Below are 71,174 nucleotides of genomic sequence, written 5' to 3'. Positions count from 1 at the left end.
ATTTAAAAGGCACATAAAGCTTGCAAGTCAAAACAAAGGGTTTATGAGAAATTTTAAAAAAGGCTAGGCATTCAGAAAATATGATTGTCACAACATATGTCCAAATGTATTAATACAGTAACAGAGTTAATAGTTTACCTCCATACAACGACTGCAATGGATCTGAAATAAAACAAATGAAGATGTGATCAAAGTGTACACTGAGGTTTAATTTAAAACGTTTTCACAAAACTGCAACATTTACTGTTTAAGAATCATACACGTATAACCGCCTACAATGCTTCAGTCTAATCTGTCTTGTTCTTAAATGTTTGATTATTATTATTGTTGTAAATCCTCTGTATTGATATTCATGATTTCATAATGATATTTTTTCCTTTGCTGAGTATTTCCTGACATCCACAAAAGTCAAAAATATTCTGCCACTAAATCTGGCTGCCTTTTGATTTTGTTGTGCTGACCAGTGCGATTGATTTGGCAACACCCAAGGTTATTGTTATCTAATTGATTGGCCTCCTTCACTGACACTAACATCTCCTTGGACTTTATATTGGCAGCTTCGCTCATAAAGCTGCCAAAAGCAAACACAGTAACTGATATCAACCTTTTATCTGCTCCATTTATTTGAGGTACCGAGGAACTGAAACGCATTTGTGCAATTAACCTATTAACACTTAGGAGCCCCTGAAAATTGACATATTTTGCTTGAAATGGCTTGGATTTCTACTAATTCCCCACATTTCACATTTTTCTTCTTTTTTTTTTTCTGAAAGCTCTTACATTAAAAATGAAAGTCTATATTTTGATCACATCTTGAGTGTTATATTTCAAATCCAGTGCGGTGGTGGCGTATCAAGGCAACACCTTACAAACTCTGGGACTGTCCAGATATTACTGGACCTAACTGCATTTTTGTGTTTATTTGCTGATTTTTCTATATGTGAAGTATTAAATAGCAGATGGGTTTATTTCAGTGACACTATGAATAGAGATAAAATGAGTAAAATAAAGATGAGGAGCAGGAGTTCTCAGAACAACATCTAAAAACAGAGCAAAGTGAAGAGGAGTGTTGGAACGATTGGCCTACATTGGTGTTGAAACGTACTTTTGTTATCTGTGCTTGCATTCGCCTGTGCAGCCCCTCTGAATGCTCGCTCCAGGTGATTGTGCTGCTTCGCCAGCTGCTCTAAAGTCTCCTCCAGCCTTACTCTCTGGTCCCGTTCCGCCTGCAAGGCTTTCTGCCATCTCTTGCTGTGAGCCTGAGCCAAGGCCAGGAAGTCTCTGCACGCCTGAGAGCATGTAAACAACTACCATTAACACCTAAGAACCAGGGAGCAAGAGTTCAAATGTGGGCTGCGAACGGTTTAATCTACGATGGAGTACACCTTCACAAAGCTTGTTCTGGCAGGTGACACTTACATTAATCATGGCATTAGAAGTGATGCGGAACAGCGTCGCCCTTTCTGTCACCTGACGAATCTTATCCCCAGCCTCTCCAGTCAGACACAAACTGTCCAGTTCAGATAAAGACCTGAAATAAATATTAAAAATGTGAACAAGATGGAGTTTTTTCATCAATTTACAGAATGATATGCCATTAAAATTTAATTTAATGAGTCTCGGATACTAAATGTCAAAGAAACATTAATATTACTTTAAAATAAACGTTAAGAAACTGAGTATTCATGTTTTTGAGTTGTTGATACCTCATATGAAACTATAAACAAAATATGTGTGGAGTGCAGCGTTTCCTAGAGAGCAGTAGACTGTGTAGGTGAGTCTGACCTCTGGAGGGCAGAGCCGTGCTTTGAGATCAGGTCATTGCATGTGCTGAGATCTTCTACTTTGCTGCCCAGAGTCCGGAGAGCAGACTGGACTTCGGTATTTTGTGACCCTCCACCTTGCCCAGGCGCCGCTGATGGGGATGATGGAGGAAAATCATCGCCCGAGTCATCTGTTCATAATTAAAACAAATCACATCAGACGAAAAAATTATTTCAAACACAGGCATAACCATTTTTTTTTTGTTACCGTCACAGAAAAACAAACAGAAGAATGTTTACACTTTCCTCCCACCTTTCTATCCAGCTTCACACTATCCCCGATGTCTGTTTTACCTGACTCAGCCTGCATGCGGGCGGCTTTTGCTTTAGCCAGCTCCAGGGCAGTGATCCATCGTTGACGTTCCACCTCGCAGCTCGCCTTCAAGTGATACGTCTGAGCCCCGCCATTTGATATGACGAAATTGCAGGCGTCATCCACAGTGATTGTTGCAGTAGCCAAGTTGATCGTGCCCCGGCATGTGTGGCCCATCTCTGCCTGGGTCCTAAAAAGCAGAAAAGCTTGACTTGAGCACTTCCAATACAATACTTGCCATTTCACAACATAAATCTGAGGGGATTACACTCAACTCAGAACTTGTTTCAAATTAAAAAAAGACACGTTGATAAGCGTGAGACTGAAAGCCACATGCTTAATTAATGGTTAGTTGGGTGTAACAAATCAGCTACTGCAAAACTTCTGTTATCTGCACCTTATGGAAACTGTACCTGTAATATGACAAAAGTCCATTGCTCAGGACAAACCACCTCCGCTGATAACCCTTGATGTAATTTGTCCACTTGAAGACCCATCCTTTGTATGTGTCACCAGCAGGAGTGGGGGACTTCGGTTCTGACATCACACCCCCACAAAATCAAGATGTAAATTTGAGGAACCTTAAAGGAAAAAAAAATTTTTTTTCAACAAGTCTTAACATTTCATTACAAAAATTAAGCTTTAGTGTGAAACAGGTCACACAGAAATGAATGACATCAACAAGGTTGAGGTTCTGGAGCCAAAACATGTGCACTTCATCTCCACACCATATCATCATATATTATATAGGTCTTGCAATTAAATACGTTTTGCAAATAAACATGTTTTCCCTGGACACGGGTACATTTAACATGTTTAAGAGTGAAACAATAATCTTATCAACCAGTTTGGTTACAAGAATGAATGGGGGACAGTTTTGACAATTAAAATCTCAAAGAAAAATACAGACTACTATTCGATTAAGCTTCTCAAATGTAAACTTTAAACTGAACACTGACTTTTGAACAAATGTATGCATTTTTGTGTGTCAGTTTATTTACTTATTTCTTTATTTTCAGTTTATGTATTTCATATGCCAAATGTTAGCTGATTATGTCCTGGTTTTCAAGAATGATAAATATCAGTATTTGTTCTCCTGCTCTTTTCTGTGTGCTGAAGCTGATCTTTGAATGTGACATCACTGATCAAAGGTTAAATAACCGAATCAATAAAAGGTTGACTGCTGACACGTTGTTAGAGACAAATAACTTTATGATTTTTATTTCAACACGAAGTACTTGTTCATAATGGAAAGCCTGACATTAATAAATCATCTTAATCTTTTAGCCCATGATCTGTTGATTTACACAGATTTGAGGGTTTAAAAAAAAAAAAACTTGAATACGTCTTAAGGAAAAGGTGAGAAATGTTCAAATGATGTAGATATAGAAAGTATGACGCCTAGGGTTGCCACCTTTCAGAAATAGAAATAAGGGACGCCCCGATTTCAGCAGCGCATATGCCAAAAAAAAGGACATCCCCAAAACTTCTAAAATGCATAGAAATGTATTTATTTTATATGAAAAAACAAAACGCTTTGATTTAAAGTTTAAAGTGCTTTAATAGCATTGAACTTGCATGACTGTACAGACAGACAACCATACTAGCAACTGAAATATCTTCCTATGCTATATGTCCACATCAGCCCAGATGTAGAATATACATACAGGTGAAGAATATGGTGTAAAAGTAAATTTATTTCAATAATTCAACTTAAAAGGTGAAACTAATACATGTATATTACATAGTCTCATTACAGGCAAAGCAATATATGTTAAGCCTTTATTTGTTATAATTTTGATGATTGAATTGTTTATTGATTTCATAATATATTCAAATTTTTTGAGATTTTTATTTGGGGTTTTCATAAACTGTGAGCCATAATCACCAAAATTATAACAAATAAAGGCTTGAAATATCTCACTTTGCATGTAGTGGGAAATAATATATTTGTTTCATCTTAAGTTGAATTTACTACGAATGAAGTTTTACAATATATTCAATTTTCCAACCTCCACCTGTATATTATGGCATAAATAATTAAGAGCATAATATGTGTCTGTATTGGTTCAATACGGAACGCAACTTTTAATTCACAATTACAGAACAATTCCGTATTTCGAGGGACGGGTGTCAACCCTGAACCAGTAACCTACTCTACTCAGGATTTCTGCTTCTGTTTCTACAGACACTAGAAATGCGACAATAACAACTCACTGAACTGGACAAACACAAACACAAACTCGCAGCTTCGGGCGAAGTTGTGCCGCTTAAAACTCGTTTTTTTTCCTCTCCAGACTCGCCTTCAAACACCCTGCTCGCTAAATGTTTACCTTGACGTGTCCAAAATGCCAGATGAGGAAACCAGCTGAGGAGGCTAACCGGCTAACACACGGGACAGCTGATGATTAAAACTATTACAGGGCGGGACGTCGACGACAACAGCAATGCCGAATAATAATGTCACCGCCAAGTATTGTTAATGTTTCCCAACAATCGCGTTTGTGATGTCCATTCTACAGCTGCGTAAGATGACAAATATCTACAGCTACATCTAACTAGCCTAACATTAGCTCGTAGGATACACCCGGTGCAACGCGATTGGGGCCCGTGTGGAAACTTGGATGTGGACGGTTCCTACTTTGTTAGACCATTGGCTGCATCAAAGTTGATGTCTTAAATTAACAGGTCGAAACCGTTAAATAATACATCCATGGTCGAAACCGGTGCTTTTCTGTCTCCATTATACATTATATACTCGAGTTGAGGGGGGATGAGGGGGGATGAGGGGGGATGGCATCCCCCCTGAAATAAAAACGGTCCAAATCATCCACCCTGTAAAACTGCCATCCCCCCTTTCCATCCCTTATGTCATTTCATCAATGAATGCCGTTTTACTGCTATTTCAACATTTAGAGTCATCACCAGAAAAATAACACCAGAAAAATAACTTATTTTACCATTTTCACCTGTTTCAAGTAAACTTTCACTTGCAATAAGTAGGAAAATCTGCCAGTGGGACAAGATTTATCTTCTTATTACAAGCAAAGAAATCTTGTTCCACTGGCAGATGTTTCTATTTATTTCAAGTGAAAATCTACTTGAAACAGGGGAAATCTTTTTTTTTTTCAGTAATGAATCTTGTTTTAAGTGTAATGAGATTTTTTTTTACTAAAATGAGACATTTTAACTAGAAATAAGACAAATATTCTTGTTAATATTTTGAGTTTTTGCAGTGATCCATTTTACTTATCCTGTGAAGGACAGAGTCATATTGATAAGTTCAGAAAACAGTTTTTTATTGTTGTGTTTTGATGTATTTGATGTAAGCCCAGTGGATATTTAAAGCTTACAGAAGGCTGCATTTAACTGCTGCTATGTCATTCCTGCAGTATTTCTGCAGGTGTTTTGGTCAGTGCTATTATTTGTAATATATTATATTATTTGTAATCAGCACAAATTATCTGTCCCCATATGATAAAATCCACCATCCCCCCTGATTTTTTTTCTTTTACAACTCAAGTACTGATTATAGGCACTTTTGTGACCTATTATTTTTAATAAGTGCCTTCTACAATATATGACAAGTCATTGTTATCCTGTCTACATGTATGTTAGATGTGTTTCCTTATTGTGTTCAAAATGATTTTATTATTTGTCTTTTTCCTTCTTTCTTTTCTCTTGGAAGTACAGTATATGCTGGCATGTGTTCTCATATGTACATGCAATGTTTTATTTATTTTTTTATTTCCTATTTTGTTGATTTTATTTATTTATTTTCTTTTGTTTTTGCTTTTTCTTAAATTATAAAAAAGGTATTCTTTGCACAAACTTGTATTGCTTCATGCCAAAACATGCTGTGATGAGAAATAATGTTAATACAAACCTTAAAAAAAAAACAAACAATGCATTTATTACATAAGTAACAAAAAGGAGTTCTTAATAGGCAAGGCAAGGCAAGTTTATTTGAATAGCACAATTCAACACAAGGTAATTCAAAGTGTTTTACATCAACATTCAAAGCAGCAAGACACAATTAAACAACCTGTGGGACAAACTTCCGTTAGACCTGAGGTCTGCTCCAACTGTTAGCTCCTTTAAATCAGGCCTAAAAACATTACTGTTTACTCAAGCGTACTCCTAAATTAAATATTTACCTGCTGGACTCTACTGCCCTTATTTTTTAACAACTTGTGCTTTTTATTATTTTACCTCTTTTCTTATCATTTTATTTCCTTTTATTTGTTATTTACTGTTTAATTGTGTCTTGCTGCTTTGAATGTTGATGTAAAGCATTTTGAATTACCTTGTGTTGAATTGTGCTATACAAATAAACTTGCCTTGCCTTTCAATAATCATATCTACCTCATTCTGCTGCACCTTTCACTTTTAAATTGTAGATATCTTAATAAGAGCCATTTGTCTATTACTGTTTGTAACTATTTAAAGCTGGGTTCAGAGAGAAAAAAAAAAACGAAAACAAATTCCCTGACTGGCACGTTCATACTTGGCCAATAAAGCTTATTCTATTCTATTCTATTCTATTCTATTCTATTCTATTCTATTCTATTCTATTCTATTCTATTCTATAGATAGGACTCATTTTTATCATGAGGAAATATCAAACTAATGAACAAAGTTGTATTAATCTTAACTCAACAGATGAAAACCTCATAACGAGTACTCATTTTTTAGAATGTTATATCGATAATGCCTTCAGAGTGTTGTTAAACATGTCAGCAAGCGGCCCATGTACTGAGGCTACAGTCCTCCTGCAGCAGTCGCAGATTCGACTCCCGGCCTGCCCACATTGCTGCATGTCGTCCCCATATTCTCTCTATACCCCCTTTATGTCGAGACTTTAAATAAAGGCCACTAGAGCCACAAAAGTTTAGAAAAAAAAAATTCAACATGGAAAAAATTCGACTCCGGTGGGACTCGAACCCACAACCTTTGAATCCCTTCGATCTCAAACCTAGAAGTCCAATGCGCTATCCATTGCGCCACGGAGCCACCTGTTGCACTGGTGGATCGGAATAATATTTCAACATAGATCTAGAACCTATGTCTGGAATTCGGTTTTAAGAGGCTATAAATCCTCGTGTAGGTGACCCAGGCTGGTTTGACTCACGAACTACCCTTTGTTGTGTGGCTAAACTGGCTATGGTCTTCATTCCATGTTTGCCCTATTTCAAAAAATGACAAAAAATAGACACAAGATGGCGCTAAATAGTTGTTTATGAGTTGTTTAGCCAGCGTAAAAGCATGTTGCGTTGTGGGACGTGATGATCGTTGATTATAGATCCCTGATAGCTACAAGTACATCTTATTGTTATCCTTTCGGCTGTAACCTCCAGGGATTATCACCTTCATTACAGTCCATGGCTCTCCACATGGAATCATCCCCCTCCATCTAACCTTATCCTATGCACCCTCTTCTGTCATCTCAACAAACTTCATGTGCTCTTTCACAACATCCATATTTCTCATCTTTGGTTTTCATTTAGGTATCCCTCTTTATAGCCACAAATACATAGTAAACACAATTATTCATTAATTCATTTTTCATACCACTTTATTCTACAGGGTCATAGGCTGGAGCCTATCACAGCTCATTAAAGGGCCGCCGCTCCATCGCAGTAAACCATACCTGTCAAGTCTCCCGTTTTAGACTACCGTATTTTACCCCTCTTTCCCACCGTCCTCTGGTGTTAGTATTTTCCCGTAAATTTCCCGTTTTATAATATAATAATTGTTAAACCGCAAACTGAATTGTCACTAGTCTCGCGAGAACTGCCACCTGTTGTAGCCTGGGTGGCAGTTCTCGCGAGGTTAGTGGCGACAACAGGAGCGAACTCGGAACAACAAATCAGAGATGGATGGATGTAACGAGAGAGAAGAGTTTGCCAAAAAAGCGAAGACTTCGTGTAAATATCTCTAAAAATGGGAAACCAAATTTACTTTCCTAAAGAGGAGCAGGACAATGAACAGTCACGTGTTCTGAAAGGTATTTCAGCTGGAGACACAGAAACATGCGTCTGTGTCATCAGTCATTAATGCCAAAGAGCCACAGGAGTGAAAATGACCAATTAAAACGTTTTACTTGAAGACAATCAATGCGAATATAAACTGAAAATATTTAAAATAAATAAATACGCTTTAATTCACTTGTGTTTTCATTTAGGCTCTATTATAGGAAAAACATGCATAGGAATGTCTACAGCATTTCAGTGTCAACAAAGGTCACTATCAGGTTCTGAGCTCATAGTGGTATTTTGTAAGTAGTTGACAGTTATTTTAGATTTTTCGTAAATACTGGACCTCAGTTGGACTGGTGGGACAGCGGCGAAAAATCTTATTTTTAAATCCAAAACTTGACAGGTATGCAGTAAACACAATTGTTCATTTAAAAAATGATTAATTTTAAGTTATTTTGAAAAAGAAATTTTTTTTTTTTTTTCAAAAATAGAAGTGGTTTAAAAAACTGTTTTTGGAGATGCTAATACACACAATCCTATCGACGACGTGCGGAAACAAAGGGGAGGGAATGCTCTTGAGCCGTGCTCGTCTTTGATAGATCCTGCTGGGAGCGGAAGCGTGCGGGATTCTGCTCAATCCATCGCTTCAAAACAGGCATTTGGAAAGAGAGACGAGGTCGGAAGAGTCTGCATCTCTTTCCAACCCATCGCCCCCCCCTCCACCCCTCCGGGCTCCTTTCAAGCGTCGCCGTGCTGCATCAATGAGGCTCTTTCAGCACGGGACATGCTTCCTCAGGTTAGTCTTTCACTCGCTGCACAGCAGACATGCGCAATTAATGGAATGAGAAGTGAAATAGTTAAGCAAAAATTTCGCAAATGAACAAAATAGCTGTTATCATCACGATGATCGTGCTTAATGAACATTTTGTGACAGGCCTGCACAGTCGCATTGACCGCCTGCCTGGACGCAGGAGAGGATTAAGTTACTACTGCTGGCGGTGGATTATTTTATTGGCCTCCTGTCACGATCGCGCTCTTTGGTGATCCGTTTTCCAATTAAGAGAGGTCGCCGCTCACAAACCACAAACCAGGTATGTTGTTGTTCTCAGAAATAGCTCAATTTCTTAGAAATGTCCCATTATGGATGATCTGCACTGTATACCGCCCCATTCTTTGTTGCACATGCCGTTAGTTGCTGGCACTGCGAGCAGACAACAATAGAAATACAACGGGGAATGGTATGAAAATGTTGGTTTTCTCTTATGCATCGTCATTGAGCCACACTGACCTTTTTTAAAGTCTGGAGGCTTTTTTCTTCCAGGATTCAAAGCTATTGCATTTTTTGCTTTTAAATTCCAGACCCCATCCCTGATGCCCACCAGTGTGCAATTTACTTTGACAACTGTGAAGCTTATGTAGATGCATATAGAGTTACAGCATCATCATGTCAGCTCTCCCTGCCCAACCCCCTTCACCTCGCTGTCACGGCATGTTTTGGTTTCAGGCAGATCCTGCCCTTTTGTCCACCGAGGCCTGACTGTACTTTTTCAGGACAGACTGCTCAGTATGAAAGAATTTGCCTGCTGTTTTGATAGGCCCATGCTCCCCCCAATGACGGCATTAGCCACTCTGATTCCTGAATAAACTGTCTGCATTCACCTGTTTCAGTCAGAAATCATGCAAATGGACTGGACAACCTCTTGCCTTCGTGCAAAAGCATAGAAAAGCTGTCTCTATCAGTCTCTATGGAAGACTTGAAAGAGAGACCAATATAGCTGAGCCATTTGTTTACATGTTAAAGAAGGCGCATTGCATGTATTTGTATTTGGAATAAGTTGGAGAGGGATTTGAAATCATGTAGAACCTTAACCTTATTTTAAAAAAACATTGAAAAGAAGGATGATTTCTCTATATCAAAGTAATGAGCGGTGATGCTTACTATGTTGATTTGGGTATTCATTTAATTGGTGATTTGATTTGATTAGTCAAAGTCAAAGTAGCTTTATTGTCGATTCTTGATATGTCAAGACATACAAGAAATCGAGAGGACGTTTCCCACATCCCACAGTGAAACATATAAACATATAAAGTGCGCAGGCACAACAGATAGACAGACATTCTTAAAAAGTTTCACATAAAATAAATACAACACAACATTTACTAGTACTAGGGATGAGTGCAAAAGGCAATTTTTGTAGAAAAGAAGAAAAAGAACCATATTTGGGTATTTAGACATAAACATTTACATAAATCGGTTTACATAATCGGTAAGTAAAGTCATTCAAATATTCAATTCAAATTATTCAAGGATGAAGGAAACATGTAGACTGCACCTTTTTCTTTTTTTTTTTTCTTTCTTATTTCTTGAGGAATCTTTGTTATCTCCATGGAGGCAATTTGTTTTACTGGCAGTCTTATCTCTTACTTCTTGCTTTTATTTCATTACTTAAATAATCTTTTTGAGGGTAGGCAATGAATAAGCTTTTCTTCAGCCTACACCTTTTTCGGTCTAGATGTTAATTGTATATTGGAAACTTTTTTGTAATGTTTTCTTTCAACAGTGTATTCATTTCCTTGTTGTCAAATGTTGAACAGAAGTTCATTGGCATATTTTTATCGCCAAAAATGATCAAAAATAGTTCCTGAATGCCCAAGATGCCATCATGAAGTTACAAGAAAATACAATTTATAAAAAAAAAAAAAGTCTAGAATATTAAATTTAACATGATCTAAAATAAAGAAAAGTAGCTTTTGTCATCACTCGAGAACCATTTCTGGATGCTTGATTGAAACAATCAGGCTGCTTCTGATAACCTCTCTTTATCCAGTGATTATTTACCCACTTGTCAATATTCAGCACCACTTTGCTCTTTTATTGTCTGCCTCAACAGATTTCTCCACATCTATTCCTCCGCAGACATGTCTTTCCGTAGAGGAGTGGTCCGGCAGAGCAAGTTCCGGCACGTCTTTGCGCAGGCGTGGAAAACCGAGCACTGCATTGATGATGTCAGGGTGTCCCGGGTGACGTGGGACGGGCCCCTCTGCGCCGTGAACCCCAAATTTATCGCGGTCGTCATCGAAGCAGGTGGAGGCGGGGCCTTCCTTGTCGTTCCCCTCAGCAAGGTTCGACCACTTGCATCAGATGAACAGCAGATCAATATTTTCAAAGCCCACTAAAAGCCCTCTTCATTGCCTTGCTTCCTGTATAACTAATGCACAGAGGTGTCAAGTAACGAAGTACAAATACTTTGTTAGCTTACTTAAGTAGAAATTTTGGTTATCTATACTTCACTGGAGTAATTATTTTTCAGACGACTTTTTACTTTTACTCCTTACATTTTCACGCAATTATCTGTACTTTTTACTCCTTACATTTTAAAAACAGCCTCGTTACTCTATTTCATTTCGGCCTTTAAAAAAAACTATCCAGTTAAATTGCTCCATCCGGATAGAGTGAATTTGGTTGTGGTTGTTTCAGATGTTCTTGTCCAGTTTTGTTCTTACATCCGTTCCCTCAGATTCCTGCAACTAAACTTGGATGTTCATTCCAATAAAGGTTAGGATAAATGATAACATGCCTCTGAAGTTTGACTTTTTGCACCATTACAATACTTATAGGCAACTAGTCATCATATCTCCTGCTCTCTGAAACACATGTTAATGCTCAATAGTACACATATATGCTTCTTTAATATATTTGCATTATACTAAGATGCATTCATTTTCAATGGCTTTTGTCCTTAATGGCTTTTCCCCCCCTTACATTACTTTTACTTTTATACTTTAAGTAGTTTTGAAACCAGTACTTTTATACTTTTACTTGAGTAAAAAACTTGAGTTGATACTTCAACTTCTACAGGAGTATTTTTAAACTCTAGTATCTATACTTCTACCTGAGTAATGAATGTGAATACTTTTGACACCTCTGCTAATGCACTGATAGAGCTCGGATAAATGCGAACAAAAATAGAAAATGACGGCCTTGCAAAGCAGATTTTCTGAGCTTGTTTTTTCGTCCAACAGAGTGGCAGGATCGACCAGTCCTGCCCCACCGTGTGTGGACATGCAGCACCCGTGCTGGACATCCAGTGGTGTCCTCACGATGACAACATCATCGCAAGTGCCTCCGAGGACTGCACAGTGAAGGTGGGTTAGCCGTCACCGTGGAGGGTCGTGTATCTCATGTGTTGGTGGTTTGTGAGGCGTCTTCCCTGACCGCAGCCGTGCAATTCGGGTTTTTAATGAACTTAAAACGAGAACTTTCAGAGGCGAGTCTGAAGAAGGAATATTATGGTCTATAATTGTGTCTTGAGAGTCATTTTTTGCATTCCTCCTATATGAGAACATATTTTAGACTTGCAGCTCTGACCAAAAATATGTCTAATCTAATCTGCCGAATCTACAAAAGTCTGAAAGCAACAAATGTAGATTTTGGAAGAGGAAGTATTCAAAACATCATAAAGTAGCTTCAGCCACAGATGAACAACCTTTCATACCAATAATGATCACTTTAGGGGAATTAACTTATGAAACACAGGCTTTTAGATCATACTAACACACTTGTGGGTCTTTTTAAATACTTAATTTTTCTCATTTTCAACCTTTTATAAAGCATAGAAGACCAAATCAATCGTAGAGACAGAGTAAGATGACATTGCAGTTGTGCCGTCCATTTGACCAATAAAACATCAATTTTAAACCAAATGTGCCTGAATAAATGCAGCTAATAATAAAACTACAGCATCTAATACAAGACACACTTGCCAAGGCTCGGCATCTTAAAAGCCATCCAGTGTCCCTGCTCACTTTTAGGGAGAGGATATTGTTATTTAGAGGTCCTTCATCGTTCAAGTACTTTAGGATCGGCGTCCATATCTCCTTGAATTTCTGCAACTCTTTATATCTTAGTGTTTCATTGTGAAGTACTCAATGAAACATTTCTTTCATCCAGGCTTCAAAATAGTGCAGTGATTCAGATCTCCACGATGTTAGGGTACGTCTCTTAGCGGTAATTCCATTGGACTGTGTAATGTTACAGTTCTGATAGTGCTGGACACCAAATAAAGCAGTTTCAGGTTCATATATTCACATATTCATCTAAATACTGAGCTCCAAAAGCTTTGGAGCAACATTTTTGGTTGTGCTTGAAGCACATCAATGTAATTGATGTGCAAATGCATCTGTCACAAAGTGGGGAAGTCTCAGGGAAGATCTTGTGCAGTTTCTTTTTTTCTTTTTAAATCTAATCGGTGCATAATTTTAAATTGGACCCGCTGTAGCCTGACATTGATAGGACAGTGATTAATGTCATTGAAAGCTTGAGTCAATATTTGATCTTTAACTGTGACGTCCAGCTCCTCCTCCTCCTTTAAGTTAAAGCTTGACGGCATGTTTCAAAGAAAGTAAATATGAGGTATTAAAGAGATTACAAGAGGATTATCCTCTAGTCTGGGTTTTGTCTGATGTTATTCTTCACCTTCACCTGTTATTCTTCTTGTAAGTATCTAAAAACATTTTCTTTTCGATAGAGCATGTTTTCACTTGAATTGTTTGAATGGGCTAAAGCCTTTGTTGATATAAAGTTCTTTTTTGACTCCAGTCCTGAAATAGTGACTCCATAACTGGTGGACAGAGCGCACGATTTTTGTATCAATGTCATTGGAAGTTCACAAAACTTTCAAACCTGCAGCCAATTTTTTTTCCATATTGAATATGATGATATTTTCTTTCTCTCTTTCTTTTTCTTTCTTTTTTTTTTTTTAAAAAGTGCTTGACGTGAGTGATGAGAAAAGCAGAGCCTGGAGTCTTAGATATCACACTCTGCTAGCTACTTAGGCACTTCAGTCGGATATTTTTGAGCCAACCGCCAATATATTATTGCTGGGAGAACGTTGGCGGCAAAGTAATAGCATAGGAAACACGGGAGGGCCAAGAATCCATATTTCTTTGATTTATGGAGATGTTGTTTCGAGATCCTGAGTGCTTTATGTCCTCAGCTGAATGGGAACCCTTTAGTGTAAACTGTGGTAAACTAATTGGGACATTTTGGAACAGATCTGGAAATCTTGGTAACAAAACCATTTTGATTGCCATATTCTGCCTGTTAATGACAGAGGGAGTGTTGTTTTAGTTTTTTACAATGACATCAAGATATTTCACTTTTTTTGCAAATATCTTTCAATCAATTTCAGTCCTAATCAAAACTGCAAAATATAAAATCATTTTAATTATTCTAACCCTTTAAATGCCAATTTAATAACATGTCCCCTTTTCTTTTTTTTTTTTTTAAGAAAAAAAAATACAAAATGAGTTATTTCGGTTTTTACACAAGTGATGGATGCAGCTGGAGATGTTTTTTAAAAGATCAGTCTTAAATATACCAAAGATTACCAATAATATTGATTTTGATGAATTATTAGCCCTTTGCTTTGTCAGAGTTTTTCCCCTTTTGGGTCATTAGAGAACAGAAGACTCATTAAAATCAAATTATTTGATCTCACCAATTTTGCTCAAAATAATTATGTATTCTATAATATCAATGCTTCATTTTGGAGAAGAAGAATCATTTATTTTCAATGTTTTCTATTATATTGTATAATTTCTTTCCCATTATAGCTCCGTAAAAATCTTTTTAATCGTTTGTCTAGGTCTCCTTTTTTTTTTTTTCCATAAAAACGGTGATGATATGTAATCCAAATGTCTCGTAGAGGCTTCAAATAATTCCATATTTGTCAATTTTGATTAGGATTGAAGTTGAATGAAAGTTTTTAGCGCAAAAAATAATAAAGTGGAAAAAGATTTCCATCTGTAATGTTTTTGTGGGAGGACCTTCTTGTGCTCTAATGACCTGAAAGGGTTTTACATTTGTTCCTGGTGTATTATAAGACCCTTTATGCAAACAAAGCAAAACAGTTCGATCAAACTTTTTAAAGTGATTTCTCTCAGAAACTGCAGAACTATGCAATAACACCGTAAAAGAATCTGTGGTTTTTAATCTGACTGCTGGATGTAATTTGTGTGAAGGTGTGGCAGATCCCAGATGGCGGGCTGACCGGTCCCATGACGGAGTCCATCCTGACACTGGAGGGCCACAGTAAAAGGGTGGGGATCCTGGCCTGGCACCCAAGCGCCTTCAACATCCTGCTAACTGCAGGTCAGATCATTTGTCACATTCCAGCTTCAAATACCAAAACGGTCATGGATTGTCTCGTTTCTGTTTGACCAATGGCTGAAATTACTTAGGAATATATGGAGCTAGAACAGTCTCATAATTCGCAAATGCACACACCGTTTCACAAATGCACACACCATTTCACAAATGCACAGGACAAGTTTCACAAATGCACAGAACTCGAAATATTAATCACTTTTCTAAGCGAACGGCGCTAACGCAGTTCAAACAGCAGGTGTATCCGCCCCTTTAATCTGATTGGTTTACGAGTAAGTTGTGTTTTATCCACTGCTCTGCGTCCCCCACGTGTAGTGCGCTCTTATGATTGGCTGAATCAAAGGAAGAAATCTGATTGGTTGCAGATCCTTCTGTGTTAAAAAAAAAAAGCGTATTTGTGGATCAAGTCACGTCAGGGGAGTCTCAAAAGTCACACGCAAATCCAGCGCAGCTCACAGACAAAAAAACGTTATATTTGTGTGTGCATCAAAAATACATTTGTATATCTTGTCCTACGCATGTGTGAATTGTTCTGTGCATTTGTGAAACTTGTCCTGTGCATTTGTGAAACGGTGTGTGCATTTGCGAATTATGAGACTGTTCTAGCTCCATAGAAATACACCTTTTTGTTTTTAAAGACGTGCACCACAGAGACAACATTTTATTATGGATCTAATAATTATGTTATAAATCATGATCTGGCAGAAGTATGTCATTTAGGCCCCTTAGCAATTTTCCCATAATCAATTATCAAGCAACTGCAACACTGGAAGTGGAGAATTTATGGAATCTGCCATTCAGACATTCATGTTATCTACGGAAAGGTGACATACACACCCATCTGTTTGCAAAGAGTGAGAGTTGCAGAGCGGCTCTTATCTTCCTTAGCTGGTGTTGAATGACAGGCAGTTGGAGAATATCACAGCGACGTGGAAGACGATCCCTGCTTCTTCAGCAATTCTAAGCATGTGATGCAAGATTGAAGGAGCAAAAATTCATCATTCTGTATTTAATAATAAAATAGGAAATACGCTTCATGTAAGTGTATCAAAACAAACTACAAATCGCAGCTGTGTCTTTTTCTTTTTTAAATATATTTAAAAACTTTTCTCTGTTGATTAAGTGGGACACTGTTCCAGCTCTTTGCCTAATTAAGGTATAAATCTTTGACCTAGATTTGAAATATACACTTGGAAACACATCAAATAGCAATCAGTTTCTAATTATTTTTTTTAAATTACTCTCTCAACTCTGCTCGAGTGCAATACGTCTGACTACAAATGTGAAAATGGTCTGATTTATTACAGTGTTAAATACCGTATGCATCAGTCTTATCACCTGGATTGATGTGTTCAATCCCAGTCCAGTTATGGAATCTAAGATGTAGCTGAATGATTTGTGTGTCCACTTCTTACTAAATATATCCGCTTGTTTATTCATGGATGAATGAACATGGCTGGGAAAATATGGCAAGATTTGCTCAAAGACTGTAACAATTATTGTCCCTTTTGAATTAAACTGGACGTAGGATCAGATCTGGGTCGGGATCTCTTATACTCACTAATTGGTTCAAGTTGGTTTGTTTGTTTTTGTTCCACATTTCTGCTGCATTTCTGAACCGGATACATGTATCATTTTTATCTGATCTCCTTGATGTCTCAAAGCTTGTTGGGGGTTTTCTTTGAACTAAAATGTGAAAATTACTGCAGTATTTTGATTAAAAACTATACACTTTCATAATACCGCTCTAATACGAATGACAAAATACTATTTTGTGAAAACACCATCTGTTATCCAAACTCCACTTTATAGAGGAGTGCATGTGTTGCTTGAGTCAGCGTTTCCCAACCCTGGTCCTGGAGTGACCCCGTCCCCATCAGCAGGTCATCAAGTCTGTTAATGACACAGACATGTTTGTCAGGGTGTGCTGGAGCAGGAAAACATCCAAAGCATGCAGGACAGGGACCATACTCGAGGGCCCTGTTGATATTTTAGATGTAACTGAATCAAATAAACCGTTTGATCAACTTTGCAGTTTGATTTTGATTCATGCTCCTCCAAGGTTCGTCTTCTTCAAGCCAGTGTTGTGAATCTCTTCTATTTGAAAAAGCTGTTCAAACTTAGTTACAAGGTTAATGACTGATCTAAAACGTTTTAAAGCCACGTGTATTCAAATTGTAAGCTTTGACATCCACGTGCTTCGCTGTTGCTTGGGAGGAGCCATCGTCTCCAGGCGTGAACAAACTCTCGGTCACATTTTGGTGTTAAATCAATGCATTTAGCGTATTTTCTGGACTATAAGCCGCATCCGCTCTATTTAAAAAAAAAATAATAAAAAAAAGATATAAAAGCCGCATCCGCTCTATTTAAAAAAAAAAAAAATTATAAAAAAAGATATAAAAGCCGCATCCGCTCTATTTAAAAAAAAAAAATAATAAAAAAAAGATATAAAAGCCGCATCCGCTCTATTTAAAAAAAAAAAAAGATATAAAAGCCGCATCCGGTCTATTTAAAAAAAAATAATAAAAAAAGATATAAAAGCCGCATCCGCTCTATTTAAAAAAATAAATAAATAAATAAAAAATATATATAAAAAGCTGCATCCGCTCTATTTAAAAAAACGAATAAAAAAAGATATAAAAGCCACATCCGCTCTATTTAAAAAAAAAAAAAAAAAAAAAAAAAAGATATGCAAGCCGCAGATATTTATGTTGTTAGATTAGATATTTACTACATGTACAGAAGGATTTTGAACTGTAAATGATGTACATGTTTGTACCTAAATAGATCCTTTCCTAACAGTGTCTTTTAACACGGCAGCAACTTTGCTGATTAAAACGGGACAGAACCAAGAGAAAATAACCGGTGTTTATTTATCTATTTATCTGTTTGAAATCTGCTTCTACCTACTTCTATCTGCTAAAGAAGAAGTAGCTTATTCTTCTTTTACATTTATTTTGTCTTAGTTTTGATTCTAATTCCAGTTAGAGCGCCCCGAGCGGTGGAAGAAAAATCCACAGAATAGCCGCACCTTTGAATAAGCCGCACGGTTGAAAACCTATTAAAAAGTAGCGGCTTATAGTCCAGAAAATACGGTACTTTTTTTCCCCCTCATTCCACTGATGTGTTTGTCCGTGGATCTCACTCTGAGCTTCTCTCCCTCTCCTCAGGCTGCGATAACGTGATCTGCGTGTGGAACGTGGGCACAGGGGAGCTTGTGTACCAGCTCGCCGACGCCCACCCAGATCTGATCTACAGCGTCAGCTGGAATAAGGATGGCAGCGCTGTGTGCACCGTGTGCAAGGACAAGGCCCTGCGTGTCATCGACCCGCGAAGAGGCACCGTCCTCAAGGTCATCTTACATCTTGTGTTTCCATCAAGGTTACTTCCAGCGTTTCGTTTCCTACATTGGGTTCGGTTTTTCATCAGCTTGCAATCGTGTAACAGGTCAAGGAAAAGGCCCACGATGGTACGAGGCCCATGAGAGCCGTGTTCCTGTCGGATGGAAAAATCCTGACCACGGGCTTCAGCCGGATGAGTGAGAGACAGCTGGCCTTGTGGGATACTGTGAGTCTTGACTTTTCCTAAAGAAATAAAACTGATATAAGCATTTTAAAAAACAAACCCAAAGTTTGCTTTTCCCAGCAGGAGGTAGTTTGCTAGTCATTTTTTTTATTTTTTTTATTTTAATAATTTTTATTAGGGGGTAAGGCACAGTAGAACAGGAATAAAAAAAAAACATATACAGTCTACCTCCTAGGATGTTTTTTTTTTAGATTCAAGAACAGAACAAAAAATCCACACAAAATAATGACAAATAAATGAAAATTATTCTAAGTAATATTTAAGTATTAAAGCTACACAGTATAAATTAAAAAATAGATGAATAAAAAGGGGGAGAAAAAAAAAAAAGCAAAAAAAAAAAAATCCCAAAAACAAAGCTAGTCATTTATTTTTAAATGCGTCCTGCATCCATATTGAATCGGATAATTAGTTACCGTATTTTCTGGACTATAAGCCGCTACTTTTTTCATAGGTTTTGAACCGTGCGGCTTATACAAAGGTGTGGCTATTCTGTGGATTTTTCTTCCACCGCTCTGGCCGCTCTAACCGGAATTAGAATCAAAACTAAGAAAAAATAAATGCAAAGAAGAATACACTACTTCTTCTTTAGCAGATAGAAGTAGGTAGAAGCAGATTTCAAACAGATAAATAAATAAATATCGGTTATTTTCTCTTGGTTCTGTCCCGTTTTAATCAACAAAGTTGCTTCCGTGTTAAAACACACTGTTAGGAAAGGATCTATTTAGGTACAAACATGTACATCATTTACAGTTCAAAATCGTCCTGTACATGTAGTAAATATCTAATCTAACAACATAAATATCTGTGGCTTGCATATCTTTTTTTAATTATTCTTTTAAAAATAGAGCGGATGCGGCTTATATGCAGGTGCGGCTTATAGTCCAGAAAATACAGTATTTGAATTAGTTTGCAATGAGAATATAATCAATGTTTTTCTCGTCTTACAGAAGGATCTCTCGGAGCCAGTGGCGGTTCAAGAAATGGACACGAGTAATGGAGTTCTCCTGCCCTTTTATGACTCCGATACGAACATGGTTTACCTGTGTGGGAAGGTGAGCCCCTGGTTGGGGAGAATGCGGCAAACACCATTTTAAGCTTGTAAAAAGCAGAATTGGTTCTCATTTACTGATTGGATCTTCTGCCTCTCAGGGCGACTGCACTATCCGGTATTTTGAGGTGACGGACGAGCCCCCGTACGTGCACTTCCTCAGTCTATACAGCAGCAAGGAGCCGCAGAGGGGGGCGGGCTTTCTCTGCAAAAGAGGCGTGGATGTCAACAAATGTGAAATAGCCAGGTAAGGATGGTGTACTTGCATTCAACTTTATTTCCATTGTCTATTTCTGCATCATTTCGTTTAGCTCTACATAACCTCCACCTACTCAACTTATGTTGATTTAACATTTCAATTTGGGGCAGTTTCATTTTGATAGAAACAAATTGAATTTGGGCTGCAGAGCTTCAACTTCTAAGCACAAGAACAGACTTCCTTCCCTTTGCCTTGCTGTTTGCAATCATGCTGTGTGCGGCATAAAATTGGTTTCAATTGCTTAATTGGTGTGCCAATTACTGTTTTGATGCCCAAATAAAAATATAAGAACAAGAGGAGGCTTTAATGAATGAATGAATGAAGTTTATTCAGTCATGACAACACAAAAACAACACAACACCAAAAAACATTGTGCACAGCATTAACATTTCACACAGAACCAATAATCATGTGTTGAACAATGACTGAAAAGGCATAGGCTGAAGCAAACTGCTTATAAAAGCCTATCCTATATTACCAACTTTCTTTTTTTTTCCGACCTCCAGAAAAGCAAAAAGAGAATAGAAAAGCAAAGAAACAACAGAAAAAGCAAAGAAACATTTACAGATAGTCAATCGCACTTATAAGCTTCAAAAATAGCTTTACAAACCATTTTCTTAAAAACCAAAAGAGAATGACATGTTTTTAAATTTATGTTGGCATCATTCCAGAATTTAACTCCAGTAATGGAGACACGTCTCCTTTTCATACCTTTTTTAGCTTTTTGTACAGTGAAATTGCAGACACCTCTAAAATGATACGGAGTCTCCTGAATTGAAATCTCCAAAAGTTGGCTAGATGTTGGATACTTCAGTTTGTTTTTTTTAATCTGTAGGTTTTATAAACTTCATGAACGAAAGGTGGAACCCATATCAATGACTGTACCACGGAAGGTATGTTACACACAGCGGTCGAATATGTTGAAACCGTTAGTAGTTGCGGCAAAAACGCCCGTTCACTTCGATTTGTTTGGCACACTGTCTGGCGTCCCCAGTCAGATCTGTTCCAGGGCGACCTCTACCCGGACACGGCCGGCCTGGAGCCGGCGCTGCTGGCTGACGAATGGATCACCGGGCAGGACGCGCCGCCGCTGCTGGTCTCCCTGAGCGGCGGCTACAATGCTCCCCAGTCCAAACACAGGGAGACCCTCCGAAACAAGCCCTCGCTCGTTTCTCAGGACTCCGGCACCACCCCGGCTTCAGCCGCTCCCACATCTGCACCCGCCGCCAAGGAGACGGAAGAGGAGGCCCCGCAGCCACGAGTGGCCGCCAGGGAGACGGACGAAAGCGGCGAGAGGCCACGGAGAGAGGTGAAACTTGTTCATGTTGCAAATGACTAGGGGTGTAACGATACACTAATCTCACGATACGGTACGATACACGATATGGAGGTCACAATAACGATACGATACGATATTATAGCTGTATTTTTTTTAACAACCTTGAATGAGGAACATATGACTGGAAAAAATTGTCTTTTATTTGAAAGACACAAAATACAAAAACAATACTGTGCGTTTGCCCTATTGTTACAGTTTGTAATGCTTTATAACTGTTTAAGTTTTAAAGACAAAGCCAGGCCAACCATTTTCCACAAACTGAACTAAAAGTAAATGTCAGGTTTGCATTATGATCTTCAGTTTCATACAAGTACAAATATTTTGCCACAAACTGAATAGTTTCTCTCATGTATGATTTGACTTTTTTCTTTTCCAGAAATTTAACAACTAAAATTAAATAAATAAATAAAAGTAAATAAATACATACAATTTTACATCATAAAAAGATTGATTCATGCTCACCTTATTAGTGTAAGAATAAAAAAAAAAAAAAAAAAGAAAACACAGGACGAGATGTTAACCTGTCCCTTGTGCCAATAGATTTTTTAGGTGAGCATGAATCAATCTTTTTTATGATGTAAAATTGTATGTATTTATTTACTTTTATTTATTTATTTATTTAATTTTAGTTGTTCAATTTCTGGAAAGGAAAAAAGTCAAAAAAAAGTCACCTTATAAGTGTAAGAGGAGATTTATTTTTGTTAAGAAGGTTATTTTGGTAATTCAGGGTTCATTATTTTCTGAATATATTCTTTATATTCTGATGTAAATCAGGGACTATAATGACACTAGTCAGTTTATCTGTAGTGATTAGTCTGTTTTAGATTGGACGGAGTGATACGCCACAGTACGGCACTAGGTGCTTTGTTGATGTTCTAAAATCCTACACTGTTGAGCAGAAAAGGACCGCAAAACGGTACTAGTTTCTTCTGAGCGGAGTGAGATTTTATGTCCGCGGGTCAAGGCGCGGTCGGCACAAATACGCTGCGCGTTATTAGTCAACACAATATGGGCTATTAATATTAATAATCCAATATCGCGATACAGTTTGTCACCTCCACGACACGTAATGTGACGTTTTTGTATCGCGGAATTTTCGTGGCACGATATTAGGGCTGGGTATCGATTTCAAATGTCAAGAATCGATTCGATTCCGATTCTTATTAATCAGAATCAATTATCATGATTCGATTCGATCCGATTTGATATTGATTTGGCTTAGTGTTATTTAAAATGTTTTTTGAGCTGTTGCCTGAATTATATGACTGTAAAATAATGAAATAATAATTCCACAATAATTATTGTGAAATAACTAAGAAATAAATAACTCAAACAGGCCTTTCAATATCCAGTGCAAAAAAGAAAGAAATTGCAACAGTTCATGCAGTAAACAAATCATTTTAACTTGTCTTATTTATTCTGTCACCACGCACACATATTGCCATGAAGCACCTGGCATTTTTCAGAAGTGTCATGACAAACTGTGTGTCCGACTACTGGGATTAAAGTTCACCTGGCGAAAATGATGAGGAAAAAAAAATCGATCTTTAGACATAAGAATCGATTTTTAGGAATTAATATGAGAATCGATTTAGAATCGGAAAATCGATTTTCAACACAGGCCTACACGATATATTGTTACACCCCTACAAATGACTCTTCACTTTCAGAGCTGTTGTGTGACTCGTCGTCCGTGTTCTTTCAGGATGACGTGTTGAGCGAGTTGTTGGCAGAAATGAAGGCTTTACGGGCCGTGGTACTTGCTCAGAACCAGAGGATTGAGCTGCTGGAGAGGCAGCTGGCCCGCATCGAAGACGGGGACGTATGAGGACGCAGGAGCTGCACTACATTCCGACAGCGTTCTTGATAAACCTTAGACCTTACTAGAGTCAACAGTACCTTAAGCTGTGTGAGTGTGTGGGGGGGGGGTGTAGTGAACTGTAGCAACTAACTGTGGCGTGCGACCACTTGCAGTTTCCAGCTTCTGCTTGCAGCTGAAAGTTTCATCTGCAGAGGGGGGGGGGGGGGGGGGGTCTTACAGCGACACTTACATTCATCTTACAGCAACACTTTTTTTTTTCTCACATGAAGGATGTAGCAATCATTTGACAGTGCAGCTTTGAGCTTTGCAAATTCCTCGCTCTAATTTTGAAGGTCGCTGACAGTGTCAAGGTCACAGCACCGCCTCTAATTAATGCAGAAGTGACTAAGAGCAAATTACTAAATCTAATGAAGGTTGACATAATCTAGCTAAGTACCTCCACATACATCTTTTTTTCTTTCTCAAGCACTCACAAATGTAATCATTGTAGGGCTATTTAATCAGGTAGTTTGAGCTGCTAAACTGTGATCGTCAAGTCTTTTGATTCTTGACTTGTTGTATGAGTTGTGCTTTGTACTCTTCTTCTTTATAGATTATTTTGTTTCCACAATATGAATATGAAACCTTTTGCGGCAAAAAAAAAAAAAAGAAAATTGTGTGAGTGATAGATGAGAATCTAGTTAAATATTTGTATGATTTCATTTCTTGTAGTTTTTGCAGTTAACGATATGTTAAAAAAAAAAAAAAATGTGATTTTGTTCTTTTTTTCTTTTTGTATTTCATGTTGTCAGGCGAGTAAACAGTGGCTATTTAAAAAGTTTTCTGTAGCACCGTGAAGCAAACCATTTGACTACATAATTGGCTTAAAAACGAAAGAGGAACAGGAAATGTCCCGTGGGCGCAGGGAATAAAGCTGCGCTGCACGCAGGATTTACATTAAAGAAAAAGGTGGTGCAGCCAAGCGTATCTCAGCCCCGGCTTAGTCAAATCATCCACGTTTGCAGCTACAGGAAAAAGGAAGTTACAAGTTTGAAATGTGAAACCTTTTTCTACAGGTCGCATTTTTCTTGGTGTTCATAAGATGGAAAGCACTTAAAGTTTTTGTTGTTGTGTTTTAGACAGTACTGTACATTAACAGGTGTCAATGTTACTTATGTTTCAGCCATTTAAAGCATAATAATGTTACATTCCGATTCTAGATGAAGACTTTATTACTTTTATTTGTGTATGCACTGACCTCTGAACACTAAATGTAAAAGCAGTAGCAGGTTCAATGACACCGCAGTGTGAAGATTCATTAAACAATAATTCCTGCTTTGTATTGAACTTTTCTATTTGAATACTGTGTGTGAGTATGTAACTAGGTTTGCAAGCAAATATTACCGGTAGTACAGTGAGCAATGGAGCTATGTCTAAATAAAAGCTATTTTAAGCCTCTGTTACGACCCACTTAAAAGATAATGGGGTCCCAGCAGACACATCAAGGGTATTCTAGGGCTGCGTTTGAACAAATGTGCATAAACAGTGACGTATCTTCACTTGGGATTTAGGTCCAGTTGCTGCTACTTGTTTAAAAGTCAATTCAAGTTCAACAACTGTGAATAAACTGGACAGATGACTTCATGGCCTCTGCCTGTAACGCTTCACTGTTTTGTCATGAATATTTAAATACCAGTTCTGTAAAAGCAGACAACACGAGCTCTACCTTTTTTTGTGTGTACTATGCACAATAGTTTGCGCAACATCCTGTATATGTTTCTTTAAATAGATGCACCCTTCTCCAGAGAGATGCACTGACTCCCGTTTTGACACTTTTTAACAGCGCTCTCACCTGAATTGTACGACGGAGTATTAGGGCAAACTAAGTAATAATATGAGAATAAAGTCGTAAAATAACGAGAATAAAGTCATAATATTTTGAGAATAAAGGCGTAATATTAAAATATATAAATATAACTTCACAAGATGCTCAATATTCCTCATTTTAACACAGGGAGAAGACTGCTCTTTCTGTTAGTTTTCATAAATTATATTCTCATAATATTACAACTTTATTCTTATAATATTACGACTTTATTCTCATAAATTACGACTTTATTCTCGTAATATTACGACTTTATTCTATTACGACTTTATTCTCGTAATGTTACGACTTTATTCTTGTATTATTATGACTTTATTCTATTACGACTTTATTCTCATAATATTACGACTTTATTCTGTTACGACTTTATTCTGGCAACATTACGACTTTATTCTCATAATTTTACGACTTTATTCTCATTATTATGACTTTATTCTCGTAATTTCCAAAAAATGTGTTGTCTTAGTTTGGCCCTAATGCTCCGTCGTAGAATTGTGACTAATAAGAGTCTCATTAATTTGGGATTTCCCAATGTCCATTAACACTGAGTCTTAGGATAATGTGCATGAGAAATATTTTATTGGAGGGAAGAAGTGTAAAATCTCTAACAAATTGGGCAATCAAGCCAGAATGAGATAGAGGAAGAGAGACTACAGATTCAATCCTGGCGTGTCCTAGAAAGCATGTGAGACTTTGTCTTTTTAGAGAAAGGCTTGTAGCGAACCAACGGCACAGCAAAGGATGCTTTTGTGGTCTGATATAATAACAGCAAAATCCAGCCAAGTGTGCAAAGTGCCCCTCAGTTCCATCTGCTCTGCAGCTCCGAAGGGAAAATCAGGACCATGCTCTACGAGCATTAGAGGCAAACCTTGAAAAAGGAAGTCTTAAATCAACTCTGACCTTTAAAGAAAGATGGAGCACTCAAGCACTCAACGCTAAAAGCCTTTGTGAGGACATAATGCCTGACAATTTGTCCAACATTACCTGATGTAAACCAAACAGCAGCAGAAGTAGCAGCAATTTTGCTCACTGGACTAACAGTACCAGCAATAAACCATGAGTAAACTTAGGAACTAGAATCACATTTTCCATCCATCCATTTTTTTATACCCATTGTATCCTTTGCAGGGTCACTGGAGCCTATCCCAGCTCATTACAGGCAAGCAGAGGTGTCAAAAGTATTCACATTCATTACTCAGGTAGAAGTATAGTTACTAGAGTTTAAAAATACTCCTGTAGAAGTTGAAGTATCAACTCAAGTTTTTTACTCATAAAAGTATAAAAGTACTGGTTTCAAAACTACTTAAAGTATAAAAGTAAAAGTAATGTAAGGGGGAAAAAAGCCATTAAGGACAAAAGCCATTGAAAATGAATGCATCTTAGTATAATGCAAATATATTAAAGAAGCATATATGTGTACTATTGAGCATTAACATGTGTTTCAGAGAGCAGGAGATATGATGACTAGTTGCCTATAAGTATTGTAATGGTGCAAAAAGTCAAACTTCAGAGGCGTGTTATCATTTATCCTAACCTTTATTGGAATGTACATCCAAGTTTAGTTGCAGGAATCTGAGGGAACGGATGTAAGAACAAAACTGGACAAGAACATCTGAAACAACCACAACCAAATTCACTCTATCCGGATGGAGCAATTTAACTGGATAGTTTTTTTTAAAAGGCCTAAATGAAATAGAGTAACGAGGCTGTTTTTAAAATGTAAGGAGTAAAAAGTACAGATAATTGCGTGAAAATGTAAGGAGTAAAAGTAAAAAGTCGTCTGAAAAATAATTACTCCAGTGAAGTATAGATAACCAAAATTTCTACTTAAGTAAGGTAACGAAGTATTTGTACTTTGTTACTTGACACCTCTGCAGGCAAGTCTATCATAAGGCCACATATACAGACGGACAACCATGCATACTCACACATATGGATTTTAGAATCATCAATTGACCTACTATGCATGTTTTTTGGACTGTGGGAGGAAACCAGAGTACTGGTAAGTAAACCCACACAAGCAGAACATGCAAACTCCACACAGAAAGACTCCTGCCGGGCCTGGGAACCAGGAACCAGGAACTTTCTTGCTGTGAGGCAACAGTGCTAACCACTAAGCTACCCTAGAATCAAATTTTATATTTATTATATAAGTATAAAATGTTATCATCATAAACTAACTCAAAACCGTATCCTCTTAAAGGAGATTTAGGATAAAAAATACATATATTCTTAATTGTGCTATTAAGCATCAGAATGTCTGAAATGACATAACACAACTCTGTCACCTCTCATTATATACCTTTGACATATCACAAAGCTGAGAAAATGACTTCAAAATATGCAAATTCATCTCCAAGAGGTGGGTGGAGTCGAGTGACTCCACCTGCTTAAAAACTGTCTTCCATGACCAACACATTACAGGGAACAGTAGTTTGTTTTACAGTGAATCAAGTTAATTTTGAGAAAAACCTGTCACAAAAATCTCTTTCAAATTAAAATAAAACATGAATCATTTAAAAAGAAAACAAGAGCATATTAACTTTCAGATTTGTGGAACTGTTTGTGGAACAGATTTGTGGAACATAAAAAAGACAATCCTCAATTTCTCGTAAAATTTGAATCTGTGCACCTTTCAATAAGACAGTTCTCTATTTGAGAACCACCAGCACAATAGTACAGAGTTACTGTACAGATTTGGTTGAGCCGTCTTTGTTGAGAAAAGTATAACCAGCGATGCAAAAACAGGATGTGGCCAACTAGTTTCACACTCGGAAGCTGTGTGCAGCTTTTGAACTAATGCCTGTGCATGTATGATTTTTTCCCTGTGCTTTAATTAGGTTACATGTTCAAGTGTCATATTTGTGTGTAAATCAGATAATAAAGGCTTAAACCATAGTACAGTTATTTGGTTGTTTGGGGCCCCTAACAGATTCCTGTTAATGACACATTTGAAATAAAAACACAAGTTCTACTTTAAGAACTATGTCAAATGATAAGATTTTAAGATAAAGGCATCATGTTCACCTCAGATGATCTTTGCAGAGTTGAGATTATTGAGGATCTGTGATCTGCATTTCAGTTCAGCGTATTCAACGGAATAACAGTAACGGTTTGTGTGTTTAAAAAAAAAAAAGATTATGTCTCATAATTGATATAAATAAACTGTGGGGGATAAAAGAGAGAAAGAAATCTTCCTCTTTCCGTTTGTAATTTCTTTTCTGCTTTTCACCACACCCTGCTGCAGTTCGCCTCCAGCCTCCACCTACCTCAAAGGGTCTGACGCTTTTCTTCACTGTATTTCATACATCAGCCCCCATTATCTTCCTCTCACCCTTTCCTCCACATGCACGCTGCCAACCTGAGACACACCCCGAATGACATATGCATCAGTCTTTTGCCATTCTTCATACCCACCAACAGCAGATATACCTCCCCATTACAACTTTGGTAAGTTTTCTTTCTTTTTTTTACAGCGTATTTGCTTCACTATTTTCTCGGCTGTACAAGTTTCCTGATGCAAATGTTCCATCTGTGAGTTATAAACTTATTCAACGGCATCACAATGTTTCTGATTTCATTTACTTTAATCATTTTTATATTGCCATTGTGGTCATTAGTCATTGTGAAGTAGTTTTATTATCACACTGCTTCAGGATTTTAATTTACCGCTTAGGTGGAGATACCATCATGCATTTCAGCTTTAATTACACTATAAATGAACTTGCTTGCTTTATTTATTTATATTTTTTTAATGAGTGCCTTTAAGTTCAACATTCAACATATAATAGTATCTTCTCATACAGTTGAACAGTAGCTAAAAAGTACTTTTTACAGAAGGATGACTGAAGCGGCTCAATTATCATTCTGACAGGAAACCAGCAACGCTGTCAGCGGTCTGCTGAGTTTCCTGTCAATCTAGTTAACCCAGACAGCTTAAAGTTTAGCGCGGCAAGGCAACGCAGATATCCTGTGTATGACATATTACCATTATGACATTGCAGAAACATTTCTGCAGAACATAATCCAAAACTATTATCCATTCATTCTGCAATTTTGTAATAGATCCAGACTTGGTGTTTTTTTTTTTTTTTTTTTACAGTGCATTAGATTTGTTTAAATTTAAACTGTACATATAAAAAAGTATTCCAGTCACATAACTCAGTGTTAAATGTTCTTTTTCTTTTCTTTCTTCTTTTAGGTCCTGTCTGTAGGTTCTTACCAATGGATTTTCAGTACGCATGCTCTGAAAATACCAGACGATTGTGACTGCAAATTTCAGCCTGCAGTTCAGACACCAAGCTCTTTGACAATTTTCGGTACCCAACAATACATTTTCTGAAGAAGGTACAGTATATCTTTAAGTCATGTTGGAGTCAGTGGTATGATTAAAGATTGATTACACTGAGAGATTTTCTAGTGTTGCAAAAAATAACTAATTGGATTGAGACTTTAATTCACACTCTTTTCAAACCCAGAGGTGTACCATTTTAAAAGATGGGAGAGCACTTCAATTGTGGGTTTTAAATATAAACAGACCCTCTAAAATTAGGCCTAATATTCCTAAATCTAGCCAAAATGTTCTTATTTTAAGCATATATCTGCAAATGGGGTAAGACACATTTTCTTGATAAGATTCTTAAAAATAGGGAAATAGTCTAAAGAAAAGTCTTACATTTTCTTGAAACAAAACTTTTTTCACTTTCTAAAAAGATTACTTTTTGCGGTGTAAGACATAAATGTCAATTTGAAATTTCAGTGGAATGAGAGTGTGTGAAAATAGCAACATCTGCCAAGTAGCAAATACTGAAGGTTGCAATATATAACCTCTAACTTACAAATGTCACAATGTGAAGGGTTAAATGTGCCTCGATATGTATTTCCTGTAGATTTAATGCTAACATGTGATAAGGGCTACCTATGCCAACTGAATATCTAGAAACCACAGGTCTGGATAACTTCATACAGTAGGTTCTCAGCAAGCACTCTAAAAACATGGTGGTCGAGTGCCTTGTTAACCTGGACACATTTTGAATTTGGAGAGGTTAAAGAAGATTTAGCTAGCAGAATAGAGTGACACTATTATTTTTTTTATGTTAATCTCAGAATTAACGTGATGAATACTGTTTTTCAGATCAAGATTTCCTAAACCTATCAACTAGGGTTGCTTTTACTACTCAGATTGTATCAAAAACAGGCTGAACGTGAAAGAAAGATTACTTCCCAGAACTAAAAATAGGTATCAATACTTTCAATTATAACAGTCGTTCAAGAAACATTATTCTTTATAAATGATTCTATATTCTTTATAAGAAACACATATTCTTTTGCGAGGTCTTCACAGTGAGTCTGTGGATTTACCAGCGCTTAAAAACTCTGGTGGCCACCATGCTGGCTGGGTTTCAGTTGGCTGTTTTCATTGTGCTACTATGTAACCTCATTATATTAAGTTAATATATTAAGTAAAATGTTTACAATTTGTACTTAATTTGAGTATTTCTGTGCCGTCAACGGACAAAATGTGTTTGTTTTTTGTTACATTGCAGGAGTACTGTTTAGGTCTCGTATGAATCATTTTTTTTCATTTTCATTCAGTTCTTGGTTATGTTTTAGCAACAAAATTGGTTTCCCTTAAACATTTGCGAGATAATAGTATTCATGATTTGAACCACAAATTTATCCCTTTAACCTTAAACTGTTCCTTTAAAGCAGGGGTTTCCAATTCTGGTCCTCGGGACCAGTACTCGAGTTGTAAAAAACAAAACAGGGGGGGATGGTGGATTTTATCATATGGGGACAGATAATTTGTGCTGATTACAAATAATATAATATATTACAAATAATAGCAGTGACCAAAACACCTGCAGAAATACTGCAGGAATGACATAGCAGCAGTTAAATGCAGCCTTCTGTAAGCTTTAAATATCCACTGGGCTTACATCAAATACATCAAAACACAACAATAAAAAACACTTTTCTGAACTTATCAATATGACTCTGTCCTTCACAGAATAAGTAAAATGGATCACTGCAAAAACTCAAAATATTAACAAGAATATTTGTCTTATTTCTAGTTAAAATGTCTCATTTTAGGAAAAAAATCTCATTACACTTAAAACAAGACTCATCACTGGAAAAAACAACAATTTTCACCTGTTTCAAGTAGATTTTCACTTGAAATAAGTAGAAAAATCTGCCAGTGGAACAAGATTTTTTTATGCTTGTAATAAGAAGATAAATCTTGTCCCACTAGCAGATTTTCCTACTTATTTCAAGTGAAAATTGACTTAAAACAGGTGAAAATTGTCCAAAAAGTTATTTTTCTGGTGCTATTTTTCTGGTGATGACTCTAAATGTTAAAATAGCAGTAAAACCACATTCATTGATGAAATGACATAAGGGATGGAAAGGGGGGATGGCAGTTTTACAGGGGGGGTGATTTTGACCGAATTGGAAACCCCTGCTTTAAAGGACTGTTTTATAAAACAAATGTCTTCACCAAGATGAACAGACATCAGTGTTCATGGCAGGTAACCCTGAAGCTCTTCTGTCTCCTCACTCCAGGTATGGCTGATCCCAGCTCCAATCGGACCGTGTGGCTCCTTGGCGTATGCCTTCTCGTCCTGATCCTTTTACTGATTTTCTTTTACAAGAAGTTAAACAAAGAGGCAGAAGGTGAATATACCATCCGGAACTTGGTATACAAGGAAGGGGGGGTCAGGGATGTGGTGAGGGGCGCAGCGGTAGGTGTCGGGACACGGCTCGGCATCCAGCTGTGGCCTCAGAGTGAAGAAGATGGAGAAGAGATGCAGTCAGTTGGAGATGTGGAGAGCCCCACGGAGGATGATAATAGCCAGAGGGATGACAGGGATGGAGAAGATGAAGAAGATGAAGATGATGATGAAGATAATACCATGGACCAGAGCGGTGAGGAAAATGAAAAAAGAGATGATGCTTCAAGTTTGGAAGGTTCAGAAGCAGGAGAGGAAGAGAGGCTCATGGATGAGCCGAAAAGGGAGGAAAACCTGGAGAAAGTGGGCGAGGCGCAAGGGAAAGTTGAAGCAACTGGACTACTGATTGACCTAAAGCAGTTCTCTGGAAGCGCAATCTGGTCTGAAGAAGGAGCTGAGGGCCAGTGCGGCAATGTGACTGCTCTCTGAGAGCACAAGCAGACAAACAAAATGTAAGGGAAACTGGATGACAAAAAGGATTTTAGAAATACAGGAATTATTAATTACAAATACATGTAACTGGCTGTTCAAATATATGAATCTCATTGTAACAACAAAACGTTGACCCTGAAAGTTGTGTTAAAGAAATAAAGAAAGAAGAGGCTTGTAGCACCCTATAATGTAATAACTTCCTTAAAATGTAATAACGCCTGAAAATGTAATAACATTTGCACTTAACTCGATCGCAAAATGTAATAAAACCCAATAATGTTATAACTTCACCAATAATGCAATAAAATATCCTGACAGATATTGTAATAACATTTTTACCGATAATGTAATACCTTATTACGTTATTGGGAATTTATTACATGGAACTCAAAATCTGCAATTTAACCCAATAGTCATTCTGGTGTTTCAAATCCAGCGTATATAACATTCTTAGATACTTAAAACACAAAATGTAGAACTCTGGATTGAAAATGAACATATATATTACATTATTTGTCAAGTATTACATTATCAGTTTTGGAAAAAAAAAAAAAAAAGACTCACCTGAAAATGTAATAAATTCCCAATAATGTAATAAGGTATTACATTATTGGTAAAAATGTTATTACAATATCAGTCAGGATATATTATTACATTATTGGTGAAGTTATTACATTATTGGATTTTATTAAATTTTCGATTGAGTTAAGTGCAAATTTTATTACATTTTCAGGCGTTATTACATTTTCAGGAAATTATTACATTATAGGAAATTATTACATTATAGGGTGAAATTATTACATTATAGGAAATTATTACATTATAGGGTGCTACAAGGCTCTCTGCCACAATAAACTCTTTCATTGTGGTTAACAATGATGCTACTAATGACAGCACGGTTCTCTTTGGGTACACTGCCTCAGTTGATGTTATTGGTTAAAATGGCTGTTGTGAAGAATGCTTTATAGTATAAATGCAGACAATGTTGTAGATCAGCTTTCACTGCCCATTTTGACTGTATTTTTTCTCGGAAAATACACAAAATTGAACAAACACATGTTGTACACTGTATTGTTTTTCAAAATCGACAGCTGGAGCACACTTTATTCCCCTGGCATAGAGTGGGTTTAGGAAAAGGGTAAATGGATGTTTGTAATATCAGGAAATGACTACTGTATCTCTGTGATGAATGCAGCAGAGCCTGAATAGGAAGAAGCGAGTGTCAATGATGGCTGGATGAATTACTGTATTATTATTATTATGTGAATTGGAAGAAAAACATAAGAAAAAAATGTAATTGCCTCTGTTATCCCACACATCTCTGATCTTAATGGCATAGGGATTCATGGGAGAGAAAAATGACTGATGAATGAAACTGTTATTAAAATTTTTTTTATTTCAATGTTTGTACAAGATTTGTGTAAACTTTGATACCGTGTAAAATATATTGTTTATCATGTTTAATTTTGCATTGCAATTTTGCATAACAATAAAAATAAAAATAAAAAAACTTTATTGTGATCATATAATTTATGTCGTATATGGGACTGAAATGATGAGAAATAGCCTAATATTTAAGGCATATTTAATATTTAGGATTTCTTTTTAAAAGGGCTCCAACTACCCAAATGGGATCTGCATTGTAGCTAAACTGTCGACTCAGACGTCAAGCTAAGTTATGAAAGCAAGAGAAATTCGTTCCTCAAGATAGAAACTGGTAAATAATAAAGCAAATTCTAATTATAACTCCATTTGGGTCTCAGGGGGAATCAGACCCTGAAACCCGTCCACGACGGCAACATTCAAGACCATACGTTGTAGATTTTGAGTATAACGACAAGCTGAAATATTTACACTTGATAAACACAGACCTATTGTGATGCACGATATTGTAAAAATATATATATTAAACGTTTGAAACATTTGAAACGTCTCATTTCAGACATAGACGCGCTTGACAGATCCATTGAGCCGTGTTTATATGTAGTATAAAACCGGCGTCATGTTATCAGTGGGGATGTAGCTCAGTGGTAGAGCGCATGCTTCGCATGTATGAGGTCCCGGGTTCAATCCCCGGCATCTCCATCTGTTTTGCTTTTCCTCTGCTTCGGTGTCCTCATTCAAACTAGTACTTATTTCGCTCCAGTGATTTGGACACGTATTTGAGGGATAATAGTTAACTTAATAAGGTATATCTACAGTATTTGAAAAAGGCATTTTCTCTAATCTTATTTCATGCTGAATGTCCTGAAGGTATGAGTGCATCCTCCCAAGCTAATGCCAAATATTATTCTCTGTTGAAATCCCCAATCCTACCAATCCTAAAGTGAAAGCCATAGACATATATACATGTATATATGTATATGGTAAAAGCTACTTTATACATTTACTAGAGCGCCTGGAAATGCTTGTTGCATTGTGGGATGTGGCGGCCATGTTGGTAGCTGTGGAAGTGGATAGTAGACAGCAAGTCAAGCACATTTTTTCATAAGGAGCCAAAACTTTAAAAAACACAGAGAGAAAAAACTAAACAAATTGGTATTCTGTGACAAGTTAAAAACAAAGGCAAGATAGTGTTATTTGAAGATTGAGATTTTAAATTACTTTTGAATAACCAAAAACAGCACCACTGGTCCACCCTCCCACTCCTGCTGAGGTTTTCTTGCATTGCTTGCAGTATTTTGAACCTAGAGGTGAGCATTTTGGAAGTTTTCTTGTACCCTGCAACCAACCGATTCAGATTCAGATTCAAATTCAGATTCAGACGACTTTATTGATCCCTTTGGGAGGTTCCCTCGAGGAAATTGATATCTCCATCTCACACCCACAGCACTGTCATTTACAAATCGAACACCCCAAAAGCCAAACACCCATATAAAGATAAAAAAATAGAAAATTAAAAATAAAGATAATAATAGAAATAAAAGGTAAAAAAAATAAAAAATGTAGTGCCGTAAAAAAGAATTATATGGATAGAAAAAGTGTAATATTGTACAAAGTTATTGCACTGTCCTGGTTATTGCACAGTTATTCCACACTGCCTGACCCCCCACAGTCCCTCTGTTCTTGGCAGGGGGGACGAAGGAGTTCCTCAGGAGTTCCTCAGTCTGTGTTGGTCCTGCAAATCCTATTTACATATAGATAGCTGCAAGGCTTACAAATCCTCAAAGTCTTCAAAAACAGTTCTTAGCTTCAGAGCAAAGATCATACAAAACAGAAATGTGTATTTTTGTATGTGTATTCTAAACACGATTATTATGTGGCAGCAAGTAAGCATGGTTTATGAATAAAACTTTTAAAAAAAGAAAGAAAAAATGGACAGTAAGGAATTGACAGTGCTAAAAAATGACAATTTCATGTGTGAAGATCTCCATTAAACACGGTGGAAATACTGTAAAGGGTAAATAAGGTAAACAGACAGGTCAACATGTCCGTCTGATGAATGGAACTACATACATCAACATGGATTCCCAAAGAGTGCAACATAATGGCAGCACATTAAACCCTCATGAGGAAATAGTCCCCGAAAAAAAACAACCAACAAACAAACACACTTGAAACGACCCACTGAAAATTTTTGGAGCAATTATGTAACCAGAATCCGGGTCATTGGGGTACTTTCAGGGGGATACACGTAACACGGAGACGTCTACAGAGCCCTCAAATATTTATGCAAAGCAACGATGTAACAGGGGACGGCGGAGCTGATGTGACCTGGTAAATATTTCTCTCCTGGAAACAGCCTTTATTGCAGGGGATTATAGAAAAAAAAAGGCTTTTTTTTTTTTTTTTTTTTTGCACAATCAGAACCTGTTTTTGACAGTAACCCAATCTCATGAATGCTGCACGACCGTGAGCATCCAAGTTGCATTTTTTTATTTTTTTCCTCCTCTCACCCAAACTTGATTGTGTCTGAGAAATCAATTCAGCAGACGTCACTCATCTGCATAGGGAGTAAAATGCAAGCATCCTGCGAGGCGTCTCGCTCCCTTCAAACGCCGCGCATCTCCTCCGCACAAAACAGGATTCTCTTATAGCTCCATGTCTGAAACTACAAAGATGGAAGGTAAGATTTGCATGGACTGTCGTTGCCAAAAAATATGTACTTCTAACAACCACAGTGTTTGTCCAAGATGGATGCAGCGCCGTTATGCGCAGAGATGCGCGGCGGAGCGGCAGCGGGGCGTCTCTAAACGGTCCCCGCTTCATGTGTACGGATCACTATTTTCATGTTTTCGTATTCCTTTTTTTTTTTTTTTTTTTTTTGATGGTTAAACCAACGCTTTCTTTTCGTCTTTGCAGGAGTAGGATGTTATTAGCATCCGCCGTGGTGGTCTGGGAATGGCTGAACGAGCACGGGCGCTGGCGGCCGTACAGCCCGGCTGTGTGTCATCACATCGAGGCGGTGATCCGGAGCGGCCCGCGCTGCGCTAGTGTGGTCCTCGGCCAGGTGGACCCGCGCCTCTCGCCCTACATCATCGACCTGCATTCCATGCACCAGTTCCGTCAAGACACAGGTGAGACTGAGAGAGGAGGATCCGTGGCTGCGAGGTGGATGGATGGAGGCCCTTTTTTTTCTCCTTTCTTTTTTTTTCTCACATTTTTTTTTTTGTCATTCATATTATTTCAAACGTGCGTCTACATTATCATCTGCATGGCTTGTGTGAAGATTTTTCCTCCAGACAGTCTTTTGCTGCAAAATGTATGATTACATTTATTCATTTACATAGATTGTATTTGTTTGCCAAATAAATTCCACCTGCTTAATTTGTTCTCGTTTTTCTTTTCTGCCATCCACAATTGAGACGTGTGTTGCATTCATGGGGATAAAAAAAAAAAAAGGTGTCAGCTGAAGTGTCAAAAATAGGCACACTATATTGAATTTGATTAAATCTCTTATTTTTTTAATGAGATCATGTGAACACAATAAAGTCACCTTCCACAGCCTCACAGAGAGGGCTTTGTAAAACTTATTACATCATTTATTTTGGCAGAGACTAAATTGGCTAATTACAGCTTTTGTGCATCCAAATCAAAAACAAGCTGGAATGAAAATAGGCAGGAGGAAGAGGGAAGGGGGAGATAAAAGGGAGGCTGTGCAGGCACCAGACCAGCTCTGTACCTACATAGGAATTTGTGGAGGACTTTGCTGATTGCTATGGCAGGTAAAAAGAGAGAAAGAAAAGAAGGAACAATATAAGCTCAAATATCTTGAAAATGTATTTTTTCAACTTCAATAATGTTGATCTTAAGCTTATCCATCTTTAATAAATGCATGCTCAACTTCTGGAATGGATTTGATGTGTGGAGGCTTAATTGTATAAATACTGTGTAGAGTTTCTTCGGACACCCAGGGAAAGCAAACACAGCCAGCTTTGGGTCGGATCAAGGCCACTAGCCAATCAGAATTCAGAACACCATGTGCTGTTACCAGGGGCAACCTGTTTGCCCAGATTCTGAGGAAGCAAATACAGACATGTTGAATTTGGAATGGATATAATCTCCTTGTCCACAGCAAATAGTATTTCAAGTAGTATATGAACTCCTCTTGTGTGTACTTCTCATCACTCACCATCCTGTTGTGGTTCGGTTTCTAAGTCTTTGTCCATAAATGCAGACTTGACATACAGTAATGCACATGAAACTCACCATAATGTGTGAAAATCTCCCTGATGCGTATGGATGTGTTGTATCTGCTGTGACCCCTGCCCCAGGTACGCTTCGAGCTGTACGGCGTAGCTTCTACGATCCCAACTCGGCGCCCGGTCAAGGCTGGTTGTGGGAGTGGGAGAACGACGCCGGCAGCTGGACCGCGTACGACACGGAGGTGGGGATCGCCATCCAGGCAGCTTGTGACCGACAGCAGCCCTGGCTAGACCTGGCGCCACTTGGTTTCTGCTACCTCATTGACTTTGAAAGCATGACCCAAATCAATGGACAGACCCAGCGTTGCAGACGCATCCAACGACGCTCTGACCTGGCTTACCCTCTTGTGTCCGGCCCCCTACCCAAATCCCACCATGCCTGGGGTTCCATGTCCATGTCCGGGCATGGAGGATTTCTAGGCGTTGACACATCCGGTGTAGGTATGGGGATCAGGATGAGCAGTGGTGGGACTGGAAACGGGAGTGCGTATCCCAGCGGGGCGCTCCCTGCTTCAGCCATCACCTCGTTGGGACAGCCCTGTGCCTGTCAGCAGTGTATGCTGGTGCTTGGTGTCAAAACAGGTACTATGGCAACTGCTCACACCCTGGGCCGAAGACCGCCGCAGACCAAACCACCCAGTCCCAAATTTAGCAGTTATCCGGTCCCAGGAGGCTCTTCTTACTCCCTAACCCTCCCTCGGCCTCCATCCCTGTCCAGATCCCTTTTCCCACACAGGACGTCTATAGTTGGTGCTACAGGTGGTTTCAATGTAGCCGGAATGGGAAGTTCAGGAGGGTTGGGTGTTGTCGGTGCTAGCAGTGTGGGGAGTGCCACCCTCGGTCCTGGAGGGGGCTACACCCACTCCCTTTCCCTTCTGGGGTCGGCCACTGCCTCTCTCTCAATCTCTTCTACTCGTCCCCCACCTCCTCCTCTCCCACCTCCTCCGCCACCGCCACCTCCACCTTCTTCCACCATTCCTTCATCCGCTGTGACCTCCCTCCCTCACCCCTCTACCTCCTCCTCTCTCTCCATTACCTGCTCTGCTCCCGCGGCACCCGCCCCCGCCCCACCTCTCATCTCCACAGCTGCCTCCACCTGCACGCCCTCACCTTCTGCCCGCGTTCTGGGTCCAGTGTCTTCATCTGGTGCTGCTGCCTGCACTGCTCCTCTGCCGCCTCGGTCCAGCCTGGCAGGCCTGAGTCGTCCTGCTCTGCAGCGTATCGCTATGGCTCAGTCTCGGGCCCTTATCGCTTCTGGGTGAGTAGAAAACTCCGTGCAGCAGGTGCATCAGGAGTTCACAAGGTCTGTTGTTGTAGTTAGCTGGATTGCTCAAAATGTTTTGAACCAATATGCATTACATCTTTTTATGCCAATATGCATCTACAGGACTGTCTCAGAAAATTAGAATATTGTGATAAAGTTCTTTATTTTCTGTAATGCAATTAAAAAAACTAAAATGTCAAACATTCTGGATTCATTACAAATCAACTGAAATATTGCAAGCCTTTTATTATTTTAATATTGCTGATTATGGCTTACAGTTTAAGATTAAGATTCCCAGAATATTCTAATTTTTTGAGATAGGATATTTGAGTTTTCTTAAGCTGTAAGCCATGATCAGCAATATTAAAATAATAAAAGGCTTGCAATATTTCAGTTGATTTTTGAATCCAGAATGTATGACATTTTTGCATTACAGAAAATAAAGGATTTTATCACAATATTCTAATTTTCTGAGACAGTCCTGTATAAGTTTTCTATTATGTGGCGGCAGAGGGACAAACTGTGCAGTTTCAAACAGTAATTTGTTCATGATTACAGCTGTATTTACAAAGTTGAGTTAATAAGAGCATAATGTAAATTATTTAATCCCGTATTTATTTAAAAATAGTACCAAGACTATAAAATGTTGAAAATTAAAAATGTTATTATTATATGTGCGGATTGTGGTGGGCATTATCTTGCTGAAATAAGCAAAGACTTCCCTGGAAAAGATGTGGTATGGATGGCAGTGTATATTATGCAAAGCCTGACTTTCAGACATGGTTGATAACAGTCAAAATGGTCTTTTTCATTTTAATCTGGTGCATATGGCATCCATTGTTTTCGTGAAAAGATCTGAAATATTGTCCAACCAAAATGCACATTTCCAATGTGTTATGGTCCATCCCAGATGCCTCTGAGCCCAGAGGTGTTGACGACATCCTGGACAAGGGTTTCCTTTTGCAAACTTAACTTTCAAGTGGCATTAGTGAATGTTTCCCTGTATTGTATAGTGCCTGAAAAAGGATTTCAAAGTAAATCTTTCGTTGTGTGGTTATGTGAGCTACTGATAAATGGCTTCTTGATGCAGTCCTATCTGAAGGGTTGGTTCCCTTTTTTGCTCTATAATTCCTCCATATTCCTGAAATGATCTAATGACATTAAGCTCTGTAGAAGGAAGAAGATGGAAATCTATTCTTGGTTTTCTTTGCAGAATAGTATTTAAAAAAATTACAATGATTTTCTCACACATTTGTTGACTAAGTGGATCCGCCGTCCATCTGTACTCCTCAGTTAGTCATTCTTTTTTTTTTATAACTTTTTATTTTTTCCTTTTTCACAAATAACAGAACATTTCCCCCTACACAGACAATCAAAAAGTGCATATTAAGTCAACATTAATACAGACAGCAAGATTACTTATTAAGACAATTCCCCTTCTTTTACTACAACCCATTTCTATCAGTATCCAAATACAACACAACATCTCCCCATCTTTGGTCAAAAGTGTCCATTTTCATTTGTAGCCTTGCGGTCATCTGTTCCATGATGTATACCTGCTTCAGTCTCTGCTTCCACTGTGTTACTGTCGGTGATTTACTGTCCTTCCAATTCACAGTAATCATTTTCTTGGCAATCAGTAACAAAATCCGCAGTATATATCGCTGTTCTGCGTTATACGTTTCCTTTGCTACAGCTCCCAACAAATACACTATAGGATCCAGAGGAACATTTACCTTGACAATATTTTTTATTTCTGCTTCGACATTTTTCCAAAACGCCTGAATTATTGGACAATCCCAAAAGATATGTGTGTAATCCCCAATTCCTCCACTATTCCTCCAACACATTTCAATCAAAGGTGTCTTGACAAACAAAGAAATATTCAGGGGAGTGTTAAAATATCTCATTTTTAATTTCCAATCAAACTCTTTCCATAATTGACTATTTAATCCCTTGTGACTGTCCATACATAATTCTTCCCACAGACTATCTTCGATTATAATATTTAGTTCCAATTCCCATTTTTCCTTAATATTCAGTGTGTTTTGTGTATCCGTTGAGATTCTTTTATATATCTGAGATACATGCTTTTTATTTGGGATACCCTTCTCTATTATAGAAATAAAATATTGTTCAATTTTATTTGGACTTTTACTAACTGTCTCTCAGTTAGTCATTCTTGATATCATCTGTTTGATATAAGATCATTATTTTTCTTATCTCTGCCTTCCTTACTAATACTTAATTGTGTGCCAAGTGTAAGAGGCCTGGATTGCAAAATGTAAACCTGAAGTAATGTTTTGATCCAATTCAAATGTTACATTTACATTATTCGAATGAAATGTTCCCGATAATAACACACCCATCTACTATATAAAAAAACTGAACGAGTTCAGCTAGAGAACAGGAGATGTCTTTTTCTACATCGTAGGAAATTCCTGTTTGTTTGGATCCCTCTGTACACACAGCCTTATATAACTGCTCATTAGCACTCTTGAGCCTTTAATCTTTATGACCAAGCTCACCAGGCTTTTTCATTTCCATGGGAAAACAATGAAAGCCATTCTAACTAGCTGAGTCAAGCACTCACAAGGGTTTCCCTCGTATTTGTCATGCAAATGTTCAGTGCTGGCACTACTTGCCAAATGCACAAAGTTGCTGTCCTGAGTCAAAGTAACCCTCCCCCAAAAGAAAAAAAACACCAAAACTTAAATGACAGCAGTGTGAGCTCCTTGATGGTGCTTCATGATAGGGAAGAACCAAATATTAGACTGATAGATCAGACCCAAATCTAAGATAAGATAAGATAAGATAGTCCTTTATTACTCCCTCCCTCAATGAGGAAACTCACGTGTTAGCAGCAGTACACTTAACATACACACACACACACACACACACACACACACGCATGCGGGGAAGGGGGTAAAAAGGTAAAAAAGTAAAAGATATATATAATTAGAAAATATGGACAGTATATACATTGCAGTGGAGATAAAAAGATAAAAAATATAAGATAAATAAATAGTGCAAAGGAAAGAAAAACAGTGCAAAAAAGCAGGTAGAAAGATGTAGGTACCCGCAAACAGCATTAACCCTTGTACTGTCTTTGGGTCAAAATCACCCAATTCTTCTATCCTTCTTTCTTCCTGCCATGCTCTCTCCTTCCTTCTTCCTTTCATCTTTTCCTCCTTTTTTACCCTCCTTTACTCCTTTTTCTTCCTACCTCCCTTTCTTTCCTCCCTTCCATCTTTTCTCCCTTCCTTACTCCCTTTCCTACTTCTTTCCTTCTTTCCTTCTTTTCTCCTTTCTCCCTTCCTTCCATCTTTTCTCCCTTCCTTACTCCCTTTCCTACTTCCTTCCTTCTTTCCTTCCTTCCATCTTTTCTCCCTTCCTTACTCCCTTTCCTACTTCTATCCTTCTTTCCTTCTTTTCTCATTTCTCCCTTCCTTCCATCTTTTCTCCCCTCTTTCCTCCATCTTTTCCTTCCATCTTTTCCTTCCTTCTTTCCTCCCTTCCATCTTTTCTCCCTTCCTTACTCCCTTTCCTACTTCCTTCCTTCTTTCCTTCTTTTCTCCTTTCTTCCTTAGTTCCTTCTTTCCTTCCTTCCATCTTTTCTCCCTTCCTTCATTCCTTCTCTTCTCCCTTCACCCTCCCTTGACCCAAAGACAGCACAAGGGTTAAATTTGCCAGCAGTACGTCTACGGCTACCACAACACCTACGGTGCTTACATTGTGTTTAGAGCTACATATGATGTTTGAACAAAGGGTTAAATTAAACTCAGTGGTTTGGGCCTTAGTGGAATTAAAAAAAAAAAACAACTGAAAATACTTTGAGAGTCTTTAACTTTTAAATTTGGGATTATAGCTGTGCCAACAGTTATTGGCTTGTCTTTTGATACAAGGTTAGAGTTTGTTAATGACTTTTCGGAATCAAATAGTACACTTGGAATGATATGATGATATAATCATCCAGGTTATAGAGTTAAAACAAATCCCATTTGAACTGTGTGTCAGACTCGTGAATTCAGTTTGGTTTTTGCTTTTTTGCCAACATTCTTACACGTATTGGTGGACTATGGCCTCGCTGAAGCAGGTATGATGGCGTCTGCAACTCAAACCCCATGACGATAAACAAACTACAGTTGGTCCTGGAAACTTGTTTACTTATTCAGGTGGGACAATAAAAAAACTCTCCAGGACTTTCATGATGTGGGATGTTAGGGCTACAGCTCTATAGTCAGTAGGAGAAGGTGGATGAGATATTTTAGGTACTGTAACAAGGCCGGATCTCTTCCATATTACTGGAACCTTCTACTGGCTTAGGATGAAGTTGAAGAAGTTCTGCAGAATTCCACATAGCTGGTCCAAACAGGCTTTCAGGGCTTTGGGACTGACGCCATCTGCCGTATGTGGTCAGGGACAACAATGGAACAGCACAAAGATCATGAATGAGGTGGAAGATGAGACAGCTGAGGTGCGACAGGGAAACTGTGGGTCATGGGAGGATGGGAGGTCTGTTCTGGCTGGGGGCAGGAGAGGAGGATGCTGGGATTGTTTTTGAACCTGTTGAACAATGTGTCCTGCTCATTGGCTCCGTCCAGACATCCTACCTGATCCTCTGTCTGCTTAAAGCCTGTAATCTTCTTCATCCCTGACCACACATCTCTGGCATTGTTCTGCTGGAGCTTGTTCTCCAGCTTTCTCCAGTACACTTCTGTGTTATCCATGATCTTGATTTTCACTGGTTTTGACCTCAATAAATCTCGGTCTTCCTCTCTGAAGGGCCTTTTTTTCTTGTTGAGCTGCTCTTTCAGGTCACTGGGGTTTCTTATTGGGGGAAGCTCTTCCCTGTCTTGGTGGGAATGATGATGTCTACACAGAAGTTGATATAGTCAGTCACACTCAGACATGGCATTGATGTCACCTCCATGTGGCTCTCGAAGTGCATCCCCAAGTGGAGGAGTTCAAGTATCACAGGTCTTGTTCACGAGTGAGGGGAGAATAGAGCGTGAGATCGATAGGCAGATTGGTTGCGGTGTCCGCGGTGATGTAGACTTTGCATCGGTCTATCGTGGGGAAGAAGGAGCTGAGCTGAAAGCCGAAGCCGGTCTACGTTCCTAGACCTCACCTATGGTCACGAACCGTGGGCAGTGACCGAAAGAGTGAGATCGTGGATACAAGCAGCGGAAACTCATTTCCTCCGCAGGATGCCTGGGCTCTCCCTTATGGCGCTGACACACCAAGCCGACTGTCGGCCATCGGGCCGTCGATGAGCGTTTGTGTGCATCTGTCGGGCTAGTGTCCCCGGTGTGTCCCGTACCTCGCCACAGGTCGGGCGCCAGTCGGGAGCTTTTCAGCCGATTCGACATGTCGATTCGGCGTCGGCCGTATCCATAATTTCACCCATGTAGTGCGGTTTCTTCTTATTTTTCACCTCCGCCTCCTCTTTTCTTCTTCCACGAGCTGAAGGCCAAGGGCTGACAATGCCAGTGCCAATTCTTTATTCTTACGCATTGTGGTAGCGAGAGTGGTGTGGAAATGTGGTGTGAATATGAAGCCTATTTGTTTTGTTTACAGCTTCCCAGAGCTTCCGCTTTTCCCTTGTTTTTGAGTGAATACAGACTACCGCTGGGTGTTGTCTTTGCGGTGTGTCCAAGTGCTTCTTTTTGAGCCCGATCCAGCCCGACACAGGCGACGCGAGGCGACACAGCAGTCGGCCGACAGCGGGCGACATCGGGTTGGTGTGTCCTCGGCTTTAGAGACAGGGGGAGAAGCTCAGTCACCCGGGAGGGGGCGCTGCTCCCCTGAATCGAGAGGAGCCAGATGAGGTGGCTCGGGCATCTGGTGAGAATGCCTCCCGGACGCCTCCCTAATGAAGTTTTCTGGTCATGTCCCACTGGACGGAGACCCAAGCAACCCAACCTCGGATAAGCGGAGGAAAATGAATGAATGTATGGGTCAGCAGTAGGGGTGTAACGGTACATGTATTTGTATTGAACCGTTCGGTATAGCGTGTTCGGTTCGGAACGGAGGCGTACCGAACGAGTTTCCACACGCCGCTAATATTGGCAATAACCCGTGCTTATTAATCACAAAACACAGGTTAAACATCATGACCAAATCCGCGCCGACCCGGTGTGTCTGTGATCAGCGCTGACAGACTGCAGCTGAATTATGGTTCCGCGTTAAATCGACGGCGTAGGGTCGTGGTGCGGTGTGCGTCGCCGCGTACCCTACGCCGTCGGTTCTGCGTTAGTGTAACGCGGAACCATAAATCAGCCACCGGGAGCAAGGGCTCGCTGGGTTCATGTTGATCCAGAACCAAACTTGTTAAGGAGCATCAAACTCACTCTTATCTACGCGGAAATAACGCTAAAACATAAAGAAGGCGTCCCAGTGTGATCTATGGTGAAATAGGAAAATTAAGATGTGTACGCTATATGTGTAGGCTGTTCCCACTGTTCCCTTCAGTTCTGCAGCGCAGCTTGAAACCCCGCCCACCCCCGCCCCGCTGCAGGCACTGATGCTTTCAGTGTGAATGCAGGGTAATGCCGCTAGTATTGGCAATAAAAGTAAATTATTTATAAATGTTATTTAATCTGAGCAACAACTTTAAACTGTTCAGTATTGCAACTGTTCAATTTTGCACATCAGGGAGATATTTTTTTTAAAGTCTGGGCCAATGTTATTTTGTGTGTGTGTAATAAACAACTAGCACGTTTATATTTTGCATTTTGTTTTCTTACTGTACCGAAAATAAACCGAACCGTGACCTCCAAACCGAGGTACGTACCGAACCGAGATTTTTGTGTACCGTTACACCCCTAGTCAGCAGAGATTGACTGACTGGCTTTTAAAAGCAACCCCCAGTGGTCTGTTGATGAACTCCAGTTTTTGTTACTTCTGGGTTGGCTCCAACCGTAACTGTTGGCAGTTGGACATGCCTTACTGCTCTTCATTATATTTCAGATTAAGTAGAGCTGTACTCTTATTTTCAAATGTTCAGGTCATCCAGCTGGAACCCAGAGGCTGTTAGTTGTTTCCTCCAGGAATATCTTTCCTTTAGACATTGTACTTTAAATGGGAGTCATACCAAGACTGTGGAAGGCACTTTTTTGAGAAGCATTGATTTTGCTGATCCCTTTAAAAAGCAACTAAAGACTTCAGATTTCCCACTGGGAAGGGCACACCTCCAATGTTAAAGCCCCCACTTTAATATGTACAACAACTATAAGAACAGTCCAGACCAAAATGTCTGCACATTTTCCCAAATGTCTCCCGTGTTTGTGCGTGGAAACAGCTTAAGGTATGACTGAATGGGCCACGACTATCCGATTTCACCGTCGTCTGCTGCACGTCCTGTTGACCTATTTCTCGATTGATGTCTTGTTTGGCATCACAAGCGTCTGTTAGTGAAGGAGGGTGCAGTGTTCAGTTGTTGTAGCTAGAGGGCGCTGGTTAGTAATGTATCTGAGCTAAGTATCCGGCGGGAGATTGTCTCAGAGTGATTACACCTTTCCAGATAATGAAACTCCTGGTATTGTCTGCTTTGCGGCCCGTTCTGTCCTCGTTGCCGAGGATAATCTATATTTTAGCAGCTCGGTGCTTTAGCTGTGATCAAGCATTGTGTCGTGACCACATGTTGAGGATAATTTCCTTGTGACCAAATTCAGCAGCGGGTAGATTTATGAATCCTAACCTTAAAAACATACGCATTTCCTAACCGCCAAGCCTCAGTTAAATGAATCTTTCTGCCTCCGTGGGCCTAATCTGGGTTTTGCTTCCGGTTAGGAATTTAATGAATGGCCTCTTTGAATATACCTCTTTCTGACAGACGGTGGAAACTGCTGCTGCAGTAAAACCACTGATGTCACAGATCAAGTGTGGGTGTGATCCCATCAGCCTGGGATTCTGTGCTCATTGCTTGATCCCCTAATTCATTCAAGGCATCACATGAGAACCTGTGCACGTGAGGAGGAAATCCTACACAGGTGGTGAACTTGGGGTTTAAATCTTCCAGCCCAGAGTGCATGTAGGGAATTAGATTAATTTGTCAATGGTTAAGCAGCCTGCCGTTTCTGCTGTGATACCACACCTACTGCTTGAAGCTTCCTACGTATTCCAAACTACAAAATCGACCAAAGTCTGATGGTTCGATTTGGAAGACGAAAGTTGGAAAAAATAGTGGAGGGTTTGGAAAATATATATTATACATAACTCTGTTTCTGTTTCTAACCCTTCTTTCTCAGTCACGTTGCAATGCCAACTTACAACAGTAACCAATAGGGGACAAACTGAACCGTGGCTTTAGATCAGGGGTGTCAAATGTGCGGCCCAAGAGAGATTTTCATGCGGCCCGCGAGAAGTTTCCAACGCAAAAAAACGAAATGTTAATTTACTAAAAAGGAAGGCATGAATATTTTCCATGAATCCCAGCATATCTGATAATATATTTCTTCTACAAATCCATTGTTATTCCACAAATAGAGCAGTTTGACATTTTTTTAGTTTTCTAGAATGCATTTGCCGATTTTATTTCTTTGTAGACGGTCGTTTATTTTTATTAACTGACTACTATTATATATTTTCGCAGGAGGATAGTGACAAAGTAAAACAGTTAAAAGAGAAGTGCTGACTTTTTCGACACACTGGCGTAAATATCCGCGCCAATTTTTAAAAATAAATACACTTAATTGTACTGGAAAAATCTCTAAATCACAAAGAAACACTCTCGGATGTAATAAGAAAGATTTTCCTTTTAATTAAATTTCCTAGCGAAAGCGAAATATAAAAAAAACATACTAGTTTCTGTTTATCTTTGTAAAATGATATTAAAAGTATCTTACATAATTTGAAAAAAAAAAAGAGAAATTTCAAGAAAAGATCCTGAAGAAATATATTTTACATAATTAGAGTGTAAACAAAGTGCATATTTCCTTTAAAATTAACTAAACTGATATTGGATTAGATAACAATAGTAAAAAAAAAAGAATTAGAAAAAAAGAAATTCGCACTGTTTTTGTTATTTTGAGCGTGCGGCCCGTGAGAAAAAAATTGGTCAAATCCGGCCCGCCAAGCAAAATGAGTTTGACACCCCTGCTCTAGAGTGAGCTTTTAACTTTGCCTGGGTTTTTTCTTTCTTCTTATATTCAGAGAATTAGTTTGGTTCTTCTGGATTCGACGTTGGTTTCCAGGCAGCAGAACCAATGGACCCTGACGATACTGCCTCTGAACAGAGATATACGTACAAAAGTCAGACTCGTATCAACAAAAGACATATACAATGAACTAGTAGGAATGCCTGTGAATGACGATGTCGGTTTTGGGGTCAAAACAAAGGTGTTTTCAGCATGTAACTTGTACCTTCTGGGTAGTCCTGTATGAGTCATCACATAAAGCCCCTACCGTGTTAGAGCTGCTTTGGTATGCACCGATGGAAACGGCACCAGGCATTTTTTACGAGAGAGCTTTCATTACGTGAGTAGATCTAGTGGATTAGGCTAGTTTTTGAGAGTCACTTGGAGATTGTTTTTCATACAAATTTGGAAAAATTTGGGCTTGATCTGGCAGGTATTCCCTTGACACCTATCACGATTGACTTTTAAAGTTGGGACACTTGACAGCCATGTTAAGATTGTAATATCAGATTTAAAAAAAAAGCATTATTTGTCACCTACGGTCAGTGGTTGCATCTGTTGTGATTACGCTTCTAAGTGAGGGACCATAAAATCATTTGTCTCTGAAATGACTACTCATCCGAGAGAATATCCAAGTTTATGCCTTAATTCCCTGCTTAGGCTTCTGGCCCTTTAAATTCAGGGTTAAGATCCTGTTGAAGGAACTATCTTGTGCATCACCAGCCTTGTCATATTTGTCAACTAATAAAGCATAAAGAATTTATAAACTAATAAATTCTGTAGCTCTTTTGGCTCTAAAAAAAGAGCTCTCTGGCTCTCTGTGAGTCATCGGAGCTGTTCTCTTGACGTTTCCTCAATCTCAAATTGATGTTTTTAAAGGGAAACTTTTTGCTAAAAGCACTGTCTTTCTGTCTGTCAGAGTTCTGGGCTGTGGATTAGGCACTGCTCTGAATGTATTTAAAGGCACACCTTTAATCACAAAGGGCTCCTGCAAAGCACCATGGGAAAAAGACATCAGGAAAATATTCGTTGACCTTCACAAGTCTGTTTCAGCCTTTGGGTAAAATGTCCAGATGCGCAAAGACCCTACATTTATCTATTCAGGCAACTTGTGTCACCGGAGATGCTGGTGCTTTTGTTGTGAAATGTGTAAAATGAACCCCAGAACAACCACAAAAGGGAATGGCACTGCTCCAAAACCACCATAACAAAGGGATATGTTTGTGTTTTGTTTTTCCTTCTGGAGGTTTGCCCTAAAGCTTAACTACTTCGTCATAAAGATAGCTTTGGGCCTCTGAACGCCATCCCAGCAGTGAAGCATGGGGGGTGGTAGCACCATGCGTTGCTGCAGGACACACTGATTCACTTTACCAATAGATGGCATCGTGATTCGTGAGCAAAGGAGATGATTCTGGTATATTAAAAGCAACATCTGAAAACATCAGGCAACAACTTACATCTTGGACATGGATAATACCTTCAGACATATCTCTAAATCATTTGCAAAGGACAACAATATGAACGTTTTGGAGTGGCTATCATGAAATATGTGGATGGTATTTAAAAGGTATGTGTGAGCAAGAAGGCCCACAGACTTGACTCAACTCCACCAGTTCTGTCAGAGAGAACGGGCCAACGCTCCAGCACAATATTGTGTAGGCTTGTGCAGGGCTACCAGATACAATTGTGCTAAATTAAGACTGGTTGATGCATCAGCATGGAACCAACACCATACGCTGTAGGGGAGAGCCCTGCACTGTAAGGCCCTGTCCCAATACTACCATTACCCCTAGTTTTCATCCCTACCCCTAAATTTTGCGCGTTCCCGTGAGGGTAGTGGTGTCCCAATTCCTCTTTCCACCTAGGGGTAGTGACGAAAAGTAGTGTAGTGGCTATGAATCTGTCCCTACGGATCGACGGATTTCCGATGCTGACTAGCTGATCTGAATGCTTTTCGTCGTCATTTGTGGACTGAATACAAAAAAAAAAACATGGCGAACATTTCTTATTTTTTAGTGAATAAAATCAATATTTTGAGTTAGTTTCTGCATAAAAATGCGTTTTGATTACATTTCTAGCGAGAAATATATATTTTACTTTCATAATATTCACTCAGTGAATGTACATAATCACTTGTTTGCCCGTTGTTGCGAAGTCTTTTTCAAACCTCGCCAGAATAAAGGCTGATTTATGGTTCCGCGTTACACCAACGCAGAGCCTACGGCGTAGGTTACGCGGCGACACGCGCGTACGCCGTACCCTACGCCGTAGGCTCTGCGTCGATTTAACGCGGAACCATAAATCAGCTCCTGAGCCGGCAGCCAGGCAGAAATCCCGAAATTTCATCTATGAAACCAACATTTATCTTCCTAAATGATTTATTTCAGCCAGAGGTAATTCTCCACAGAGCTGCAGGTTTCTCCCCGGGACGACGGCGCAGGTTGACCTGGCGATCAATCCTGTACGTGAGCTGCTGCTGCTGCTGCTGTTGCTGCGCCCCGGTCTCATCATCGCCGAAAACATCAGATCAAATTTCTTAACAGGCGTTATTTGGATAAACTGAGCCCAGGTTGGGGATCTTAACGGTTACTTTTACGCCTGAAAGAATATTTAAACTTAATAAATTGGCATATTAACAGCGCTACAGCTGAAATTAAAACAGCTTTTGGCTCTCAGCTTCCTGATTTTAGGGGTGGTGCTGAAAGTAGGAGTAGTGGGAGTATTGGGACAGACCCCTGGGAAGATTTCAAGTGCCCTAAAATCTGTCCCTTCTTTTTTAGGGGTAGTGATAGTGAGGGAGGGCTAGTGGAAGAAAGTAGGGGGTGTATTGGGATTGGGCCTAAACTACGCCGTACCCTACCAAGTGCCTTTGTTACAATGTCTGGGTGGAAGCCGGTGTAGAAGCCAATTTGCAGTTCCTTAAGTGACCACTAGGGGTTTAAACAGTGGCTTACTGTTCATTGACGCCCACATTAACATGTCCAACGATTTAAAAACTATTTAAAAACATTATCTCTTTAATTATTCTGATATTTTTCTGTTTTATGAGTGTTTTTGTAAAAGACACGTGCAAACTTTTGATCATGGCTGTATTTTCTTGAAAAGAATGTTGTTGTTTTTGGAGGTGGATTGTACGACGGAGTATTAGGGCCAAACTAAGACAAAAAAAAAAAAAAATGGAAATTACGAAAATAAAGTCATAATAATATGAGAATAAAGTCGTAGAATTACCAGAATAAAGTTGAAATATATAATATAATATATAAATATAACTTCACAAGATGCTCAATATTCCTCATTTTAACACAGGGAGAAGAGGCTCTTCCTGTTAGAGTTATCATAAATTACCACTTTATTCTCATAAATTACCACTTTATTCTTGTAATATTACGACTTTATTCTCATAAATTACCACTTTATTCTTGTAATAGGCTATTACGACTTTATTCTCGTAATGTTACGACTTTATTCTCGTAATGTTACGACTTTATTCTTGTAATGTTACGACTTTATTCTCGTAATGTTACGACTTTATTCTTGTAATGTTACGACTTTATTCTCATAATATTACGACTTTATTCTCGTAATGTTACGACTTTATTCTTGTAATGTTACGACTTTATTCTTGTAATGTTACGACTTTATTCTCGTAATGTTACGACTTTATTCTTGTAATGTTACGACTTTATTCTCGTAATGTTACGACTTTATTCTCGTAATATTACGACTTTATTCTATTACGACTTTATTCTCATAATATTACGACTTTATTCTATTACGACTTTATTTTCGCAACATTATGACTTTATTCACGTAATTTTACGACTTTATTCTCATAATATTATGACTTTATTCTCGTAATTTTCAATTTTTTTAATTTTTTTTTGTCTTAGTTTGGCCCTAATACACCGTCGTAGGATTGTTGACGGAGCACTGTTGTGAGAGTTTGCCTGCAGTGAAAGGAAGCAGATGGTCTCTGAGTGAAGTGTTAATGTCTGAAGGGTCTCCAACGTCACAGATTATCACAGTGACGAAAGTTGGCTTGGGGGCGCACATCTGTCCCGCACACCTTCCCCCTCCTGCTCCACTGAGTGTGATATTCCTCACAGAAGCGTACGCTTAATCTTTGAGCCTGAGCAAAGGTTTTATTTTAGCAGCCAAGGTCCTTGGTATTTACTTAAGGAGAGCTTGTACGTGCACTTCATGCCATGTGTGGCAGCTTGTGTGTCTCTTTCCTCCAGAGCTGCAGATGGAGGCTGCTCTAATGCCGCTAGATTAGCTCGGGATCAAAGACATACGGTGGGATGACACGGTTCATCTCCACCTGGTTCACTCCCTTTTTTGTTCAGAAATGTAGCAAGTCACGTAGAGCAGATTAATGCCACAGTGAGAACATGTTGTTGGTAAACAGATATATATAGTGACACGGTACAGTGCAATCAGATTGACCAGAATAGGAAGATAGCATCACATTGAGGGTTTTGCATTTCATTGTTACATCATTTCTTTAGATGGAAGATTGCTTGGGCTGTGTTGTTTTTCACACTTTTTTCCCTATTGAGATTTATATCTGCATTAGGGTTAGGCGGTATGGACTAAAAAATGTATCACGATAATTTCTGGCATTTATCCCGATAACGATAAAACTGACGATAAAAAAAATACCAATTCAACTCCACGTTTTTAACTATAAATCTATCACCACATTCAGTCTTTGGAGCCCCCAAATCACTGCTGTAAAAGAATACTAAATACTACTAAACGTCATCAATGGGAATTTATCGTTTCTTTCTTTCTTTCTTTCTTTCTTTCTTTCTTTCTTTCTTTCTTTCTTTCTTTCTTTCTTTCTTTCTTTCTTTCTTTCTGGCTCATATCTTCCTTTCTTTCTTTCTTTCTTTCTTTCTTTTTTTCTTTCAGGCTCATATATTTCTTTCTTTCTTTCTTTCAGGCTCATTTCTTTCTTTCTTTCTTTCTTTCTTTCTTTCTTTCTTTCTTTCTTTCTTTCTTTCTTTCTTTCTTTCTTTCTTTCTTTCAGGCTCATTTCTTTCTTTCTTTCTTTCTTTCTTTCTTTCTTTCCTTGTGCGTCGATTTAACGCAGAACCATAAATCAGCTTTACACAAAAACGTCATCAACGGGAATTTATCGTTTTTACCGCGAGATGACAAATTCGTACCGTGGGGAATTCTTTTGACGGTATATCGAATATCGCCCATTCCTAATCTGCATAACAGCAATGTTGAATTGTTATTACTATTTTCTATTGATATATATTTGTCAAATTGTAAAACATCTAAAGCCTACGAAATCTGTTTAAAGATGCAGTTCTGTGCAGAAATCTGTGGTAAAATGTGTCAATATTAAAGGCACCCTGTGTCAGCATCACATGTGGGGCATGTGTAAGGCCCTGGGCTAAGATGCAACAAAGAGCATAGAACCCATCTATCCCCCTTGTTCAGAACATGAATGAGTAGAATAAAATAAATCTAGTGAACATGAGCGTAAGTTAGCAGGGTGAGTAAAAAGGTTGTGTATAATGCAAAACTAGTTACCTGCTTGAATTGTGGAAGAGCATGTTGTTTTGTTGCAAGTTTAGCGTCTCCCCCTTGCTTCGCGAGTTTGCCTTCTTCATGGGGTCGCCAGGTCATCCCTTGTTCTCTCATTGGGTGTAGGTTGAATATGGAGATCCTAATGATCCGTCTTGCAACATGATTGATATGCAAGTAAAATATGCCAAAAGCCAGCGGAACTATACGTACATGTACGCAATGTCGCCCTCCGTGTACTTTGTCAAGGGTTGCCAATCTGAATTGTGGCTTCTGTGCGTTGGGGAGAGGACCTTGCGTCCGTCAAGAGTTGGGGAGTGTCCAACTTTCGAAGTGGGCGTTTGCCAATCAAATTGCAGCTACGCAGCTAGTGCTAGGTAACTTGTACAAGGCAGCAGGACAGTTTCAGAGTAGTATTTGTGTAGTGACAATGAGGAAATTTAATTGGTTGTTTATAGTGTGACGAAGGTACGTCAGAATCACCAGCAGTCAAGCGTTAAAACAATGCTGCTTTGTGAGCAGAGGTGTCAAAAGTATTCACATTCATTACTCAGGTATAGATATAGGTATAGATATTAGAGTTTAAAAATACTCCTGTAGAAGTTGAAGTATCAACTCAAGTTTTTTACTCAAGTAAAAGTATAAAAGTACTGGTTTCAAAACTACTTAAAGTATAAAAGTAAAAGTAAAAAAGCCATTAAGGACAAACACTATTGAAAATGAATGCATCTTAGTATAATGCAAATATATTAAAGAAGCATATATGTGTACTATTGAGCATTAACATGTGTTTCAGAGAGCAGGAGATATGATGACTAGTTGCCTATAAGTATTGTAATGGTGCAAAAAGTCAAACTTCAGAGGCATGTTATCATTTATCCTAACCTTTATTGGAATGTACATCCAAGTTTAGTTGCAGGAATCTGAGGGAACGGATGTAAGAACAAAACTGGACAAGAACATCTGAAACAACCACAACCAAATTCACTCTATCCGGATGGAGCAATTTAACTGGATAGTTTTTTTTTAAAGGCCGAAATGAAATAGAGTAACGAGGCTGTTTTTAAAATGTAAGGAGTAAAAAGTACAGATAATTGCGTGAAAATGTAAGGAGTAAAAGTAAAAAGTCGTCTGAAAAATAATTACTCCAGTGAGGTATAGATAACCAAAATTTGTACTTAAGTAAGGTAACAAAGTATTTGTACTTCGTTATTTGACACCTCTGTTTGTGAGCGTAGGCTAACTCCCTCTTCTTCATTCACAAAGTGATATTACGAGTATTGATGGTTCCAGGTGTTTAAAGCAGCACAATGTAACTTTCAGCTTTTGTTGAGTTTGGCGGCTCCTTTGGACAAAATCGGTAGTACCAGTAGTGTGGCAGGGTTCCTACCATGCACCTCGAAGTTACATAGTGCCAGTGAAGGCGATACAGACCCCTCAGACCATGACAGAGGTTCATTAAACCTGTTGGAAGTTGATGTACCATCACAATGACTCTGGAAATATGAGATTAAGGTGGAAAAGTTACATAGTGCTGCTTTAACATGGCATAAGAATGGTTGTTTCTTTCATACACATACATTCATTTGGTTGACTTTACTTCAGGCACCTTAATCGGTGGAGTAGGGGTACTTGGAAAATTTGCAAGAATGTGATGCTGAGCCACGTTTTCTAATCTCCATCAGAAACCACACCTCCAGAACACATGAATACGTACTACTAACTAACTACCAGATTATAGGTATCATGCAATCCAGCCTACGTTAGTGCACAGCATAGTCAGACATAACTCTGGGAACAGCAGGGTTTTTATATTGTTCTGTCCGAATGACTGAAGCTGCCTCCAATACTGACTTTCTTTTTCAGCCCACATTGGTTTTGGGTGTATTATTGGCTAGATTGTTGCAACTTCCCAGTGATACCACTGGTAAGCACTAGCAGCTGTATCTACTTGAGGCGTACAACACTGGTTACCCACGATGAGGGCTCGAGACGAGTGATGTTACCATGGAAACGAGTGGAGAGCCTGGATGATTGGCAGAAAGGGGCGTCAAGTCATTTCCCTTGGCCCGACTACAATAACAGAGTAAAACAATTTTGCACAGTGCCCCGGCTTTCACGGATGAGCGATTATTTAATTAATTATGTCAAAAACAGATGATTTCCATCCCAACTGTGTGGAAATTGCACTTCCTGAGTAGGGTTGGGGATCGATTCAAATGTCAAGAATCGATTCGATTCCGATTCTTAAGATTCAGAATCGATTATCAAGATTTGATTCGATCCGATTCGTTTCGATTACGATATTGATTTGGGTTAGTGTTATTAAAACAGTTTTTTGAGCTCAACAGCAAGTATTGCAGCTAATGATGCTGTAAGGACCAATCAGCTCCCAGAATGCTGATAGAACTGCTTTCAGAAACATCATGTGGGTCAGAATTACCAAACAGATCCAGGGAGGAAACAGAGACGGAGGAAATCGGTTTGATTTTTTCCCACATTCCATTTTTATTTGTTCCTTTTTCCTTTGTCTATTTTGGTTTTTAATTTTTGAGCATTTGGTTTTTAGCATTTTTTGCAAATGTAACCCCAAGACAGTGTATAAAGTAATGAAATATAGACAATTTATGCAATTATAACCTAACACTTTAATGTTTTCATACCTTTAAACATATTTAAAGGCAAAAACATGGCACCAGTTATCCTCGTGTCCAACAAAACATTCCTTTTTAGGGCATAAACAAAAAAATAACCAAAAGTTGTAATGTAATGATGAAAAAAAAAATACATAAATAAATAAAAGAAAATCGATCTTTAGACATATGAATCGATTTTTAGGAATTAATATGAGAATCCATTTAGAATTGGGAAATCGATTTTTTCAACACAAGCCTATTCCTGAGCAACCTTTGTCTGGCACCCTACAGGACCTCCCAAAAACTGCTATTATGTCCCCAAAAGAAAGTGATAAATGAAATTGATAAATCATTCCAGTTTCTACTTGATTATTGAGCAACAGTAAGCAAACACCCAAGACCTTAAACGTTTTCTTGACACTTGTCCAAAGGATGGGAGTGAATTGAGAGGATGGCGGCAACGGAGCTAATTCATTAGAGAAAAAAGAAATCAAGGCAAAGCTCTGAAGTCTTAAACGGGTTGTCTTGACATACATCTACCTCAGCATTGTTTTGGTATTGCATTCAGCTGTATGTGCTGATCTCTGTCAGCCTTATGACCGCCTGGCACAGTTACGTGCCGCCTGACAGGTAATCCCTCCCGTAACGACTCACTGCCCTGCAAGCAGAGTTCAATCAACAGATGGGGACAGGTGGCTTAGCCCCTTTAAAAAGAGGAAGGAGACGCGACACAGCGGCTCACACGCAGACGACCAGGGAGGGAGCGACAGAGGCGGACCTGCTCTCAACTGCACCAGACATACAAGAGGGAAAGCAAAGACAAATATTGCGACCAGTGGATTTTGTTTGCCGGAATATCTCGATCGTTCGCATCTTCGGTCTTTGGTTGCTTTTAAGAAACGACGATGACTGTTATCAAAGGTGGCAGACCGTAAGTACACACCTCTAACTAGACAGGTGTTGTGCTCATTACAGATTGCTTTATGTGTTTGATCTTCACACGTTTGTGTGGATTTTTCACCTCCTAATGATCTAGCAGCTGTTGAAGAAAACAAGAAATGTACTGTCAGTGAAGACTGACAGTACGGGACAAATAAATTAAATCAAATCAAATCAAGTTACTGTGGCCCTTAAAAAAGGCACCTTATTTAATGAATTTGTTAAACAAATCTAACAAGAATCTGGATCAAATTGAGTTTAACTTTTAAGTTGAAAATAGCTCACTAAATAGCCCCAACCCCCCCCCAAAAAAAAAAAACACTGGGTTTGTATGTGTATATTTATGTATGTGTACGCATATGTATGCGTATATATATGTATATATATTAAATATAGTAATAATGCACATATACCTTTTGGTTTCTACCGTCATGGTATCAATCATTAATATGTGTGCAGACAAAAAAAAAAGAAAAAAAAAAAAAGAAAATAGCTCAATTTGCTCTACAAAAAGGGACGATTGAGTTGTGTTAACTGTGGTGATTACTGCTCCTGCATTATGGCACATTAGCGATGTAATTAGTCTTTCCAAACTTCTTCAGTTTTAATTCAAAAAGGCTTTGAGCCCCAAATAGCCGTCAATTATAGGACAGTATGTCATGTCGCGACGAACATCTGTGCGTCTGTCCACATGACTCTTGAAAAGCCTCTTAACCTGGCGGCTCGTATTAGCGCTGGCATATGCTGCGAGCAGCTGCGTGTAACTCCACTTGTTTACAGGTGACTCATCATATTTGGGTCCGGGCTGAGCTGACCTGCTGAGTCACTTGTGACCTATGCCGGTGTTGTCAGCGGAGCGTGGATTAATGTGAGCATTGTTTTTTTTCTTGTGTTTCAGAGTGCCAACAGTTCCGGTGAAGAACCTGAATGGATCCAGCCCTGTACATCCTGCACTGGCAGGTAAACGGCCAGCGACGTGATAATTTATCAAGAAGCTGAAATTAGTCAGAATTACTGAGTCGATATCTAACATTTGCACTTTTTTTTTTTTATTCAAAGGTCTTTTTATTGTTTTTTTTTTCCAATTTTCACAGAATAATTACATACAAGACAATTAGAATTAACGTAGTTAATATGATAAACACCTATAACCCCCACATGTCTTGCTCCAACGGAGCCCCATCCCTACAACTAAATTATTGTACCATTCAGAGATAAAAAATAAAAATAATAAAGTTAAAAATAAATAAATAAAAACATACAAATAAATAAAAATAAATAAATAAAAATAAACATTACAGACAACAAGTAAGTAAATTATACAATATAAGGGTCAGTGTCACACCCCTGCAATCTCAGTGGCGTCCATTTTTCCTATATAGGTTAAGAAAGGTTGCCAGATATCATAGAATGTCTGGGCACACCCTCTCGTGGAGTAACGAATTCTCTCCAGTGCCAAATGACGTGCAAGATCCTTAACCCATAATTTAAAAGTTGGGGGGAGTTTGTCCTTCCATTTTAACAAAATAAGTCGTCTGGCCAAATAACATTCGCACTTTGAAGAGGAATTTTAAGTTGCTCTTTGTAAATGTTAATGTAAATACAACATTAAGATGGTATTCCATTTAATCCGCCAGGATTAAAGGAGGTTGATACGTACAGTAACTCTCAGGTTAAAAGGGACACGTTATTTAAAAAACAAAAAGCATATGTTTCGGTATCTGAAATAACTTCCAACATCTATTACATCACAAATCCAAGGTTTACAATCTCTTAAAATCGATTTTACCTTTGAAAAAGGTAATTTATAAATATAATGCTAATTTCCAAAAAAGTATTCCCTATGGAAAAGGGGGTGGAGTTAAGTCAAGTGGCTGACTCCACCCTCTAAATCCATCACTTATGAACAGAGATGTTATTTAAAAGGGGGGCTTTGTAGTTTATCTTTGGGGTATTTTGACCAAAGTGTTTTTTTTTTTGTTTTTTTTTTATACATGCCTGTCTCAGAAAATTAGAATATTGTGATAAAGTTCTTTATTTTCTGTAATGCAATAAAAAAAACAAAAATGTCATACATTCTGGATTCATTACAAATCAACTGAAATATTGCAAGCCTTTTATTATTTTAATATAGCTGATTATGGCTTACAGTTTAAGATTAAGATTCCCAGAATATTCTATTTTTTTGAGATAGGATATGTGAGTTTTCTTAAACTGTAAGCCATGATCAGCAATATTAAAATAATAAAAGGCTTGCAATATTTCAGTTGATTTGTAATGAATCCAGAATGTATTACATTTTTGTTTTTGTAATTGCATTACAGAAAATCACAATATTCTAATTTTCTGAGACAGTCCTGTATATGTCATGAATATCAAAATTCAAGTCTCCTTTAAAGGCCCAATCCCAATTCTCCTTCACTCGCCCTTCTTTTCTCCACTCGCACTTCTTTTCTTCCCTAAGCCCTAAAAAAGAAGGGGGAGATTTTAGGGCACTTGAGATCTAGGGCACTTGGCCCAGGTGCCTGTCCCAATTCTCCCCCTACCCCTCGTTTTCATCCCTTCCCTGATCAGGAAGCTGAGAGCCAAAAGCTGTTTTAATTTCAGCTGTAGCGCTGTTAATATGGCACTTTATTAAGTTTTAATATTTTTTCAGGTATAATGGTAACCTTAAGATCCCCAACCGGGGCTCAGTTTATCCAAATAACGCCTGTTAAGAAATTTGACCCGATGTTTTCGGAGATGAGAAGAGCCGCCGGCCCCGGGGAGCAGCCTCAGCTCACAGCCCGAGAAGAGACGTTTCCGCCGGGTCAGGCTGCTCCGTCAGCCCCGGGAGAGACACTCTCTCCCGGGACGCAGCTCTGTTGAGAATCACGCCGGCTGAAATAAATCATTTAGGAATATGTTGGTTTAATAGATGAAATCTAACAGTTGTAGCTACGCCTGTTAAGAAATTTGCTCCGAAATTTAGAGATTTCTGTCTGCCGGGTCCGGAGCTTGGGTCCGCGTTAAATCGACGCAGAGCCTACGGCGTAGGTTGCGTAACCTCCGCCGTAGGCTCTGCGTTGGTGTAACGCGGAACCATAAATCCCTTTATTCTGGCGTGATCTTCCGCAACTTTATCTGAAAGTGTGTAAATTACCCAGATAACAGCTGGATTACTTTGTGGTTTCTGAAGACTATTATATCAGAAACATCCAAAACAAATCTGACGAGTCACAGGATTATTTCTCTCTATTTCTCTGAGACCAGTCTGCCTGTTTGCCTTCGGTCGGCGAGTCAAATCGACGGAGAGCCTCTTTTTTTCATACCCCCTCGCTCGCCAAGTCAGCATCTGAAATCCCTCGATTTGAAGGGGCTATTCTCAGCCCCTAGCCCTCGTTATGCCCCCTCCCCCTAGGTGAAAAGAGGAATTGGGACACCACTACCTTCACGGGAACGCGCAAAAGTTAGGGTTAGGGAAGAAAAGGAGGGCGAGGGGGAGTATTGGGACGCACCCAAAGAAGTCAACAAGTTGTCTCCTTTGCCCCCTCTGCTGGCTGTTCTCAGGCATCACAGGGATCCTAATGAGTGCAGCAGGACTTCCTGTTTGCCTGACCCGGCCTCCCAAGCTGGTGCTTCACCCTCCTCCCGTCAGCAAGAGTGACATCAAACCTGTGCCGGGGCTGGGCCACTGCTGTCGCAAGACCACCAAGAAACAGGCCCGGAAAGGTGGGTGTGAAGACAGTGGCTGCACGACCACCTGCAGTACGTGTTAATAAACTCATTAAAGTGCCGTTCTCACCAGGGGATTAAACTTTGTCTTTATTATTTAGGCAAGACACCTGAGGAAGTTGTGAAGCGCTACCTTCAGAAAGTCCGCAATCTTCCAGAGGAGGTGAGTTTTATTTGATCTGATTAGTTTGTTAGTTACTATGGTCCTTGGTTGGTGCTAAATACTTAATTAATTCAGGAAAGCATCATTGAGCTGGAAAATATTCATGAAGTTTGATAAAAACTTAAAACCAGTGCTTGTTCATATCTCATGGCCTTCATTTGTATTACAGTATTACAGTACAAATATACATTTCTATAAAACTTTTACAGTACAATATAAAATGTTAGTTAAACAGAATAAAACAAAGTAGATAACGAGTACAAAGAACAACAACTAAAAAGAAAAACAAGACAAAAAAACAAAAACAAATAAAAACTAAAGATAATAATAAGCAGAAAACAATGAAAAAAAGAAAAATAATTTTCCTAAATGAAAAAAAAAATGAAAAAAAAAAAAAAAACCAAAAACAGATAGATTAAAGATAAATCCAAGTACAACTAAAGATAAATAAGTGCATACTAAATGAGGCAAATACAAAAACAAAAACATCAAAAATGTGATGCATTCGTGGATGGACGGTGCTCTTTTGTCAGAGATTTGGTTTCTTTGCAAGTCTTACGTACATGAAAGGTGGGCAACATCTCAACAGATGAAGGTCATGAGACGAGGCTCAAAACCTGTAAAGAAAATGTAGGTAGAAGCATTGATCAGAAGAGCTAAGTTGGACTTGTGTTCCCATGTCAGGACTGCACCATCTGCATGGAGCCCCTGGCGGGCCCCTCGGGCTACAAGGGTCCCGGCGTCAGCGGCATCTCCCGGGCCGAGTCGGTGGGCCGCCTGGCACAGTGTGGTCACCAGTACCACCTCCAGTGCCTCGTCGCCATGTACAACAACGGCAACAAGGACGGCAGCCTGCAGTGTCCCACCTGCAAGACCATCTACGGGGTCAAGACCGGCAATCAGCCCCCCGGCAAAATGGAGTACCACGTCATCCCCCACTCGCTGCCCGGACATCCTGACTGCAAAACCATCCGGATCATTTACAATATCCCTCCTGGCATCCAGGTACAGTAAATGCATCAATCTCTCTAGGGCAGGGGTCTGCAACCCAACATGTTGAAAGAGCCATATTGGACCAAAAACACAAAAAACAAATATGTCTAGAGCCGCACAAAATGTAAAGTCTCGTATAAGCCTTAGAATGAAGACAACACATGCAGTATGTATCTATATTAGTTATACTACTAACATTCAGGCAATGAATGCAAATGATTCCCTCCAACAAATGTTGAATCCTCTTTTTTCCTCAGGTATTTTTCTCTTTTTCCCTTTGGAAACAATCCCTTTGGCCGGTTTGTTTAGAAACGCACAATTTAAATGACATATTTTGCTCAACTAACATGACTAAGCATAAATTACATTGAAACACCAGCAAAAATATTTAAAAAAAAATTAAAAGTAAAAAAGGATTTAATCCAGATTTAAAGTAATTAAACCTTCATATTGTTTAGATTTTATATATTTTTATATATTATATTATATTATATTATATATCTATATATATATATTTTATATATTTGGTTTTTTTTATTGTAGTTTTCAATTTGTTAATACGTGAATTATTCAAGTTTAATCCACTTTTATCCACTTTTCCATATTTATTCTACACATTTTTACAGCATTGGAAAACGTTAAGAATGCCATGTCCTCCTACAGAAACCATATTAAAATAAAAGATATATTTCCCTCCCCCATCTATTTCCATTTTAAAATTTTCATTTTTTAAAAAGCTCCAGGAGCCACTAGGGCGGCGCTAAAGAGCTGCATGCGGCTCTAGAGCCGCGGGTTGCCGAACCCCGCTCTAGGGTATTAGTAGCAGAACGATCAATACAAGAGATACTAATGTTCTTGTCTGCTTTTTCTGGGATGATATTTTTAGGGCCCTGAACACCCGAATCCAGGCAAACCTTTCACTGCTCGTGGGTTCCCCAGACACTGCTACCTCCCTGACAGCGAGAAGGGCCGCAAGGTAAATACATAAATCTCTTCTTTCTATTTCCATGAGTAGCAAGTAGGGATGGGCGGTATGGACTAAGAAATGTATCACGATAATTTCTGGCATTTATCCCGATAACGATAAAAATGACGATAAAAAAAATACCAATTCAACTCCACCTTTTTAACTATAAATCTATCACCACATTCAGTCTTTGGAGCCCCCAAAACACTGCTCTAAAAGAATACTAAATACTACTAAACTACACCGATTAAATTGAATTAATAAAAACCAATTAAATTAGTACACCTGTAATGCAAAATTGTAATGACTCAAATGAAACAAGTTTGAAATGTAAGAACAGATTCAACATTTATTCAAACTGTATGGCTTAAACAGTGGGATAACAGTGCAAACAGCAAAAGTACCATTGTCCTTCAAGTTTTCTTAGCTTATAAAATCACAAAGTAGAAAAAAATACAACCTGATAAATAAAGAAACAGGACAAATAAGTAAAAGTTCACTGAAAATAAAATCCAATCAGTGATGACCTGTTCTAATATAAATAAAATGTGCAAATTAACCTGTGGTTGGAACATGCCACAAATTAGATACTATTGCAATTTTTTTTGCGTAATAGTCAAACGTTATATCAAAATGTACCAACCATTTCCTTCTGTTTTTGCAGACTCTGCACATAATAGATGATGTTTGCTCCTCGTCACTGTTTTTAAATCCAAAACAGTTCCAGATAATTATCGTTTAACAACAAGCTCCTCGCTCTCAGATCCGCCTTCCGCCATGTTTGTTACACAAAAACGTCATCAACGGGAATTTATCGTTTTTACCGCGAGATGACAAATTCTTACCGTGGGTAGGGCTGGGCGATATGGACCAAAAGTCATATCTCGATATTTTCTAGCTGAATGGCGATACTCGATATATATCGATATTTTTTCTGTGCCATAATTAGGGTTTCCCCCAAAGTTATAGCATAGCATCTCTGTTAGCTTCATTTTTTTCTGAGGCAAACCCTTAAAAAAACAGTCAGTTTTAATACAAAGCCTCGTGCCAAATGTCACACAGGTACCTTTATTAACAGAGGTCTGCACAATATCAAAATGTATAAAACAAATGAAATAAAAATAAACTGCCTGCATATATAGAATTAAAATGCTTCTTGAATAAAATAAAACAAATATCACTTTCCTGCATAACAATTAAATTAAAATACACTGTGCAATTAATACAATGTAGACAGTAACAGGCAGACTTTTCCACTGAGGTTGACAGTTGTGCAAATAACAAAAAATGTGTGCAAATCTCAAATAAAACATTCAAGTCAATTTGTCACCAAATAAGCTATATCAAAATCATAAAAAAAAATAAATAATTTTTTTTTTAATAATCGATATAAACGATATTGTCTCGTGCCATATCGCGTTTGAAAATATATCGATATATATTAAAATCTCGATATATCGCCCAGCCCTAACCGTGGGGAATTTTTTTGACGGTATATCGTGAACGGTAAAATATCTCCCATTCCTCGTAGCAAGCCGTTGACATGGCGACACGGTCTCATTTTGAATCTCCTTCCTCAGGTTTTGAGGCTGCTTCTGGTAGCATGGGACCGCCGGCTCATCTTCTCCGTGGGGACGTCCAGCACCACGGGCGAGTCGGACACGGTGATCTGGAACGAGGTGCACCACAAGACGGAGTTCGGCTCCAACCTCACGGGCCACGGCTACCCCGACCCCGGCCATCTGGACAACGTCCTGGAGGAGCTGCGGGCTCAGGGCATCACCGAGGAGGAGTGTCTCCCCAGAGACTGAGTGGAGACAATCAACAAACGCACAGCGGAACGCAGGACAAAACCGGGGGCTCGAGCGTGAAACACACAACTTTGGGGTGTCGTTTTTCTGACAAAGTGAACAGGTGGAATGCAAACGTCGTGGTGTCCAAAACTGTTCAGAGAAACTTTGCAGGAATAGTTTCAGCTTCTTATGACTGCATGAGTCAGTTTTGTCTGTCCTGATGCAGTGAGACGTTTAAGGCCACTGTGCTCATACAAGTAAATGTTAGTTCAACTAAAATCTGTCATTTATACTGTGAGACTTCATATCAAGAATGTATTAAAGTCTTTTTTTTTTCAGAAAAGATGATGGTGTTTACCACTGCTGCTATGTGGGATTAGGGGTGGTTGAGAACAAGACAGTTGTCTTTCCTTGTTGTCAGTGTTAGTTGACCAGCAGAATCAACTTTTCAGTCCAGATAAACGTAGAACCGGTTCCCCGAGCATGGTTATTTGGCGCCCTCTAGTGGTTTTTTTGTAGAACTACATTCCTTTTTTTGTTTGATTTTTACAACTTTACTTGATACCTGGTTATACAGTATATCCGTTTCATTCAGTCATGTTTTTATATTTTAATATTACGCCTTGTTTTGTAAGCTGTCTTTCATTGCATTGTTTTTATTTAATTTTTTGGTTGTTTTTTTTTGGTTTGGTGTGAGTGACTGGCTGAAACAGCCAATTGAGATAAGCCGCTGATGAACAAGACTCTTGCCTGTCACTTCATACGCCAGTCCCCTTATTTACAAGCAGTCATTATCAGTATTTTGTATTCGACGAGGTCAAACACTGACATTCCTTAATCGTTTGGCCCTCAGAGCATGGGTGCATTTAAAAAGCTTTCTATGTCTTGTTGTATCTGCATAAATGTTTAAGACTGATAGAGGAACTATGGATTAAACCCATCTCCCCCCCACAGGAGTAAATTCCCAAAAAGCAAGGATTGGACCCCCTGCCTGAGCTCAGATTTGCACAGCGCTTTCTACTTAGTATTAAAAGAAAAAGAGACAGCTTGTATCTACTGATTTTCGTGTAGGACACACACCAGCATCTAATCACACTACAGAATGTGGTCATCAGTTGTTTTTCTCATGTTCGGTTTTCCCCACGAGCAGATGCAGAAGACTATTGTGACGTGGACTCATGTTTGACCAAAAGTGGTGCGGTCAGTTTGCATTCAAATCCACTGTGGACTGGTTTATATGAGGTATGTTGAAAGTGATGTATTACAGTATGTGTGGACGTACTCGTGTAGGCCAACATTAAAATCATTTATACTTTATGATACTTTATGTATGCACTGTGTATGTATGTGTTTTCTGTGCACAATTTGCATTAAACGTTTTTCTAAGGTTCAAAAAGAAAAGCGAACCTTAATCTGGTTTAGTTTTGTTTTTATCCAGTTAAGATTACATGGAAAAAGTTGAAAACGGCGCTCTATGTAGGGATATCACCAGTACTGGAGTTGAGGGGGGATGAGGGGGGATGGCATCCCCCCTGAAATAAAAACGGTCAAAATCACCCCCCCTGTAAAACTGCCATCCCCCCTTTCCATCCCTTATGTCATTTCATCAATAAATGTGGTTTTACTGATATTTCCATATTTAGAGTCATCACCAGAAAAATAACTTATTTGACAATTTTCACCTGGTTCAAGTAAATTTTCACTTGAAATAAGTAGAAAAATCTGCCACTGGGACAAGATTTATCTTGCAAAAAAATCTTGTTCCAATGGCAGATTTTTCTACTTATTTCAAGTGAAAATCTACTTGAAACAGGTGAAAATTGTTGTTTTTTCCGGTGATGAGTCTTGTTTTAAGTGTAATAAGATTTTTTTACTAAAATGAGACATTTTAACTAGAAATAAGACTAATATTCTTGTTAAGATTTTGAGTGTTTGCAGTGATCCATTTTACTTATCCTGTGAAGGACAGAGTCATATTGATAAGTTCAGAAAACTGTTTTTTATTGTTGTGTTTTGATGTATTTGATGTAAGCCCAGTGGATATTTAAAGCTTACAGAAGGCTGCATTTAACTGCTGCTATGTCATTCCTGCAGTATTTCTGCAGGTGTTTTGGTCACTGCTATTATTTGTAATATATTATATTACTTGTATTCAGCACAAATTATCTGTCCCCAAATGATAAAATCCACCACCCCCCCTGATTTTTTTTTACAACTCGAGTACTGGATATCACGTCTTACCACATGGGTGCGGCCTATTAAAAGACCGTACATATTCATCTCGTGCCACAAGACGCAACAAAGTGCACTTCTCGTGGGACAAAAAAAGCCAGTTTCACACAAAAAGGAGCTCTCCATCTGTGCATTCACAAAGATCACACTAAGGCACATTATTACCTCTCCCATGTTTGTTTTTACAAAGTATTACAGCGTTGGACCCTGCTCCATAATATACCCTCTGTCTGCCAAACTACGATGCAGAGATTCCTAGTCCATTACATGATGCATGAACATGCCCCAATCTATTACACTTTACGAGCAAAAAAGGCCACAGTCATGATAACCTCTCATGTCAAAATGTATCTTAAGTTGAGATGCTCAAGTTAGATACCTGATAAAAATAATAATACAAGGAAAAGAACAATCCTCTAATTGTCAACAGATAAAATTATTTAAAAAAATGTTTACTTTAAAATTTGAAAGCAAGGACATACATTTTCACAGCCTAAAACAATAATAAAATATATTGATTAATAAAATGGCCCAGTAACGGGAAGGACACCTGTCAATCATTCATCACTAGGTGACACTGGAGTTCAATGATTTTGATTTAATAATGCTACAAAAACATTAATCACACCCTTTTGTTGTGGTTTATTTTATTCTTATATCCTTCGTTTATTTTTAATCATAAAATGTAGATATTACTGTAATTTATCAGGAAATACCGGAAAAGTATTTTTCAAAATCTATTAGCATGTTAGTATGTTATAGCTGGATTTGTATGTTATCTCATCATTTTGATGGTTACAGACAAAACAAACCTGCAGAGAAACCTCAGTAGAGCAACAACCTCCAGAGAAAACGAAAACTCTTTAACAAATATGTTTACTGTATGTCGGTCTGTCACGTCAATATGAGAGCTTTGTGCCACAGACCCCCGATGTATATTTTTAGCTAAAAGTTGTGATTTAAATTGCTTCAAATATTACACTATGAAGCTGAACGCAGAATATTTTTTGGATCGCTGATTTGTCTCTTATACACTACAAAAACTCAAAATCTTAACAAGAATATTTGTCTTATTTCTAGTTAAAATGTCTAATTTTTAATCAAAAAATCTCATTACACTTAAAACAAGACTCATTACCATAAAAATAACTTGTTATTTGACCATTTTCACCTGTTTCAAGTAGATTTTCACTTGAAATAAGTAGAAAAAATCTGCCAGTGGGACAAGATTTTTTTGCTTGTAATAAGAAGATAAATCTTGTTCCATTGGCCGATTTTTTCTACTTATTTCAAGTGAAAATCTACTTGAAACAGGTGAAAATGGTCAAATAACAAGTTATTTTTGCTGGTAATGACTCTTGTTTTAAGTGTAATGAGAGTTTTTGACTAAAAATTAGACATTTTAACTAGAAATAAGACAAATATTCTTGTTAAGATTTTGAGTTTTTGCAATGTACAAAGGTGGGTAGATGTGTTGGTGTCCTTCCATTAAAGAAGAAAATCCAACAATGGCCACGAAATAACTTGAAACTGACAAAAGAATTAAGAAATAATAAATGACTGAAAACTGAAAGGTGAAGGCTGTTACAGGTTGCAGGGCACAGCAGCAGACTTCAACCAGTAGCTACTATTCTAAGTCAAGTGACTAAATTTGTCATTTGTAATCTCTCCTTCTGCAGCTGCATTTTTAGCTGCCTTGTTAGTTGGGATCCCGACTGCGGGCAGCACTGTCAGACATCTCGCCATCGCTGACTGTCCCTGTGATGGGCTTTTTGCAACCATTCTTGAACACTTTTAGTACCTTCCAAGGTGGAGGCTATTCCGTCTCTGTGCCATTCACACAGCACAGCAGGCCAGAAAACACAGTGCCTTGCGAAAGTATTTGGCCCCCTTGAACTTTGTGACCTTTTGCCACATTTCAGGCTTCAAACATAAAGATATAAAACTGTAATTTTTTGTGAAGAATCAAAAACAAGTGGGACACAATCATGAAGTGGAACGAAATGTATTGGATATTTCAAACTTTTTTAACAAATAAAAAACTGAAAAATTGGGCGTGCACAATTATTCAGCCCCCTTAGCGCCACCTTTTGCCGCGATTACAGCTGTAAGTAGCTTGGGGTTTGTCTCTATCAGTTTTGCACATCAAGAGACTGAAATGTTTTCCCATTCCTCCTTGCAAAACAGCTCTAGCTCAGTGAGGTTAAATGGAGAGCGTTTGTGAACAGCAGTTTTCAGTTCTTTCCACAAATTCTCCATTGGATTCAGGTCTGGACTTTGACTTGGCCATTCTAACACCTTGATATGTTTTTTTGTGAACCATTCCATTGTAGATTTTGCTTTATGTTTTGGATCATTGTCTTGTTGGAAGACAAATCTCCGTCCCAGTCTCAGGTCTTTACCAGACTCCATCAGGTTTTCTTCCAGAATGGTCCTGTCATTTTGCACGCACACTTTTTCAGTTTTTTATTTGTTAAAAAAGTTTGAAATATCCAATACATTTCGTTCCACTTCATGATTGTATCCCACTTGTTGTTGATTCTTCACAAAAAATTGCAGTTTTATATCTTTATGTTTGAAGCCTGAAATGTAGCAAAGGGTCACAAAGTTCAAGGGGGCCAAATACTTTTGCAAGGCACTGTAGCTGCTACAGTAGCCTCTGAATTGAGATATTTTAAATATAAATCAGGATTTAACAGGTTAAAAAGTCTATTTTGTGAATGTGTCAAGGGCATGACAGACAAGAAGACAGGGGTTTGTGGTTGCTCAACAAATCACACACAATATACACGCACATACGTGGAATATAACATAATGTGTACAGGAGATAAAACATGAGATACAGAAACATCAAACTCATGAAAATAAACGTGAAAACAGGAAAGAAAGAATGAAGTGAAACATCAGAATTCCTAACAGTCAAAGTAAATGTTTGTCAAACCGAGACCAGAATACTTCTTTAGAGCTTTTAAATGTGCCTGTGAGTCATTCATAATTTCCTTAAACCCACCTCAGCCAGACCAAACCCATCTGGTTTCACCACCGACTTCCATAACTCAGCGCAGGCTTTTGTGACAGTTGGGAGGAAAAACTTCAACCGCACGATAACCTCGGATACTTTGCATATTCACATTTCAGCACAAACCCACAGATTCAGCTGAATGCCTTAAAAAAAAACAAAAAAAAAACAAGAAAAACAGGCCACACAACAGGCGACAACAGCTATACTGCCTGCAAATAAAAGAAGCAACTGTTGCTGTAATGAGATTACTCAATACAGGGGCAGCGTGTGTGTGTGTCTCACAGATAAATGTCATGTGAGCAGTTTGAGTTTTGTATATTTAATTTTCTGAGACTAAAAGACTTCCAAAGATCGTGGAAATGTTTTACAAATTTTTATTATGATGATATTTTTAGCTGATTGAGCTGCATCATGCTCTGCCTTTCCTTCCTGTTGTCTACATGAGCATGAAATCATCCCCAAAAATCTGATTTCTTGCACTTTTTAAAAAGTAAACACTAACTCAATAGGCATGTACCAGTCATTCATACAAAATAAACTCAAACAACACATCAACATGCACATCAGGATGATTAAAGGTTTATTTTAAAGGTTTTGAATGCTTTGTGCTCCGACAATGTGAAGATTAAATAAGTAAATACTAAAGTCTGCAGAAACTGCCTCCTGTAAAGACGTGAGCTGACCCCAATGACCCCGAACAGCCAAAAGGAAGTGGAGATAATTAAAACGTGGATGGGTGTTGAAGCAGCTGCGCTGTCGT

At 38.6% G+C, this 71,174-nt stretch overlaps 4 protein-coding genes and 2 non-coding genes across 12 annotated transcripts in view; 4 read left to right on the top strand and 2 right to left on the bottom strand.

The window, feature by feature from the left end:
- LOC133420054 (oxysterol-binding protein 1-like) overlaps positions 1-4,722 on the bottom strand; it is a 17,603-nt gene extending 12,881 nt beyond the window's left edge. For 2 of the 4 annotated variants that reach the window (XM_061709611.1, XM_061709613.1), the window contains exons 1-7: positions 4,470-4,722; positions 2,550-2,717; positions 2,118-2,326; positions 1,786-1,954; positions 1,420-1,531; positions 1,106-1,289; positions 139-162 (exon numbers count right to left, since the gene is read on the bottom strand). In XM_061709611.1, the coding sequence (XP_061565595.1) occupies positions 139-162; positions 1,106-1,289; positions 1,420-1,531; positions 1,786-1,954; positions 2,118-2,326; positions 2,550-2,680 (829 nt within the window). In that variant the 5' untranslated portion in view covers positions 2,681-2,717; positions 4,470-4,722. The remainder of the gene's footprint in view (positions 1-138; positions 163-1,105; positions 1,290-1,419; positions 1,532-1,785; positions 1,955-2,117; positions 2,327-2,549; positions 2,718-4,469) is intronic. The other 2 variants (XM_061709612.1, XM_061709615.1) reach the window with 1 other exon arrangement.
- Positions 4,723-7,059: 2,337 nt separating this feature from the next.
- On the bottom strand, positions 7,060-7,149 carry trnar-ucu (transfer RNA arginine (anticodon UCU)). The gene is given in 2 exon segments: positions 7,060-7,095; positions 7,113-7,149. It is a non-coding gene; the product is annotated as a tRNA-Arg (tRNA).
- A 1,547-nt stretch (positions 7,150-8,696) lies between these two features.
- Positions 8,697-23,455, top strand: coro1b (coronin, actin binding protein, 1B). Of its 3 annotated transcripts, none has more exons than XM_061709630.1 (12): positions 8,697-8,910; positions 9,049-9,205; positions 11,032-11,237; positions 12,138-12,260; positions 15,138-15,267; positions 18,453-18,634; positions 18,730-18,849; positions 19,815-19,919; positions 20,017-20,162; positions 21,010-21,067; positions 21,169-21,483; positions 23,219-23,455. In XM_061709630.1, exons 3-12 carry the CDS (start codon positions 11,034-11,036, stop codon positions 23,339-23,341), a joined length of 1,506 nt encoding a protein of 501 aa, XP_061565614.1. In that variant the 5' UTR covers positions 8,697-8,910; positions 9,049-9,205; positions 11,032-11,033; the 3' UTR covers positions 23,342-23,455. The 3 variants fall into 3 exon arrangements, with proteins under 3 accessions (XP_061565614.1, XP_061565615.1, XP_061565616.1); XM_061709631.1 differs by having other exon boundaries at positions 11,006-11,237; XM_061709632.1 differs by lacking the exons at positions 8,697-8,910; positions 9,049-9,205; positions 11,032-11,237 and adding an exon at positions 11,510-11,670.
- A 5,001-nt stretch (positions 23,456-28,456) lies between these two features.
- On the top strand, positions 28,457-33,852 carry si:ch211-119e14.1 (protein SDA1 homolog). Its single transcript, XM_061709659.1, has 3 exons — positions 28,457-28,649; positions 29,401-29,546; positions 31,764-33,852. The coding sequence occupies exon 3, from the start codon at positions 31,766-31,768 to the stop codon at positions 32,357-32,359; it is 594 nt and encodes a 197-aa protein (XP_061565643.1). The 5' UTR covers positions 28,457-28,649; positions 29,401-29,546; positions 31,764-31,765; the 3' UTR covers positions 32,360-33,852.
- A 523-nt stretch (positions 33,853-34,375) lies between these two features.
- On the top strand, positions 34,376-34,447 carry trnaa-cgc (transfer RNA alanine (anticodon CGC)). Its single transcript has one exon. It is a non-coding gene; the product is annotated as a tRNA-Ala (tRNA).
- Positions 34,448-36,101: 1,654 nt separating this feature from the next.
- On the top strand, positions 36,102-66,617 carry dtx4a (deltex 4, E3 ubiquitin ligase a). Of its 2 annotated transcripts, none has more exons than XM_061709616.1 (9): positions 36,102-36,428; positions 36,665-36,879; positions 38,077-39,265; positions 58,429-58,490; positions 61,080-61,241; positions 61,346-61,407; positions 62,092-62,412; positions 63,287-63,376; positions 64,948-66,617. In XM_061709616.1, exons 2-9 carry the CDS (start codon positions 36,672-36,674, stop codon positions 65,176-65,178), a joined length of 2,325 nt encoding a protein of 774 aa, XP_061565600.1. In that variant the 5' UTR covers positions 36,102-36,428; positions 36,665-36,671; the 3' UTR covers positions 65,179-66,617. The 2 variants fall into 2 exon arrangements, with proteins under 2 accessions (XP_061565600.1, XP_061565601.1); XM_061709617.1 differs by lacking the exon at positions 36,102-36,428 and adding an exon at positions 36,520-36,573.
- Positions 66,618-71,174: the final 4,557 nt, after the last annotated feature.

This window comes from Cololabis saira, chromosome 20, assembly GCF_033807715.1.
Source record: "Cololabis saira isolate AMF1-May2022 chromosome 20, fColSai1.1, whole genome shotgun sequence".
NCBI lineage: Eukaryota > Metazoa > Chordata > Actinopteri > Beloniformes > Belonidae > Cololabis > Cololabis saira.
Note: the sequence above shows the minus strand (reverse complement) of the source record. Positions and strands in the feature narration are given on the sequence as shown.

What these genes read in the sequence shown, in the direction of transcription:
- dtx4a (XM_061709616.1), top strand. Translation starts at nt 36,672, where the DNA reads ATGTTATTAGCATCCGCCGTGGTGGTCTGGGAATGGCTGAACGAGCAC. An exon ending in CCAGTTCCGTCAAGACACAG is followed by an intron (nt 36,880 to 38,076) that starts GTGAGACTGAGA and finishes CCCCTGCCCCAG; the next exon opens with GTACGCTTCGAGCTGTACGG. An exon ending in TGTACATCCTGCACTGGCAG is followed by an intron (nt 58,491 to 61,079) that starts GTAAACGGCCAG and finishes GGCTGTTCTCAG; the next exon opens with GCATCACAGGGATCCTAATG.
- coro1b (XM_061709630.1), top strand. Translation starts at nt 11,034, where the DNA reads ATGTCTTTCCGTAGAGGAGTGGTCCGGCAGAGCAAGTTCCGGCACGTC. An exon ending in AGCTGGCCTTGTGGGATACT is followed by an intron (nt 18,850 to 19,814) that starts GTGAGTCTTGAC and finishes CTCGTCTTACAG; the next exon opens with AAGGATCTCTCGGAGCCAGT. An exon ending in TGGTTTACCTGTGTGGGAAG is followed by an intron (nt 19,920 to 20,016) that starts GTGAGCCCCTGG and finishes TCTGCCTCTCAG; the next exon opens with GGCGACTGCACTATCCGGTA.
- si:ch211-119e14.1 (XM_061709659.1), top strand. Translation starts at nt 31,766, where the DNA reads ATGGCTGATCCCAGCTCCAATCGGACCGTGTGGCTCCTTGGCGTATGC.